Source organism: Salmo trutta, chromosome 5, assembly GCF_901001165.1.
Source record: "Salmo trutta chromosome 5, fSalTru1.1, whole genome shotgun sequence".
Classification (NCBI taxonomy): domain Eukaryota; kingdom Metazoa; phylum Chordata; class Actinopteri; order Salmoniformes; family Salmonidae; genus Salmo; species Salmo trutta.
The window spans coordinates 65,919,463-65,991,551 of NC_042961.1; the positions used below are offsets into that span (position 1 = coordinate 65,919,463).

Here is a 72,089-nt window from a genome sequence, read left to right on the forward strand (position 1 = left end):
TTATCAATTACATTTAATGTTGATACTTCAGTATATTTGCTGAAACTTTTAAAACTTTACTCAAGTAATATTTACTGGGTGATTTACACTTTTACTTGAGTCATTTTCTCTGAAGGAGTCTTCATAGGCAGTGAAGAGAGTAGTAGAGGAAGATGGGTCCAGTTTCAAGGGATCCTGAGAGGCTCCCTGTGAGTATGGCCGAGGCCAATAGAGAGTGATAGGAATAACAGGTGTTGCGTAAGGGTTGGTTTCTTAGCATCATAGCCATGGTGATCAACTGTACCGCAGAAATGGAAGATAAATCACTCAAATAAGATGTTGTGGCGGTAGCTGCAGATAACTCATCCCAACGAGAGACAACCAGAGAGATTTTTACTGAGAAGAGTTTACTGAGGTTTACTGAGAGTTTACTGAGTTTACTGAGATTTTCACTGCAGAAGAGTTATAAGGTGTGATGAACGATAGTGTCCCGTTCTCCCTGGCTGCCGGCCTGCTGTAGGACAAAGCCCATGCAGTAGAACTCAGCTCACGTAGACTTGCATCCAAGCCCATGTAGACTTGCATCTTCAGAGCGTAGCTTGATTGTGCGTCACATGCAATCAATCAAATCAATCAAATTGATTGATAAAGCCCATCTTACGTCAGCTAATGTCACAAAGTGCTGTACAGAAACCCAGTCTAAAACCCCAAACAGCAAGCATTGCAGGTGTAGAAGCACGGGGGATAGGGAAAAACTCCCTAGAACAGGGGCAGAACCTAGGAAGAAACCTAGAGAGGAACCAGGCTATGAGGGGTGGCCAGTCGTCTTCTGGCTGTGCCGGGTGGAGATTAAAACAGAACATGGCCAAGATGTTCAATGTTCATAGATGACCAGCAGGGACAAATAATAATACAGTGGTTGTCGATCATTCAGAGTATCTCTATTGCTCCTGCTGTCTCTAGAGAGTTGAAAACAGCAGGTCTGGGACAGGTAGCATGTCCGGTGAACAGGTCAGTGCTCGATAGCCGCAGCAGAACAGTTGAAACTGGAGCAGCAGTATGGCCAGGTGGACTGAGGACCACCCATATCTTGTTGTTGGGGACCACCACCCATAAAAAAACAGTGTCTGGCTAAAGAGACAGACTAACAAGGGAAATCCATGAACTAATAGTACAGGTAGATAGCAATAAAAAAAGATACTACAGAGATACAAAAAAGTTAGAGAAAAACAAATAGAACATGAGGAACTTATTCAAGAACAATCTAACGTCATCTATTACAAAAATAAAGCAAACTGTATGGAATATGGAGAAAAATGCACAAATTATTCCTGAATCTCCCATACAGGAAAGCTAACAAAAATAATTTGCAGAAACCTCGTTACTGAAGACGGAGTCATCTATGATTCTCCCCAATTATATTTTAAAGAGGAAGCTAATTATTTTAGGCAGATGTTCACTTTTCCGTCTCATCCTTTCCCACTGAATGAAGATTAGTACATTTATATTTACATTTTAAGTCATTTAGCAGACACTCTTATCCAGAGCGACTTCCGTATTATGGTAAGCACATACTTTCCAAATAATATAAAAAATTGAAAATTAACAGAAGTATAGAAAGATCAGTGTGAAGGCCAAATTACAGAAGAAAATCGCTTTGAAACTATTAAGTCCTTTCAGTCTGGGAAACCCAGGGCTTGATGGCATACCGGTAGAGGTATATCAAGTTTTTTATATATATATAACTAAAAAGCTCCATTGTTAGATTTGTTTTAACTACTCCTATAGAAATGGTAGTCTGTCAGGTACTCAGCAGGAAAGTCTGATATCTCTATTATTAAAACACTACCCAGATGGCAAATATAAAGACCCAGTCTATCTAAAAAACTGGAGGCCCCTTACACTTCAATGGTGTGAGGCAAAAATACTAGCAAAATGCATAGCACTCAGAATTAAAAGAGTTTACCGGTATTGTTCATCCTGATCAGACAGGTTTTTTACATGGATGATACATTGGAGATTATATACGACAACTACTAGAAATAATAGAACATCATGAAACATATAATAAGCCAGGAATGGTATTATAGCGGATTTTGAAAAGGCATTTGATAAAGTAAGACTGGATTTTATTTATAAATGCCTGGATTTTTTCAATTTCGGCAATTCTCTTATGAAATGGGTAAAAATAATGTATAGCAACCCAGGTGTAAAATGGTAAAATAACGGCTACTTCTCAGAGAGTTTTGAATTGTCAAGAGGAGTTCAACAAGGGTGCCCAATGTCACCATATCTATTCGTTATGGCCATCGAATTGTTAGCTATGGAAATCAGATCCAATAACAACATTAGAGGATTAGATATCCAAGGTTTAAAAAAAAGGTGACCATGTATGCCGATGGCTCAAGTTTTAAATTAAGTCCGCAAGCTAGATCTCTGCAATGTGTCATTGAAGAGCTAGATAACTTTTTTGTACTCTCTGGACATAAACCTAATTATGATAAGTGTTCAATATTATGTATTGAATCCTTAAAAAATTCTACTTTTACATTATCCTGCAGTTTACCCATAAAATGGGCTGATGGTGTAGTAGACATACTCAGTATTCATATCACAAAAGATATAAATAAGCTCTACACAATGAATTTCAAAATAGAATGTGCCCATCTATATAATGAATATGAATTGGGTGGGTTGAGATTATTAAACATAAAAGCACTAAACTCTCTCTAAAAGCTTCACTCATTCAAAGTTTTACTTGAACCCTATATGGTTCTCAAGTAGATTACTAAGAAAACTTATCCATTGTTTAAAAATGGCCATTTTGCCTTTGTGCAGATTGCCATGTCTCATTTTGGATTCATTGAAAATGCTCTTTTTTCAAAGTATCTCTCTTTTCAAACAAGCATTGCAGAGCTGGCTACAATTTCTATGTCACCCCCCTGTAAAGATAAAACAAATATTACAACACATATTATGGCTGAAGTCAAATGTGCTGGTTGATAAAATACCTTATTTATGGGAAATATGTTTGAACAGGGTATTTTGTTCATAAATGATATTGTAAATTGGAATGGTAGAGTTATGGCCTTCATGGAGTTATCAGAATTGTAAAGAAAGGTCTGCTCAATCCAAGAGTACAACCAATTGATTACAGCATTACCCCAAAAATGGAGGAGGCAGGTGGCAGCGGGAGGAGGTAGTGAACTGGTCTGTTGCCCAACATAAAGGATCAAAACTTGCGGAGGAATAAAAATAGCATAAATAGGAAAGTATATAACTTTCATTTGAGGACCAGGATGTTTACAACTGTGCCATACAGATTGCAAAAAAGTTGGGAAGAGATTTGAGTTGATATATAAAACGCCAGATTCAAGACTTCGTGCTTTTCAGCTAAAATGATTATATAGAATTCTTCTACCAACAAATGTTGAATATTTGGGTTATAAAATCATCGAAGCGCTGCAGATTTTGTTGTGAGGATACAGAATCAATCGACCATTTGTTTTGGTATTGCCCTCAGGTAGCCTGTTTCTGGTCTCAGGTTCAGGAATGGCTGAAAATGCATAGCATTGATCTAGAATTGACCCTAGAAACAGTACTGTTAGGAGATCTGGAGAGACAGTCAATTACTAACATACTAAAACTCTTAGTAAAAGTATTTATCTTCAACTCGCAATCTGTGGATTCTATTCGATTACATAGATTGAAATTGTACGTTAAACATCACAGCATAGTTGAAAGATATGTGTTCGTGGAAACCCGAAGTGGGTGGCCAGCAGAGATAGATGGATGGCTGAGGGAAACTGAGGGTTGGAATGTGGAATTGGAGACAAGTGGGAGTGGAGTTGCTGTGTGGGAGATAGAATGATGGTCAAAGATAAAAGTCAAATAAAACATTTAAAAAAGTACATTTGAATGACACTAAGCGGCAGTGTTTTTACAACTAATGCCAGATTGCCTGAGGCTAATTCCGTGCAAGTGTTTGTGAACATGCATTTACACACCCCCTCTCATTCAAATAAAACACATGCAAGAACACACACATACATGTAATAGTGCCAGACATGCACACAAACATATACAGTTGGCGTTGCTGTTATGATTTAGTTGTCCTTGATGTCCTTGTTTTAAATGTATAAATTTTTTTTTAATTGCGTTGTTTGCTGTTTCTCTTGTCTTTTCCTTTTTTCTCTTTAGTTCATTCTCTTGGTTGTTGGTGCATTTGGGGGTTCTTGGGGGTGGGGAATGGAATTCATTGTATTTATTTTTTTTCTTCATGGGGGCTGTGGGAGGGGTCTTGGAGGGTTCGGGTTCACCGTTTTTGGCCTGGTGGTAGATCGGCCAACATGCCCTTGAGCAGAGCATTGACCCCGGATGCTTCTGTGTCGCTCTGAATGGGAATCTGTTGGACGACTGGGATGATGTAGTTATTGAGCAGCTTCACTGCAAGTATATTGTATGTTTTGAATATTCAATAAAGTAATAAATTATAAAAAAAATATTTATTTTAATAAGAAAATAAGAAAAGAAAAAAAGGACTCAGCCAAAGCAGTACGACTCAGCCCACGCAGTATTTATGGATCCCCATTAGCTGCTTGCCAAGGCAGAAGCTACTCATCCTGGGGTTCAGCAAATGAAGGCAGTTAGTTTTTAAAAACATCATACATCATAACAGATTCACAACATTAAGTGCGTGCCTCAAGCCTCTACATCTATAACACAAAATCCAAGTGTACATGGGTGGAGCGTGCATGTTATCCTGTGTTTGTATGCATGTCTGTGTTGCTTCAGTCTCCACTGTTCCATAAGTGTATTTTTAAACTGTTTTAAATCTATCTTACTGCTGACATGAGTGTCTTGATGTGGAATAGAGTTCCATGTAGTACTGTGCACCTCCATAGTCTGTTCCAGAAAGTATTATCTTGGCAGCAATTCGACCGAAGGCCTGATTCACGCCGTCTCCTCTGAACAGTTGATGTTGAGATGTGTCTGTTACTTGAACTCTGTGAAACACTTTGGGCTGCAATTTCTAAGACTTGTATCTCTATTGAACATATCCTCTGCAAGAGAGGTAACTCTGGGTCTTCCTTTCCTGTGGGGATCCTCATGAGTCATCGTAAGCGCTTGGGTTTTTGAGACTAAGAACGTTTCTTCAAGTGCAATAATCCGCATTGGACTGACCTGTCTTAAAGTCATGGGCTGTTTCTTCTTTGCATTGAGTTGTTCTTGCCATAATATGGACTTGGTCTTAAAATAACAAATAGGGCTATTTTCTGTACTACCACCCCTACCTTGTCACAACTGATCGGCTCTTACGCATTGAGGAAAGAAATCCCACAATTAAGTCACCTGTTCATTGAAATGCATTCCAGGTGACTACCCTCATGAATCTGGTTGAGAGAATGCCAGGAGTGTACAAAGCTCTCAAGGCAAAGGGTGGCTACTTTGAAGAATCTCAATATATTTGTTTAAGATGTGATTCCATGTGTTATGTCATAGTTGACATCTTCACTATTCTACAACGTAGAAAATATTAGATGAAAAACCCTGGAATGAGTAGGTGAGTTCAACTTTTGACTGGTACTGCAAATAGTAGATCTAACCTATAGAAAGCTGATGGGATCCTCTTTCTAATAGAAGCCATGAGGCTGTTCTCAACAATTGCATAGGTTATAGAAATGTTGCGCAACATGAGCTCATGAAATGTTTTACATTTGCATTGATGTCAGAGTGATTAGAGGGACAATAGAGTGCTGAGTACCAGGCAGTTAGCAAGTGTGGGTAGGCTACTAATGACCATCACCAGCATCAGAGCTTGGAGAAGCCTAATTACTAAATGGTCAAGTGGAATTTGACTGCTGGTAATACAGTCCACTCCTTCCTCCATTTCCCAGAAATGGACTGGTCAGATAATCACACCAACAATAAAAGTAAGTAAGTCAACAGTTAATCTCTGGATTCTTCATGCATTTATATGGGACGTGAATCAGTTCCTGTCATACAGTAAAGACAACTGTCCATCTTTTCAAAGTCTTCATTCCAACGCCTTTCATCTGCAATTAGACAAAAAACATTAACAGCCAGAATCAGCTGCAAAGAAATACATTTAGTGACTGAGTATGTATATACAAAACACACCTTGGTGGAACAGTTGCTAGCAGTTGATAGCAGTGCCTGGTGGAGTCTCCGTACCCTGAATCTTCTGTCCAGTAGTGGTCACACACCAACAGTAACCTACCAGAAATAGACATGTTGCACATATATTACAGTAAATATTGTAATATTCAACTGAATTGGAGAATTTAGTGTGTGTGTATATGTGCATCCGTGTTAACCTGTAGAGCCCGAACATTGCTTAGGGGTGTATCGTCCAGCGGCGTCACACGTGGGGATGTAGGCTCCAATTGGGCCATGTGTCCGCGGCATATCTAGCACGCTCACAGGGGGTCATGGTTCGTATCCCAGCATCTGGACACAGGTAACATACATTAATTGTAATGTGGACATAACATTGCAGCACATGCATGCCGGAATCTTGGGTTGCGTCCCATATGGGCCCTGGTCAGAAGTAGTTCATACAGAATAGGGTTCCATTTCAGATGTACCTAGGTACTTCCTGGCTAAATATTGAAATTGCGCTACTTGTTTTAAAGCCCTGTGCAGTCAATTCAGTTTCTGTCTTCTGTAAACAGCTGATGAAACTAAGACTGAAAGTGGGGGTAAATTGTGTCAGTGTTACTTCCTGACAATCCAATCATACCATCCAGTTGAATGATCAAAACATTCATATCAGAATACCTCAGTCCAGCATCTAGACACCAATATACATCTCTGGAACAAGAGGAGTGGCAGTAGCCTAGCGGTTAGAGTAGTTGGGCCAGTAACACAAAGGTTCCTAGTTTATCCCTGAATGTCAAGTTAAAATATCTGTCTATGTGCCTTGAGCAAGACAACCTTCTCACCAGTGTCACGGTTGATAATGGGCTGCCCAAGGGACAACTGGTTATGAACAAAACATTAATACGTACGTGTGTGAATAGGACAGATCAACACCCACTAACGTTTTTATTAAAATGTTGGTGAGTAAGTGTGAGGTACATCACTCTTACCTCCCAGAGCAAAAGCTGTGCTAACAAGCAGAATGATGGTCAATATCGCCATGGTGATAGTCTCCTGAGAGAAAGAACAAGAGCGAGATTAGCTGAGCATTTTAAATCCTCTGGAATGGCTGTGGGTACTAGAGGAGAGGAACCCCTGTGTTAAAGTACAAACTTATGCAAACAATTGCTAAACCCAGTCCTGAGGACCCCAACAAGCGAGTATCCGGCAACACGGCGCACTACGAATCTTCCACTAAAATTCCGGTATCATCTAATCTATTGTATGTGGTTGAAGAGCCTGGCACACAGGAATATGAATCCTTCCCAAATGGCTCCTTATGTAGTGAACCACCTTTGACGAGGGCCCACAGTGCACTACGCAGGGAAGGGGAAGCAGACTAGATCTTGACAGAGACTTCTATTCACTACAAAGGTAACTATTAGTCTATGCTCTAAATTCAGGGGGTCGACCCACAAAAAGGGGTCATATATAGTGCACTACAATTGACCAGGGCCACATAAGATTAACGTGCCATTTGAGAGGCAGCTAGTCTACTAAATAATATCACCAAGCTCACCTTCTGCACTCTTCCAAGGGATCACTGTTTGTCTCTCTGTTGTCTGGAGTTATGGTCTACCTCTTCCACCTCTCCTTTTAAAGGATATGTCACAGGTGTGACTAGTTGCCTCATTAACCCAACAAGAGATCCCGATGTCGGCCATTAGCTGGTGGTGTAAAGTACTTATGTAAAAATTCTTTAAAGTACTACTGAAGTAGTATTTTGGGATATCTTTACTTTACTACTTCTATTTATTCAACTTTCACTTCACTACATTCCTAAAGAAAATAATGTACTTTTTACTCCATACATTTCCCCGACACCCAAAAGTACTCGTTAGATTTTGAATGATTAGCAGGACAGACAAAATGGTCTAATTCACACACTTATCAAGAGAACATCCCTGGTCATCCCTTCTGCCTCTGATCTGGCAGACTCACTAAACACAAATGCTTCCTTTGCAAATTATGTCTGAGAGTTTGGTGTGACGCTTGGCTATCCGTAATCAAATAAAAAAAACAAGAAAATGGTGCCGTCTGGTTTGCTTAATATAATGAATTTGAAATGATTTATACTTTTACTTTTGAACTTAAGTATATTTTATCAATTACATTTAATGTTGATACTTCCAGTATATTTGCTGAAACTTTTAAAACTGTACTCAAGTAATATTTACTTGGGTGATTTATACTTTTACTTGAGTCATTTCTCTGAATGAATCTTCATAGGCAGTGAAGAGAGTAGTAGAGGAAGATGGGTCCAGTTTCAAGGGATCCTGAGAGGCTCCCTGTGAGTATGCCGAGGCAATAGAGAGTGATAGGAATAACATGTGTTTCAGTAAGGCCTGGTTTCTTAGCATTCATAGCCATGGTTATCAACTGTACCGCAGAAATGGAACATAAATCACTGAAAATAGATGTTGTGGTGGTAGCTTGCAGAGAACTCGTTGGGTTATGAGATTTTACTGCAGGAGAGTTATAAGGTGTGATGAACGATAGTGTCCGTTCTCCCAGGCTGCCGGCCTGCTGTAGGACAAAGCCCATGCGGTAGAACTCAGCTCACGTAGACTTGCATCCTAGCCCATGTAGACTTGCATCTTCAGAGCGTAGCTTGATTGTGATACACATGCAATCAATCAAATCAATCAAATGTATTTATAAATCCCATCATACGTCAGCTGATGTCACAAAGTGCTGTACAGAAACCCCAGTCTAAAACCCCCAAACAGCAAGCATTGCAGGTGTAGAAGCACGGTGGATAGGAAAAAACTCACTAGAAAGGCCAGAACCTAGGAAGAAAACCTAGAGAGGAACCAGGCTATGAGGGGTGGCCAGTCCTCTTCTGGCTGTGCCGGGTGGAGATTATAACAGAACATGGCAAGATGTTAAAATGTTCATAGATGACCAGCAGGGTCAAATAATAATAATCACAGTGGTGGTCGATCATTCAGAGTATCTCTATCGCTCCTGCTGGTCTATAGAGAGTTGAAAACAGCAGGTCTGGGACAGGTAGCATGTCCGGTGAACAGGTCAGGGCTCGATAGCCGGCAGCAGAACAGTTGAAACTGGAGCAGCAGCATGGCCAGGTGGACTGGGGACCACCCATATCTTGTTGTTGGGGACCACCACCCATAAAAAAACAGTGTCTGGCTAAAGAGACAAGACTAACAAGGGAAATCCATGAACTAATAGTACAGGTAGATAGCAATAAAAAAAGATACTACAGAGATACAAAATAATTTAGAGAAAAAACAAATAGAACATGAGGAACTTATTCCAAGAAAAATCTAATGTAATCTATTACAAAAATAAAACAAACTGTATGGAATATGGAGAAAAATGCACAAATTATTCCTGAATACAGGAACGCTAACAAAATAATTTGCAGAAACTCGTTACTGAAGACGGAGTCATCTATGATTCTCCCGATGATATTTTTAAAAGAGGAAGCTAATTATTGTAGGCAGATGTTCACTTTTCCGTCTCATCCTTTCCCACTGAATGAAGATTATACATTTACATTTTAGTCATTTAGCAGACGCTCTTATCCAGAGCGGCTTACAGTAGTGAATGCATACATTTCGTACATTTCATACATTTTTTTCCCCCCGTATTATGGTAAGCAATTCTTTCCAAATAATATAAAAAAATTGAAAATTAACCTCTCTAGGGTACTCAACAGCCAGTGGAATCCCGTGGCGCGTTATTCAAATACCTTAGAAATGCTATTACTTCAATTTCTAAACATATGACTATTTTACACCATTTTAAAGACAAGACTCTCGTTAATCTAACCACACTGTCCGATTTCAAAAAGGCTTTACAACAAAAGCAAAACATTAGATTATGTCAGCAGAGTAACCAGCCAGAAATAATCAGACACCCATTTTTCAAGCTAGCATATAATGTCACAAAAACCAAAACCACAGCTAAATGCAGCACTAACCTTTGATGATCTTCATCAGATGACACTCCTAGGACATTATGTTATACAATACATGCATGTTTTGTTCAATCAAGTTCATATTTATATCAAAAACCAGCTTTTTACATTAGCATGTGACGTTCAGAACTAGCATACCCACCGAAAACTTCCGGTGAATTTACTAAATTACTCACGATAAACGTTCACAAAAAACATAACAATTATTTTAAGAATTATAGATACAGAACTCCTTTATGCAATCGCGGTGTCCGATTTTAAAATAGCTTTTCGGCAAAAGCACATTTTGCAATATTCTGAGTAGATAGCTCGCCATCACGGGCTAGCTATTTTGACACCCACCAAGTTTGGCACTCACCAAACTCAGATTTACTATAAGAAAAATTGGATTACCTTTGCTGTTCTTCGTCAGAATGCACTCCCAGGACTTCTACTTCATCCACAAATGTTGTTTTGGTTCAAAATAATCCATAGTTATGTTCAAATATCCTCTGTTTGTTCTTGCGTTCAAGACACTATCCGAAGGGTGACGCGCGGACGCGTATCGTGACAAAAAAATCGAAATATTCCATTACCGTACTTCGAAGCATGTCAAACGCTGTTAAAAATACATTTTTATGCGATTTTTCTCGTAAAAAAAGCGATAATATTCCGACCGGGAAACCCTGTTTTCGTTCAAAGACTCAAAATCTAAAATGGACTCTTCACGAGCACGCGCTCGTGTCATTGTTCTCAGATTGACCACTTACCAAATGCGCTACTGTTTTTCAGCCATGGGCTGCAAAGTCATCATTCAACGTTCTGGCGCCTTCTGAGAGCCTATGAGAGCCGTAGGAAGTGTCACGTTACAGCAGAGATCCTCAGTTTTCAATAAAGAGAGTGTAGAAGGCCAAGAAATGGTCAGAGAGGGCACTTCCTGTACAGAATCTTCTCAGGTTTTTGCCTGCCATATGAGTTCTGTTATACTCACAGACACCATTCAAACAGTTTTAGAAACTTTAGGGTGTTTCTATCCAAATCAAACAATTATATGCATATTCTAGTTTCTGGGCAGTAGTAATAACCAGATTAAATCGGGTACGTTTTTTATCCGGCCGTGCAAATACTGCCCCCTACCCTAGAGAGGTTAACAAATGTACAGAAAGATCAGTGCGAATGCCAAATTACAGAAGAAAAACATTTTGAAACTATTAATCCTTTCAGTCTGGGAAAATCCCAGGGCTTGATGGCATACCGGTAGAGGTGTATCAAGTTTTTTTATATACTAAAAGCTCCATTGTTAGATTTGTTTTAACTACTCCTATAGAAATGGTAGTTTGTCAGGTATTCAGCAGGAAGGTCTGATTTCTCTATTATTAAAACACTACCCAGATGGCAAATATAAAGACCAGTCTATCTAAAAATCTGGAGGCCCCTTACACTTCAATATTGTGATGCAAAAATACTAGCAAAATGCATAGCACTCAGAATTAAAAGGGTTTTACCTGGTATTGTTCATCCTGATCAGACAGGTTTTTTACATGGACGATACATTGGAGATTATATACGACAACTACTAGAAATAATAGAACATCATGAAACATATAATAAGCCAGGAATGGTATTTTATAGCGGATTTCGAAAAGGCATTTGATAAAGTAAGACTGGATTTTATTTATAAATGCCTGGATTTTTTCAATTTCGGCAATTCTCTTATAAAATGGGTAAAAATAATGTATAGCAACCCCAGGTGTAAAGTAGTAAAATAACGGCTACTTCTCAGAGAGTTTTGAATTGTCAAGAGGAGTTAAACAAGGGTGTCCGCTGTCACCATATCTATTCGTTATGGCCATCGAAATGTTAGCTATGAAAATCAGATCCAATAACAACATTAGAGGATTAGATATCCAAGGTTTAAAACAAAGGTGTCCATGTATGCCGATGGCTCAAGTTTTAAATTAAGTCCGCAAGCTAGATCTCTGCAATGTGTCATTGAAGATCTAGATAACTTTTCTGTACTCTCTGGACATAATCCTAATTATGATAAGTGTTCAATATTATGTATTGAATCCTTAATAAAAATCTACTTTACATTATCCTGCAGTTTACCCATAAAATGGGCTGATGGTGAAGTAGACATACTCGGTATTCATATCACAAAAGATATAACTAATCTCTACACAATGAATTTCAAAATAAAATGTGCCCATCTATATAATGAATATGATTTGGGTGGGTTGAGATTATTAATAACCTCTCTGGGCTAGGTGGGACGTTAACGTCCCACTCTATTCAACAGCGTGGCGCGAAATACAAATACCTCAAAAATGCTATAACTTCAATTTCTCAAACATATGACTATTTTACATCATTTGAAAGATAAGACTCACGTTAATCCAACCACATTGTCCGATTTCAAAAAGGTTTACAGTGAAAGCAAAACATTAGATTATGTCAGGAGAGTACCCAGCCAATAATAATCAAACAGCCATTTTCAAAGCAAGCATATAAGTGGGGAGAACAAGTATTTGATACACTGCCAATTTTGCAGGTTTTCCTACTTACAAAGCATGTAGAGGTCTGTAATTTTTTATCATAGGTACACTTCAACTGTGAGAGACGGAATCTAAAACAAAAATCCAGAAAATCACATTGTATGATTTTTAACTAATTAATTTGCATTTTATTGCATGACATAAGTATTTGATACATCAGAAAAGCAGAACTTAATTTTTGGTACAGAAACCTTTGTTTGCAATTACAGAGATCATACGTTTCCTGTAGTTCTTGACCAGGTTTGCACACACTGCAGCAGGGATTTTGGGCCCACTCCTCCATACAGACCTTCTCCAGATCCTTCAGGTTTCGGGGCTGTCGCTGGGCAATACGGACATTCAGCTCCCTCCAAAGATTTTCTATTGGGTTCAGGTCTGGAGACTGGCTAGGCCACTCCAGGACCTTGGGATGCTTCTTACAGAGACACTCCTTAGTTGCCCTGGCTGTGTGTTTCGGGTCATTGTCATGCTGGAAGACCCAGCCACGACCCATCTTCAATGCTCTTACTGAGGGAAGGAGGTTGTTGGTCAAGATCTCGCAATACATGGCCCCATCCATCCTCCCCTCACTACGATGCAGTCATCCTGTCCCCTTTGCAGAAAAGCATCCCCAAAGAGTGATGTTTCCACCTCCATGCTTCACGGTTGGGATGGTGTTCTTGGGGTTGTACTCATCCTTCTTCTTCCTCCAAACACGGCGAGTAGAGTTTAGACCAAAAAGCTCTATTTTTGTCTCATCAGACCATATAACCTTCTCCCATTCCTCCTCTGGATCATCCAGATGGTCATTGACAAACTTCAGACGGGCCTGGACATGCGCTGGCTTGAGCAGGGGGACCTTGCGTGCGCTGCAGGATTTTAATCCATGACGGCGTAGTGTGTTACTTATGGTTTTTCTTTGAGACTGTGGTCCCAGCTCTCTTCAGGTCATTGACCAGGTCCTGCGGTGTAGTTCTGGGCTGATCCCTCACCTTCCTCATGATCATTGATGCCCCACGAGGTGAGATCTTGCATGGAGCCCCAGACCGAGGGTGATTGACCGTCATCTTGAACTTCTTCCATTTTCTAATGGAAGAAGCCTATTGTCCTGTAGCCCATCCCAGCCTTGTGCAGGTCTACAATTTTATCCCTGATGTCCTTACACAGCTCTTTGGTCTTAGCCTTTGTGGAGAAGTTGGAGTCTGCTAGATTGAGTGTGTGGACAGCTGTCTTTTATACAGGTAACGAGTTCAAACAGGTGCAGTTAATACAGGTAATGAGTGGAGAACAGGAAGGCTTCTTAAAGAAAAAGTAACAGGTCTGTGAGAGCCGGAATTCTTACTGGTTTGGTAGGTGACCAAATACTTATGTCATGCAATAAAAAGCAAATTAATTACTTAAAAATCATACAATGTGATTTCTGGATTTTGTTTTAGATTCTGTCTCTCACAGTTGAAGTGTACCTATGATAAAATGACAGACCTCTACATGCTTTGTAAGTAGGAAAACCTGCAAAATTGGCAGTGTATCAAATACTTGTTCTCCCCACTGTATGTCACAAAAACCCAAACCACAGCTAAATGCAGCACTAACCTTTGATGATCTTCATCAGATGACACTCCTAGGACATTATGTTATACAATACATGCATGTTTTGTTCAATCAAGTTCATATTATATCAAAAACCAGCTTTTTACATTAGCATGTGATGTTCAGAACTAGCATACCCACCGAAAACTTCCGGTGAATTTACTAAATTACTCATGATAAACGTTGGACAAAATACATAACAATTATTTTAAGAATAATAGATACAGAACTCCTTTATGCAAACGCTATGTCAGATTTTAAAATTGCTTTTCGGCGAAAGCACATTTTGCAATATTCTGAGTACATAGCTAGGTCATCACAGGCTCGCTAATTTGACACCCACCAAGTTTGGGGCTCACAAACTCAGAATTACTGTAAGAAATATTGGATTACCTTTGCTGTTCTTCGTCAGAATGCACTCATTTACGTCATTTACGTCATTTTTAGCAGACGCTCTCATCCAGAGCGACAACAAATTGGTGCATTCACCTTATGATATCCAGTGGAACAACCACTTTACAATAGTACATCTACATCTTTTTTGGGGGGGAGGGTGGGGGGGGGGGGGTTAGAAGGACTACTTAATATCATACAGATGCAACAGAAGGACAACAAATTGTCAGACAGGGCACTTCCTGCATGGAATCTTCTCAGGTTTTGGCCTTACATATGAGTTCTGTTATACTTACAGACACCATTCAAACAGTTTTAGAAACTTCAGAGTGTTTTCTATCCAAATCTAATCTAAATCTACTAATAATATGCATATTCTAGTTTCTGGGCCAGAGTAGTAACCTGTTCAAATTGGGTAGGTTTTTCATCCGGCCGTGAAAATACTGCCCCCTAGCCCAGACAGGTTTAATTGAAAATGATACTTTTTCAAAGTAACTCTCTTTTTCAAACAAGCATTGCAGAGTTGGCTACAATTTCAATGTTATCCCCCTGAAAACATAGATTCAAATATTACAACACATATTATGGCTGAAGTCAACTGTGCTGGTTGATCAAATACCTGTATTTATTTTTTTACATTTTGCAGAGGCTTTTATCCAGAGCAACTTACAGTAGTGAATGCATCCATTTCATAATATTTTGTGGGTTTTTCGTACTGGTCCCCCGTGGGAATCAAACCCACAACCCTGGCGTTGCAAACACCATGCTCTACCAACTGAGCCACACGGGACTACTTGGGAAAATGGGAAATATGTTTGAACAGGGTATTTTGTTCATTAATGATATTGTAAATTGGAATGGTGGAGTTATGGCCTTCATGGAGTTATCAGAATTGTAAAGAAAGGTCTGCTCAATCCAAGAGTACAACCAATTGATTACAGCATTACCCCAAAAATGGAGGAGGCAAGTGGCAGCGGGAGGAGGTAGGGAACTGGTCTGTCTGCCCAACATAAAGGATCAAACCTTGCGGAGGAATCAAAATAGCATAAATAGGAAAGTATACAAGTTTCATTTGAGGACCAGGATGTTGACAACTGTGCCATACAGATTGCAAAATAGTTGGGAAGAGATTTGAGTTGATATATAAAACGCAAGATTCAAGACTTTGTGCTTTTCAGCTAAAATTATTATATAGAATTCTTGCTACCAACAAAATGCTGAATATTTGGGTAATAAAATCATCGAAGCTCTGCAGATTTTGTTGTGAGGATACAGAATCAATAGACCATTTGTTTTGGTATTGCCCTCAGGTAGCCTGTTTCTGGTCTCAGGTTCAGGAATGGCTGAAAATGCAGTCAATTACTAATATACTAAAACTCTTAGTAAAAGTATTTATCTTCAACTCGCAATCTGTGGATTCTATTCGATTACATAGATTGATATTGTACGTTAAACATCACAGCATAGTTGAAAGATATGTGTTGCGTGGAAACCCGAAGTGGGTGGCCAGCAGAGATTCATGGGATGGGCTGAGGGAAGCTGAGGGTTGGTATGTGGAATTGGAGACAAGTGGGAGTGGAGTTGCTGTGTGGGAGATAGAATGATGGTCAAAGATAAAAGTCAAAATAAAACATTTAAAAAAGTACATTTGAATGACACTAAGTGGCAGTGTTTTTACAACAAATGCCGGTTTGCCTGAGGCTGATGCCGTGCAAGTGTTTGTGAACATGCATATACACACCCTCTCATTCAAATAAACACATGCAAGAACACACACGTAATAGTGCCAGACATGCACACAAACATTTACAGTTGGCGTTGCTGTTATGATTTAATTGTCCTTGATATCCTTTGTTTTAAATGTATTATTTTTTAATTGCGTTGTTGTTAGCTGTTTTCTTCTGTCTTTTCCTTTTTTCTCTTTAGTTCATTCTCATGGTTGTTGGTGCATTGGGGGGTTCTTGGGGGTGGGGAATGGAATTAAATGTATTTTTTATTTTTATTATTTTTCTTCCTGGGGGGGCTGTGGGAGGGGTCTCAAATGGTTGAGGGACAGCAATTGGGGAACTGTGGGGGGGATCTTGGAGGGTTCGGGTTCACATTTTTGGCCTGGTGGTAGATCGGCCAACATTACATTTACATTTTAGTCATTTAGCAGACACTCTTGTCCAGAGTGACTTACAGTAGTGAATACATACATTTCATTTCATACATTTTTTTTTGTACTGGCCCCCCATGGGAATCGAACCCACAACCCTGGCGTTGCACACACCATGCTCTACCAACTGAGCCACAGGGAGGTTAATTTTTTTAAATTGTTTGAGCAGAGAATTGACCCTGGATGCTTCTGTGTGTCGCTCTGAATGGGAATCTGTTGGACGACTGGGATGATGTAGTTATTGAGCGGCTTCACTGCAAGTATATTGTATGTTTCGAATATTCAATAAAGTAAAAAAAAATAATTAATACAATATTTTAATAAAAAAATAAAAAAGGACTCAGCCAATGCAGTACGACTCAGCCCACGCAGTATTTATTATGGATCCCCATTAGCTGCTGCCAAGGCAGAAGCTACTCATCCTGGGGTTCAGCAAAATTAAGGCAGTTATACATTTTAAAGACATTACCATACATTAAATTCAGATTTCAGGCCTCTACTCTACCACATATGTATAACACAAAATCCAAGCGTACATGGGTGTAGTGTGTATGTTATCGTGTGTTTGTATGCATGTGTCTGTGTTGCTTCAGTGTATGTTTTATCTGTTTTTTAAATCTAATCTTACTGCTGGCATGAGTTTCTTGATGTGGAATAGAGTTCCATGTAGTACTGTGCACCTCCCATAGTCTGTTGCGGAAAGTAGCATCTTGGCAGCAATTCGAACATGAAGGCCTGATTCACGCAGTCTCCTCTTAACAGTTGATGTTGAGATGTGTCGGTTACTTGAACTCTGAAATACATATTTGGGCTGCAATTTCTCAGACTGGTATCTCTATTGAACATATCCTCTGCAAGAGGTAACTTTGGGTCTTCCTTTCCTGTGGTGATCCTCATGAGTCATCGTAGCGCTTGGTTTTTGAGACTAAGAACGTTTCTTCAAGTGCAATGTTCCGCATTGACTGACCTTCCTGTCTTAAAGTAATGGGCTGTTTCTCTTTGCATTGAGCTGTTCTTGCCATAATATGGACTTGGTCTTAAAATAACAAATAGGGCCATTTTCTGTATACCACCCCTACCTTGTCAAAACTGATCCGCTCTTACGCATTGAGGAAAGAACTCCCACAAATTAAGTCACACCTGTTAATTGAAATGCATTCCAGGTGACTACCTCATGAATCTGGTTGAGAGAATGCCAAGAGTGTGCAAAGGGTGGCTACTTTGAAGAATCTCAATATATTTTGGTTTAAGATGTCAACTATGACTTAACACATGGAATCACATCTTCACTATTCTACAACGTAGAAAATATTACAGATGAAAACACTGGAATGAGTAGGTGTGTTCAAACTTTTGACTGGTACTGCAAATATAGTAGAGCTAACCTATAGAAAGCTGATGGGATCCTCTTTCTAATAGAAGCCATGAGGCTGTTCTCACAATTGCATAGGTTATAGAAATGTTGCGCAACATGAGCTCATGAAATGTTTTACATTTGCATTGATGTCAGAGTGATTAGAGGGACAATAGAGTGCTGAGTACCAGGCAGTTAGCAAGTGTGGTAGGCTACTAATGACCATCACCAGCATCAGAGCTTGGAGAAGCCTAATTACTAAATGGTCAAGTGGAATTTGACTGCTGGTAATACAGTCCTACTCCTTCCTCCATTTCCCAGAAATGGACTGGTTCAGATAATCACACCAACAATAAAGTAAGTAAGTCAACAGTTTAATCTCTGGATTTCTTCATGCATTTATATGGGACGTGAATCAGTTCCTGTCATACAGTAAAGACAACTGTCCATCTTTTCAAAGTCTTCATTCCAACGCCTTTCATCTGCAATTAGACAAAAAACATTAACAGCCAGAATCAGCTGCAAAGAAATAACATTTAGTGACTGAGTATGTATATACAAACACACCTTGGTGGAACAGTTGCTAGCAGTTGATAGCAGTGCCTGGTGGAGTCTCCGTACCCTGAATCTTCTGTCCAGTAGTGGTCACACACCAACAGTAACCTACCAGAAATAGACATGTTGCACATATATTACAGTAAATATTGTAATATTCAACTGAATTGGAGAATTTAGTGTGTGTGTATATGTGCATCCGTGTTAACCTGTAGAGCCCGAACATTGCTTAGGGGTGTATCGTCCAGCGGCGTCACACGTGGGGATGTAGGCTCCAATTGGGCCATGTGTTGCGGCATATCTAGCACGCTCACAGGGGGTCATGGGTCGTATCCCAGCATCTGGACACAGGTAACATACATTAATTGTAATGTGGACATAACATTGCAGCACATGCATGCCGGAATCTTGGGTTGCGTCCCATATGGGCCCTGGTCAGAAGTAGTTCATACAGAATAGGGTTCCATTTCAGATGTAACCTAGGTACTTCCTGGCTAAATATTGAAATTGCGCTACTTGTTTAAAAGCCCTGTGCAGTCAATTCAGTTTCTGTCTTCTGTATAACAGCTGATGAAACTAAGACTGAAAGTGGGGGTAAATTGTGTCAGTGTTACTTCCTGACAATCCAATCATACATCCAGTTGAATGATCAAACCATTCATATCAGAATACCTCAGTCCAGCATCTAGACACCAATATACATCTCTGGAACAAGAGGAGTGGCAGGTAGCCTAGCGGTTAGAGAGTTGGGCCAGTAACACAAAGGTTCCTAGTTTTAATCCCTGAATGTCAAGTTAAAATATCTGTCTATGTGCCCTTGAGCAAGACAACCTTCTCTCCAGTGTCACGGTTGATAATGGCTGCCCAAGGGACAACTGGTTATGAAACAAAACATTAATACGTACGTGTGTGAATAGGACATATCAACACCCACTAACGTTTTTATTAAAATGTTGGTGAGTAAGTGTGAGGTACATCACTCTTACCTCCCAGAGCAAAAGCTGTGCTAACAAGCAGAATGATGGTCAATATCGCCATGGTGATAGTCTCCTGAGAGAAAGAACAAGAGCGAGATTAGCTGAGCATTTTAAATCCTCTGGAATGGCTGTGGGTACTAGAGGAGAGGAACCCCTGTGTTAAGTACAAAACTTATGCAACAATTGCTAAACCCAGTCCTGAGGACCCCAACATGCGAGTATCGGCAACACGGCGCGCTACGATTCTTCCACTAAAATTCAGGTATCATCTAATCTATTGTGTGTGGTTGAAGAGCCTGGCACACAGGAATATGAATCCTTCCCAAATGGCTCCTCATTCCTTATGTTGTGAACCACCTTTGACGAGGGCCCACAGTGCACTAAGCAGGGAAGGGGAAGCAGACTAGATCTTGACAGAGACTTCAATTCACTACAAAGGTAACGATTAGTCTATGCTCTTAAATTCAGGGGGTCGACCCACAAAAAGGGATCATATATAGTGCACTACACTTCACCAGGGCCATGTAAGATTAACGTGCCATTTGAGAGGCAGCTTGTCTATTAAATAATGTCACAATCTCACCTTCTGCACTCTTCCAAGGGATTCACTGGTTGTCTCTCTGTTGTCTGTGAGTTATGGTCTACCTCTTCCACCTCTCCTTTTAAAGGACCTGTCACAGGTGTGACTAGTGCCTCATTAACCCAACGAGAGATCCCGTTGTCGGGCCATTAGCTAGTGGTGTAAAGTACTTATGTAAAAATGATCTAATTCACACACTTATCAAGAGAACGTCCCTGGTCATCCCTACTGCCTCTGATCTGTCGGCCATTAGCTGGTGGTGTAAAGTACTTATGTAAAAATTCTTTAAAGTACTACTTAAGTAGTATTTTGGGGTATCTTTACTTTACTACTTCTATTTATTTCAACTTTCACTTCACTACATTCCTAAAGAAAATAATGTACTTTTTACTCCATACATTTTCCCCGACACCCAAAAGTACTCGTTAGATTTTGAATGATTAGCAGGACAGAAAAAATGGTCTAATTCACACACTTATCAAGAGAACGTCCCTGGTCATCCCTACTGCCTCTGATCTAACAGACTCACTAAACACAAATGCTTCCTTTGCAAATTATGTCTGAGAGTTGGTGTGACGCTGGCTATCCGTAATCAAATAAAAAAACAAGAAAATGGTGCCGTCTGGTTTGCTTAATGTAATGAATTTGAAATGATTTATACTTTTACTTTTGAACTTTAGTATATTTTATCAATTACATTTAATGTTGATACTTCAGTATATTTGCTGAAACTTTTAAAACTTTACTCAAGTAATATTTACTGGGTGATTTACACTTTTACTTGAGTCATTTTCTCTGAAGGAGTCTTCATAGGCAGTGAAGAGAGTAGTAGAGGAAGATGGGTCCAGTTTCAAGGGATCCTGAGAGGCTCCCTGTGAGTATGCCGAGGCCAATAGAGAGTGATAGGAATAACAGGTGTTTCAGTAAGGTTGGTTTCTTAGCATTCATAGCCATGGTGATCAACTGTACCGCAGAAATGGAAGATAAATCACTCAAAATATATGTTGTGGCGGTAGCTGCAGATAACTCATCCCAACGAGAGACAACCAGAGAGATTTTACTGAGAAGAGTTTACTGAGGTTTACTGAGAGTTTACTGAGTTTACTGAGATTTTACTGCAGAAGAGTTATAAGGTGTGATGAACGATAGTGTCCCGTTCTCCCTGGCTGCCGGCCTGCTGTAGGACAAAGCCCATGCAGTAGAACTCAGCTCACGTAGACTTGCATCCAAGCCCATGTAGACTTGCATCTTCAGAGCGTAGCTTGATTGTGCGTCACATGCAATCAATCAAATCAATCAAATTGATTGATAAAGCCCATCTTACGTCAGCTAATGTCACAAAGTGCTGTACAGAAACCCAGTCTAAAACCCCAAACAGCAAGCATTGCAGGTGTAGAAGCACGGTGGATAGGAAAAACTCCCTAGAAAGGTCAGAACCTAGGAAGAAACCTAGAGAGGAACCAGGCTATGAGGGGTGGCCAGTCGTCTTCTGGCTGTGCCGGGTGGAGATTAAAACAGAACATGGCCAAGATGTTCAAATGTTCATAGATGACCAGCAGGGACAAATAATAATAATCACAGTGGTTGTCGATCATTCAGAGTATCTCTATTGCTCCTGCTGTCTCTAGAGAGTTGAAAACAGCAGGTCTGGGACAGGTAGCATGTCCGGTGAACAGGTCAGTGCTCGATAGCCGCAGCAGAACAGTTGAAACTGGAGCAGCAGTATGGCCAGGTGGACTGAGGACCACCCATATCTTGTTGTTGGGGACCACCACCCATAAAAAAACAGTGTCTGGCTAAAGAGACAAGACTAACAAGGGAAATCCATGAACTAATAGTACAGGTAGATAGCAATAAAAAAAGATACTACAGAGATACAAAATAAGTTAGAGAAAAAACAAATAGAACATGAGGAACTTATTCAAGAACAATCTAACGTCATCTATTACAAAAATAAAGCAAACTGTATGGAATATGGAGAAAAATGCACAAATTATTCCTGAATCTCCCATACAGGAAAGCTAACAAAAATAATTTGCAGAAACTCGTTACTGAAGACGGAGTCATCTATGATTCTCCCAATTATATTTTTAAAGAGGAAGCTAATTATTTTAGGCAGATGTTCACTTTTCCGTCTCATCCTTTCCCACTGAATGAAGATTATACATTTATATTTACATTTTAGTCATTTAGCAGACACTCTTATCCAGAGCGACTTCCGTATTATGGTAAGCAATACTTTCCAAATAATATAAAAATTGAAAATTAACAGAAGTATAGAAAGATCAGTGTGAAGGCCAAATTACAGAAGAAAAATCGCTTTGAAACTATTAAGTCCTTTCAGTCTGGGAAACCCCAGGGCTTGATGGCATACCGGTAGAGGTATATCAAGTTTTTTATATATATATACTAAAAGCTCCATTGTTAGATTTGTTTTAACTACTCCTATAGAAATGGTAGTCTGTCAGGTACTCAGCAGGAAAGTCTGATATCTCTATTATTAAAACACTACCCAGATGGCAAATATAAAGACCCAGTCTATCTAAAAAACTGGAGGCCCCTTACACTTCAATGTTGTGAGGCAAAAATACTAGCAAAATGCATAGCACTCAGAATTAAAAGAGTTTTACCTGGTATTGTTCATCCTGATCAGACAGGTTTTTTACATGGATGATACATTGGAGATTATATACGACAACTACTAGAAATAATAGAACATCATGAAACATATAATAAGCCAGGAATGGTATTTATAGCGGATTTTGAAAAGGCATTTGATAAAGTAAGACTGGATTTTATTTATAAATGCCTGGATTTTTTCAATTTCGGCAATTCTCTTATGAAATGGGTAAAAATAATGTATAGCAACCCCAGGTGTAAAATGGTAAAATAACGGCTACTTCTCAGAGAGTTTTGAATTGTCAAGAGGAGTTCAACAAGGGTGCCCAATGTCACCATATCTATTCGTTATGGCCATCGAATTGTTAGCTATGGAAATCAGATCCAATAACAACATTAGAGGATTAGATATCCAAGGTTTAAAACAAAGGTGACCATGTATGCCGATGGCTCAAGTTTTAAATTAAGTCCGCAAGCTAGATCTCTGCAATGTGTCATTGAAGAGCTAGATAACTTTTTTGTACTCTCTGGACATAAACCTAATTATGATAAGTGTTCAATATTATGTATTGAATCCTTAAAAATTCTACTTTTACATTATCCTGCAGTTTACCCATAAAATGGGCTGATGGTGTAGTAGACATACTCAGTATTCATATCACAAAAGATATAAATAAGCTCTACACAATGAATTTCAAAATAGAATGTGCCCATCTATATAATGAATATGAATTGGGTGGGTTGAGATTATTAAACATAAAAGCACTAAACCTCTCTCTAAAAGCTTCACTCATTCAAAAGTTTTACTTGAACCCTATATGGTTCTCAAGTAGATTACTAAGAAAAACTTATCCATTGTTTAAAAATGGCCATTTTGCCTTTGTGCAGATTGCCATGTCTCATTTTGGATTCATTGAAAATGCTACTTTTTTCAAAGTATCTCTCTTTTTCAAACAAGCATTGCAGAGCTGGCTACAATTTCTATGTCACCCCCCTGTAAAGATAAAACAAATATTACAACACATATTATGGCTGAAGTCAAATGTGCTGGTTGATAAAATACCTGTATTTATGGGAAATATGTTTGAACAGGGTATTTTGTTCATAAATGATATTGTAAATTGGAATGGTAGAGTTATGGCCTTCATGGAGTTATCAGAATTGTAAAGAAAGGTCTGCTCAATCCAAGAGTACAACCAATTGATTACAGCATTACCCCAAAAATGGAGGAGGCAGGTGGCAGCGGGAGGAGGTAGTGAACTGGTCTGTTTGCCCAACATAAAGGATCAAAACTTGCGGAGGAATAAAAATAGCATAAATAGGAAAGTATATAACTTTCATTTGAGGACCAGGATGTTTACAACTGTGCCATACAGATTGCAAAAAAGTTGGGAAGAGATTTGAGTTGATATATAAAACGCCAGATTCAAGACTTCGTGCTTTTCAGCTAAAATGATTATATAGAATTCTTGCTACCAACAAAATGTTGAATATTTGGGTTATAAAATCATCGAAGCGCTGCAGATTTTGTTGTGAGGATACAGAATCAATCGACCATTTGTTTTGGTATTGCCCTCAGGTAGCCTGTTTCTGGTCTCAGGTTCAGGAATGGCTGAAAATGCATAGCATTGATCTAGAATTGACCCTAGAAACAGTACTGTTAGGAGATCTGGAGAGACAGTCAATTACTAACATACTAAAACTCTTAGTAAAAGTATTTATCTTCAACTCGCAATCTGTGGATTCTATTCGATTACATAGATTGAAATTGTACGTTAAACATCACAGCATAGTTGAAAGATATGTGTTGCGTGGAAACCCGAAGTGGGTGGCCAGCAGAGATAGATGGGATGGGCTGAGGGAAACTGAGGGTTGGAATGTGGAATTGGAGACAAGTGGGAGTGGAGTTGCTGTGTGGGAGATAGAATGATGGTCAAAGATAAAAGTCAAAATAAAACATTTAAAAAAGTACATTTGAATGACACTAAGCGGCAGTGTTTTTACAACTAATGCCAGATTGCCTGAGGCTAATTCCGTGCAAGTGTTTGTGAACATGCATTTACACACCCTCTCATTCAAATAAACACATGCAAGAACACACACATACATGTAATAGTGCCAGACATGCACACAAACATATACAGTTGGCGTTGCTGTTATGATTTAGTTGTCCTTGATGTCCTTTGTTTTAAATGTATAAATTTTTTTTTAATTGCGTTGTTTGCTGTTTTCTTGTCTTTTCCTTTTTTCTCTTTAGTTCATTCTCTTGGTTGTTGGTGCATTTGGGGGTTCTTGGGGGTGGGGAATGGAATTCATTGTATTTATTTTTCTTCATGGGGGGCTGTGGGAGGGGTCTTGGAGGGTTCGGGTTCACGTTTTTTGGCCTGGTGGTAGATCGGCCAACATGCCCTTGAGCAGAGCATTGACCCCGGATGCTTCTGTGTCGCTCTGAATGGGAATCTGTTGGACGACTGGGATGATGTAGTTATTGAGCAGCTTCACTGCAAGTATATTGTATGTTTTGAATATTCAATAAAGTAATAAATTATAAAAAAAATATTTATTTTAATAAGAAAATAAGAAAAGAAAAAAGGACTCAGCCAAAGCAGTACGACTCAGCCCACGCAGTATTTATGGATCCCCATTAGCTGCTGCCAAGGCAGAAGCTACTCATCCTGGGGTTCAGCAAAATGAAGGCAGTTATGTTTTAAAAACATCATACATTCATAACAGATTTCACAACATTAAGTGTGTGCCCTCAAGCCTCTACATCTATAACACAAAATCCAAGTGTACATGGGTGTAGCGTGCATGTTATCCTGTGTTTGTATGCATGTCTGTGTTGCTTCAGTCTCCACTGTTCCATAAGGTGTATTTTTAACTGTTTTAAATCTAATCTTACTGCTGACATGAGTGTCTTGATGTGGAATAGAGTTCCATGTAGTACTGTGCACCTCCCATAGTCTGTTCCAGAAAGTATTATCTTGGCAGCAATTCGACCGAAGGCCTGATTCACGCCGTCTCCTCTGAACAGTTGATGTTGAGATGTGTCTGTTACTTGAACTCTGTGAAACACATTTGGGTTGCAATTTCTAAGACTTGTATCTCTATTGAACATATCCTCTGCAAGAGAGGTAACTCTGGGTCTTCCTTTCCTGTGGGGATCCTCATGAGTCATCGTAGCGCTTGGTTTTTGAGACTAAGAACGTTTCTTCAAGTGCAATAATCCGCATTGACTGACCTGTCTTAAAGTAATGGGCTGTTTCTCTTTGCATTGAGTTGTTCTTGCCATAATATGGACTTGGTCTTAAAATAACAAATAGGGCTATTTTCTGTATACCACCCCTACCTTGTCACAACTGATCGGCTCTTACGCATTGAGGAAAGAAATCCCACAAATTAAGTCACCTGTTCATTGAAATGCATTCCAGGTGACTACCTCATGAATCTGGTTGAGAGAATGCCAGGAGTGTACAAAGCTCTCAAGGCAAAGGGTGGCTACTTTGAAGAATCTCAATATATTTGTTTAAGATGTGATTCCATGTGTTATGTCATAGTTGACATCTTCACTATTCTACAACGTAGAAAATATTAGATGAAAACCCTGGAATGAGTAGGTGAGTTCAAACTTTTGACTGGTACTGCAAATAGTAGATCTAACCTATAGAAAGCTGATGGGATCCTCTTTCTAATAGAAGCCATGAGGCTGTTCTCACAATTGCATAGGTTATAGAAATGTTGCGCAACATGAGCTCATGAAATGTTTTACATTTGCATTGATGTCAGAGTGATTAGAGGGACAATAGAGTGCTGAGTACCAGGCAGTTAGCAAGTGTGGTAGGCTACTAATGACCATCACCAGCATCAGAGCTTGGAGAAGCCTAATTACTAAATGGTCACGTGGAATTTGACTGCCTTCATTTCTTGTAACTGCCGGTAATACAGTCCTACTCCTTCCTCCATTTCCCAGAAATGGACTGGTTCAGATAATCACACCAACAATAAAGTAAGTAAATCAACAGTTTAATCTCTGGATTTCGTCATGCATTTATATGGGATGTGAATCAGTTCCTGTCGTACAGTAAAGACAACTGTCCGTCTTTTCAAAGACTTCATTCCAACGCCTTTCATCTACAATTAGACAAAAAACATGCAGAATCAGCTGCAAAGAAATAACATTTAGTGAATGAGTTTGTACATGCAGACACACACACCTTGGTGGAACAGTTGCTAGCAGTGCCTGGTGGAGTCTCCGTACCCTGAATCTTCTGTCCAGTAGTGGTCACACACCAACAGTAACCTACCAGAAATAGACATGTTGAACATACAATATTTACTGTAACATTCAACTGAATTGGAGAATTTAGTGTGTGTATATGTGCATCCGTGTTAACCTGTAGAGCCCGAACATTGCTTAGGGGTGTATCGTCCAGCGGCGTCACACGTGGGGATGTAGGCATGTGTTGCGGCATATCTAGCACGCTCACAGGGGGTCATGGGTCGTATCCCAGCATCTGGACACAGGTAACATACATTAATTGTAATGTGGACATAACATTGCAGCACATGCATGCCGGAATCTTGGGTTGCGTCCCATATAGTCCCTGGTCAGAAGTAGTTTATACGGAATAGGGTTCCATTTCAGATGTAACCTAGGTACTTCCTGGCTAAATATTGAAATTGCGCTACTTGTTTAAAAGCCCTGTGCAGTCAATTCAGTTTCTGTCTTCTGTATAACAGCTGATGAAACTAAGACTGAAAGTGGGGGTAAGTTGTGTCAGTGTTACTTCCTGACAATCCAATCATACATCCAGTTGAATGATCAAACCATTCATATCAGAATACCTCAGTCCAGCATCTAGACACCAATATACATCTCTGGAACAAGAGGAGTGGCAGGTAGCCTAGCGGTTAGAGAGTTGGGCCAGTTACACAAAGGTTCCTAGTTTTAATCCCTGAATGTCAAGTTAAAATATCTGTCTATGTGCCCTTGAGCAAGACAACCTTCCCTCCAGTGTCACGGTTGATAATGGCTGCCCAAGGGACAACTGGTTATGAAACAAAACATTAATACGTACGTGTGTGAATAGGACAGATCAACACCCACTAACGTTTTTATTAAAATGTTGGTGAGTAAGTGTGAGGTACATCACTCTTACCTCCCAGAGCAAAAGCTGTGCTAACAAGCAGAATGATGGTCAATATCGCCATGGTGATAGTCTCCTGAGAGAGAGAGAACAAGAGCGAGATTAGTTGAGCATTTTAAATCATCTGGAATGGCTGTGGGTACTAGAGGAGAGGTTCAGGAAACCATGTGTTAAGTACAAAACTTATGCAACAATTGCTAAACCCAGTCCTGAGGACCCCAACATGCGAGTATCGGCAACACGGCGCGCTACGATTCTTCCACTAAAATTCAGGTATCATCTAATCTATTGTATGTGGTTGAAGAGCCTGGCACACAGGAATATGAATCCTTCCCAAATGGCTCCTCATTCCTTATGTAGTGAACCACCTTTGAAGAGGGCCCACAGTGCACTACGCAGCGAAGGGGAAGCAGACTAGATCTTGACAGAGACTACTATTCACTACAAAGGTAACTATTAGTCTATGCTCTTAAATTCAGGGGGTCGACCCACAAAAAGGGGTCATATATATATATATATAGTGCACTACACTTGACCAGGGCCACATAAGATTAACGTGCCATTTGAGAGGCAGCTAGTCTACTAAATAATATCACAAGCTCACCTTCTGCACTCTTCCAAGGGATTCACTGGTTGTCTCTCTGTTGTCTGTGAGTTATGGTCTACCTCTTCCACCTCTCCTTTTAAAGGATCTGTCACAGGTGTGACTAGTTGCCTCATTAACCCAACGAGAGATCCCGATGTCCGCAATTAGCTGGTGGTGTAAAGTTCTTATGTAAAAATTGTCTAATTCACACACTTATCAAGAGAACGTCCCTGGTCATCCCTACTACCTCTGATCTGTTCGCCATTAGCTGGTGGTGTAAAGTACTTGGGGTATCTTTACTTTACTACTTCTATTTATTTCAACTTTCACTTCACTACATTCCTAAAGAAAATTATGTACTTTTTACTCCATACATTTTCCCTGACACCCAAAAGTACTCGTTAGATTTTGAATGATTAGCATGACAGAAAAAATGGTCTAATTCACTCACTTATCAAGAGAACATCCCTGAAGATCCCTACTGCCTCTGATCTGGCAGACTCACTAAACACAAATGCTTCCTTTGCAAATTATGTCTGAGAGTTGGTGTGACACTGGCTATCCGTATTCAAATAAAAAAACAAACAAGAAAATGGTGCCGTCTGGTTTGCTTAATATAAGGAATTTGAAATGATTTATACTTTTACTTTTGATACTTAAACAACCTCTCTGGGCTAGGTGGCACCAAATCGTCCCACCTACGTAACAGCCAGTTGAATCCTGTGGTGCGATTTTCAAATACCTTCGAAATGCTATTACTTCAATTTCTCAAACATATGACTATTTTACAGCTATTTAAAGACAAGACTCTCGTTAATCTAACCACACTGTCCGATTTCAAAAAGGCTTTACAACGAAAGCAAAACATTAGATTATGTCAGCAGAGTACCCAGCCAGAAATAATCAGACACCCATTTTTCAAGCTAGCATATAATGTCACAAAAACCCAGAAGACAGCTAAATGCAGCACTAACCTTTGATGATCTTCATCAGATGACACACCTAGGACATTATGTTATAGAATACATGCATGTTTTGTTCAGTCAAGTTCATATTTATATCAAAAAACAGCTTTTTACATTAGCATGTGACGTTCAGAACTAGCATACCCCCCGCAATCTTCCGGGGAATTTACTAACAATTTACTAAATTACTCACGATAAACGTTCACAAAAAGCATAACAATTATTTTAAGAATTATAGATACATTACTCCTCTATGCACTCGATATGTCCGATTTTAAAATAGCTATTCGGTGAAAGCACATTTTGCAATATTCTAAGTAGATAGCCCGGCATCACAGGGCTAGCTATTTAGACACCCACCAAGTTTAGCCTTCACCAAAGTCAGATTTACTATTAGAAAAGTTTGATTACCTTTCCTGTTCTTCGTCAGAATGCACTCCCAGGACTTCTACTTCAATAACAAATGTAGGTTTGGTCCAAAATAATCCATAGTTATGTTCCAACAGCGACGTTTTGTTTGTGCGTTCTAGACACTGTCCCAATGGTAAATAACGGTCACGTGCACGGCGCATGTCGTGACAAAAGATTTCTAAATATTTCATTACCGTACTTCGAAGCATGTCAACCGCTGTTTAAAATCAATTTTTATGCAATTCATCTCGTAACAAAGCGATAATATTCCGACCGGGAATCTGCGTTTCGGTAAATAGAGGGAAAAACAGAAAGACGGGGGCGGCCAGTGCACGAGCCTAAGCCCTTTGTCCTCTGATAGACCACTTAGCAAAAGCGCTCGTGTGTTTCAGCCAGGGCTTTGAATTATGTCATTCAGGTTTTTCCCGGGCTCTGAGAGCCCATTGGAGCCGTAGGAAGTGTCACGTAACAGCAGAGATCCTTTGTAATGGATAGAGATGACAAAGAAAGCCAATAAATGGTCAGACAGGCCACTTCCTGTAAAGGAATCTCTCAGGTTTTTGCCTGCCATATGAGTTATGTTATACTCACAGACACCATTCAAACAGTTTTAGAAACTTTAGGGTGTTTTCTATCCATATCTAATAAGTATATGCATATTCTAGTTACTGGGTAGGAGTGGTAACCAGATTAAATCGGGTACGTTTTTTATCCGGCGGTGTAAATACTGCCCCCTAGCCCTAACAGGTTAACCTAGAATATGCATATAATTATTGGCTTTGGATAGAAAACACCCTAAAGTTTCTAAAACTGTTTGAATGGTGTCTGTGAGTATAACAGAACTCATATGGCAGGCAAAAACCTGAGAAGATTTCATGCAGGAAGTGGCCTGTCTGACAAGGTGTTGTTGTTCTTGCTTCTGTTTATTGAAGAGTCAGGATCTTAGCTGTAATGTGACACTTCCTACGGCTCCAATAGGCTTTCAGAGCCCGGGAAAAACCTGAACGATGTCGAGGTAGCCTCTGGCTGAAACACATTATCGCCTTTGCCAAGTGGCCGATCACAGGACAAAGGGCTTAGGCTCGTGCCCGAGTCGACCCAGTGATATATTTTCTTTCGGCTGTTTACCTAATTGCAGATTCCCGGTCGGAATATTATCGCTTTTTTACGAGAAAAATGGCATAAAAATTGATTTTAAAAATTGCCATTTTGCCTTTGTGCAGATTGCTGTCTCATTTTGGATTAATTGAAAATGCTACTTTTTTCAAAGTATCTCTCTTTTTCAAACAAGCATTGCAGAGCTGGCTACAATTTCTATGTCACCCCCCTGAAAAGATAAAACAAATATTACAACACATATTATGGCTGAAGTCAAATGTGCTGGTTGATAAAATACCTGTATTTATGGGAAATATGTTTGAACAGGGTATTTTGTTCATAAATGATATTGTAAATTGGAATGGTAGAATTATGGCCTTCATGGAGTTATCAGAATTGTAAGGAAAGGTCTGCTCAATCCAAGAGTACAACCAATTGATTACAGCATTGTAATGGAGGAGGCAAGTGGCAGCGGGAGGAGGTAGGGAACTGGTCTGTCTGCCCAACATAAAGGATCAAAACTTGCGGAGGAATAAAAATAGCATAAATAGGAAAGTATATAAGTTTCATTTGAGGACCAGGATGTTGACAACTGCGCCATACAGATTGCAAAATAGTTGGGAAGAGATTTGAGTTGATATATAAAATGCAAGATTCAAGACTTTGTGCTTTTCAGCTAAAATTATTATATAGAATTCTTGCTACCAACAAAATGCTGAATATTTGGGTAATAAAATCATCGAAGCTCTACAGATTTTGTTGTGAGGATACAGAATCAATAGACCATTTGTTTTGGTATTGCCCTCAGGTAGCCTGTTTCTTGTCTCAGGTTCAGGATTCTATTCAATTACATAGATTGATATTGTACGTTAAACATCACAGCATAGTTGAAAGATATGTGTTGCGTGGAAACCCGAAGTGGGTGGCCAGCAGAGATACATGGGATGGGCTGAGGGAAGCTGAGTGTTGGTATGTGGAATTGGAGCCAAGTGGGAGTGGAGTTGCTGTGTGGGAGATAGAATGATGGTCAAAGATAAAAGTCTAAATAAAACATTTAAAAAAGTACATTTGAATGACACTAAGTGACAGTGTTTTTACAACAAATGCCGGTTTGCCTGAGGCTGATGCCGTGCAAGTGTTTGTGAACATGCATATACACACACTCTCATTCAAATAAACACATGCAAGAACACACACATACATGTAATAGTGCCAGACATGCACACAAACATTTACAGTTGGCGTTGCTGTTATGATTTAACTGTCCTTGATATCCTTTGTTTTAAATGTATTTTTTTTTAAATTGCGTTGTTGTTTGCTGTTTTCTTCTGTCTTTTCCTTTTTTCTCTTTAGTTCATTCTCTTGGTTGTTGGTGCATTGGGGGGTTCTTGGGGGTGGGGAATGGAATTAATTGTATTTTTTATTTTTTATTATTTTTCTTCCTGGGGGGCTGTGGGAGGGGTCTCGAATGGTTGAGGGACAGCTATTGGGGAACTGTGGGGGGGGATCTTGGAGGGTTCGGGTTCACGTTTTTGGCCTGGTGGTAGATCGGCCAACATTACATTTACATTTTAGTCATTTAGCAGACACTCTTATCCAGAGCGACTTACAGTAGTGAATACATACATTTCATGCATTTTTTTTTGTACTGGCCCCCCATGGGTATCGAACCCACAACCCTGGCGTTGCACACACCATGCTCTACCAACTGAGCCACAGGGAGGGCTCAACATGCCCTTGAGCAGAGAATTGACCCTGGATGCTTCTGTGTGTCGCTCTGAATGGGAATCTGTTGGACGACTGGGATGATGTAGTTATTGAGCGGCTTCACTGCAAGTATATTGTATGTTTCGAATATAGAATAAAGTAAAAAAAATTAAGAAAATATTATTTTAATAAAAAAATAAGGACTCAGCCAATGCAGTACGACTCAGCCCACACAGCATTTATTATGGATCCCCATTAGCTGCTGCCAAGGCAGAAGCTACTCATCCTGGGGTTCAGCAAAATTAAGGCAGTTATACATTACCATACATTCATAACAGATTTCACATCGTAGTAAGTGTGCCCTCAGGCCTCTACTCTACCACATATCTATAACACAAAATCCAAGCGTACATGGGTGTAGTGTGTATGTTATCGTGTGTTTGTATGCATGTGTCTGTTGCTTCAGTGTATTTTTATGTTTTTTAAATCTAATATTACTGCTGGCATGAGTTCCATGTAGTACTGTGCACCTCCCATAGTCTGTTCTGGAAAGTAGTATCTTGGCAGCAATTCGAACATGAAGGCCTGATTCACGCAGTCTCCTCCGAACAGTTGATGTTGAGATGTGTCTGTTACTTGAACTCTGTGAAACACATTTGGGCTGCAATTTCTAAGACTGGTATCTCTATTGAACATATCCTCTGCAAGAGAGGTAACTCTGGGTCTTCCTTTCCTGTGGTGATCCTCATGAGTCATCGTAGCGCTTGGTTTTGGAGACTAAGAACGTTTCTTCAAGTGCAATGTTCCGCATTGACTGACCTTCCTGTCTTAAAGTAATTGGCTGTTTCTCGTTGCATTGAGCTGTTCTTGCCATAATTTGGACTTGGTCTTAAAATAACAAATAGGGCTATTTTCTGTATACCACCCCTACCTTGTCACAACTGATCGGCTCTTACGCATTGAGGAAAGAAATTCCACAAATTAGGTCACACCCGTTAATTGAAATGCATTCCATGAATCTGGTTGAGAGAATGCCAAGAGTGTACAAAGCTGTCAAGGCAAAGGGTGGCTACTTTGAAGAATCTCAATATATTTTGGTTTAAGATGTGATTCCATGTGTTGTCATAGTTGAAAATATTAGATGAAAAGCCTGGAATGAGTAGGTGTGTTCAAACGTTTGACTGGTACTGCAAATATAGTAGATCTAACCTATAGAAAGCTGATGGGATCCTCTTTCTAATAGAAGCCATGAGGCGGTTCTCACACAATTGCATAGGTTATAGAAATGTTGCGCAACATGAGCTCATGAAATGTTTTACATTTGCATTGATGTCAGAGTGATTAGAGGGAATATAGAGTGCTGAGTACCAGGCAGTTAGCAAGTGCGGTAGGCTACTAATGACCATCACCAGCATCAGAGCTTGGAGAAGCCTAATTACTAAATGGTCACGTGGAATTTGACTGCCTTCATTTCTTGTAACTGACGGTAATACAGTCCTACTCCTTCCTCCATTTCCCAGAAATGGACTGGTTCAGATAATCACACCAACAATAAAGTAAATAAATCAACAGTTTAATCTCTGGATTTCTTCATTTATTTATATGGGATGTAAATCAGTTCCTGTCGTAGAGTAAAGAACACTGTCCGTCTTTTCAAAGTCTTCATTCCAACGCCTTTCATCTGCAATTAGACAAAAACATCCAATATCAGCTGCAAAGAAATAACATTTAGTGAATTAGTATGTATATACACACACCTTGGTGGAACAGTTGCTAGCATTTGATAGCAGTGCCTGGTGGAGTCTCCGTACCCTGAATCTTCTGTCCAGTAGTGGTCACACACCAACAGTAACCTACCAGAAATAGACATGTTGCACATACAATATTTACTGTAACATTCAACTGAATTGGAGAATTAATGTGTGTATATGTGCGTCCGTGTTAACCTGTAGAGCCCGAACATTGCTTAGGGGTGTATCGTCCAGCGGCGTCACACGTGGGGATGTAGGCGCCAATTGGGCCATGTGTCGCGGCATATCTAGCACGCTCACAGGGGGTCATGGGTCGTATCCTAGCATCTGGACACAGGTAACATAGATTGATTGTAATGTGGACATAACATTGCAGCACATGCATGCCGGAATCTTGGGTTGCGTCCCATATAGTCCCTGGTCAGAAGTAGTTTATACGGAATAGGGTTCCATTTCAGATGTAACCTAGGTACTTCCTGGCTAAATACTGAAATTGCGCTACTTGTTTAAAAGCCCTGTGCAGTCAAATTCAGTTTCTGTCTTTTGTATAACAGCTGATGAAACTAAGACTGAAAGTGGGGTAAGTTGTGTCAGTGTTACTTCCTGACAATCCAATCATACATCCAGTTGAATGATCAAACCATTCATATCAGAATACCTCAGTCCAGCATCTAGACACCAATATACATATCTGGAACTAGAGGAGTGGCAGGTAGCCTAGCGGTTAGAGAGTTGGGCCAGTAACAAAGGTTCCTAGTTTTAATCCCTGAATGTCAAGTTAAAATATCTGTCTATGTGCCCTTGAGCAAGAGCACCTTCTCTCCAGTGTCACGGTTGATAATGGCTGTCCAAGGGACAACTGGTTATGAAACGAAACATTAATGCATACGTGTGAGAATAGGACAGATCAACACCCACTAATGTTATTAAAATGTTGGTGAGTAAGTGTGAGGTACATCACTCTTACCTCCCAGAGCAAAAGCTGTGCTAACAAGCAGAATGATGGTCAATATTGCCATGGTGATAGTCTCCTGAGAGAGAGAACAAGAGCGAGATTAGTTGAGCATTTTAAATCATCTGGAATGGCTGTGGGTACTAGAGGAGAGGTTGAGGAAACCCTGTGTTAAGTACAAAACTTATGCAACAATTGCTAAACCCAGTCCTGAGGACCCCAACAAGCGAGTATCGTCCACACGGCGCGCAACGATTCTTCCACTAAAATTCAGGTATCTAATCTATTGTATGTGGTTGAAGAGCCTTGCACACAGGAATATGAATCCTTCCCAAATGGCTCCTCATTCCTTATGTAGTGAACCACCTTCGACGAGGGCCCACACTGCACTACGCAGGGAAGGGGAAGCAGACGAGATCTTGACAGACTTCTATTCACTACAAAGGTAACTATTAGTCTATGCTCTGAAATTCAGGGGGTCGACCCACAAAAAGGGGTCATATATAGTACACTACACTTGACCAGGGCCACATAAGATTAACTTGCCATTTGAGAGGCAGCTAATCTACTACATAATATCACAAGCTCACCTTCTGCACTCTTCCAAGGGATTCACTGGTTGTCTCTCTGTTGTCTGTGAGTAATGGTCTACCTCTTCCACCTCTCCTTTTAAAGGATCTGTCACAGGTGTGACTAGTTGCCTCATTAACCCAACAAGAGATCCCGATGTCGGCCATTAGCTGGTGGTGTAAAGTACTTATGTAAAAATTCTATAAAGTACTACTTAAGTAGTATTTTGGGGTATCTTTACTTTACTACTTCTATTTATTTCAACTTTCACTTCACTACATTCCTAAAGAAAATAATGTACTTTTTACTACATACATTTTCCCCGACACCCAAAAGTACTCATTAGATTTTGAATGATTAGCAGGACAGAAAAAATGGTCTAATTCACACACTTATCAAGAGAACATCCCTGGTCATCCCTACTGCCTCTGATCTAACAGACTCACTAAACACAAATGCTTCCTTTGCAAATTATGTCTGAGAGTTGGTGTGACACTGGCTATCCATAATCAAATAAAAAAAACAAGAAAATGGTGCCGTCTGGTTTGCTTAATATAAGGAATTTGAAATGATTTATACTTTTACTTTTGAACTTAAGTATATTTTATCAATTACATTTAATTTTGCTTCTTCAGTATATTTGCTGAAACTTTTAAACCTTTACTCAAGTAATATTTTACTGGGTGATTTACACTTTTACTTGAGTCATTTTCTCTGAAGGAAGCTACATTAGGCAGTGAAGAGAGTAGTAGAGGAAGATGGGTCCAGTTTCGAGGGATCCAGAGAGGCTCCCTGTGAGTATGCCGAGGCCAATAGAGAGTGATAGGAATAACATGTGTTTCAGTAAGGCTGGTTTCTTAGCATTCATAGCCATGGTTAGCAACTGTACCGCAGAAATGGAACATAAATCACAGAAAATAGATGTTGTGGTGGTAGCTGCAGAGAACTCGTTGGGTTATGAGATTTTACTGCAGAGAAGTTATAAGGTGTGATGAACGATAGTGTCCTGTTCTCCCAGGCTGCCGGCCTGCTGTGGGACAAAGCCCGTGCAGTAGAACTCAGCCCACTGTTGGGTTTTATTTCACTTATTAGATGTGATGCATTACCATTTACAGTAGATGTAGGCCTAAGTATGAACGGACTGTAATGCACTAACAGGTTAATATAGTATTAACATAGGTTGAGCAACATATAATAGACATGACTAACTGGAGGGTTGCTGGCTAGTAGGAGTGTAGGCTGAGTAGACTCTTGACACACACACACAATGCCTGGTTGTGGGGCCGCTCAAGGACAGGTGTATGTGAGGAACTGATAGAGGGGAGAATGGCTGTGGCACAAGAACAGGCACTGTCCTTGGGTGTCTGACTCTCGGGTACACACACGAAGATAAGCTAGAAGACAACTATGTTTGGCAACAAAGATGCGTCTAGAGGCTGGGACCAGCCTGCACGCCAACGATAGGCTGGAGTAAGTCTAAACCACACCCAAGCCTCTACTATGACAGGCCCTCAGGGAGAGGGAACTATGTCTGTCAAGAAGTATTTAAGGAAGAACTTATGATGTCATTTCAGTTCTCTGTCTGCCCTGCGAGGTGTTACAGTGAACCCGTATATACGAACATTGCATTTATCACTATTTACTTAGCTTAATAAACAGCTGTGAAACAGTACAAGAGACCAGAGTTTCTCTTTGTCCTGACACCAGATTCGAATTGACGCAACCTAACACCACGTAGACTTGCATCCGAGCCCATTTAGACTTGCATCTTCAGAGCGTAGCTTGATTGTGCGTCACATGCAATCAATCAAATCAATCAAATGTATTGATAAAGCCCATCTTACGTCAGCTGATGTCACAAAGTGCTGTAGAGAAACCCAGTCTAAAACCCCAAACAGCAAGCATTGCAGGTGTAGAAGCACGGTGGATAGGAAAAACTCCCTAGAAAGGCCAGAACCTAGGAAGATACCTAGAGAGGAACCAGGCTATGAAGGGTGGCCAGTCCTCTTCTGGCTGTGCCGGGTGGAGATTATAACAGAACATGGCCAAGATGTTCAAATGTTCATAGATGACCAGCAGGGTCAAATAATAATAATCACAGTGGTTGTCGATCATTCAGAGTATCTCTATCACTCCTGCTGTCTCTAGAGAGTTGAAAACAGCAGATTTGGGACAGGTAGCACGTCCGGTGAACAGGTCAGGGCTTGATAGCCGCAGCAGAACAGTTGAAACTGGAGCAGCAGCATGGCCAGGTGGACTGGGGACCACCCATATCTTGTTGTTGGGGACCACCACTCATAAAAAAACAGTTTCTGGCTAAAGAGACAAGACTAACAAGGGAAATCCATGAACTAATAGTACAGGTAGATAGCAATAGAAAAAGATACTACAGAGATACAAAATAAGTTAGAGAAAAAACAAATAGAACATGAGGAACTTATTCAAGAACAATCTAATGTAATCTATTACAAAAATAAAGCAAACTGTATGGAATATGGAGAAAAATGCACAAATTATTCCTGAATCTCCCATACAGGAACGCTAACAAAATTATTTGCAGATGTTCACTTTTCCGTCTCAACCTTTCCCACTGAATGAAGATTATACATTTACATTAAAATTTTAGTCATTTAGCAGATGCTCTTATCCAGAGCGACTTACAGTAGTGAATGCATACACTTCGTACATTTCATACATTTTTTTCCGTATTATGGTAAGCAATTCTTTCCAAATAATATAAAAAATTGAAAATTAACAAATGTACAGAAAGATCAGTGCGAAGGCCAAATTAAGAAGAAAAATGTTTTGAAACTATTAAGTGCATAGATGAAATGTATTTTTTCCCCTGCCCGATTCCAGACAGGTGCATGATAATTGTCCATTCTAAATCAAAACAAATTTCACAAATATTATTTAGTACATGTAAAGACAAGATTCAATCAAGAATAGTCTGATGGGTGACAACATTATCCCATCACTTGTGAATGATGCCCAGTGTAAGGCAAGGAACAATTGCAACTTTTTCATATGTTAGTGCAACACCTCATGTAGCCTAGCCAATAGGCCTATATGTTTTGATAAGGTTTGTGTAGCCTGGCGAAAGTCAATCCAGCACAGGACACAGTAATGATTTGGGGTTGTTTATACTGTCGAGGCTTACATTCAAAATAGGATAATGTAGAAGGGAAATCCCTAATAGAGGAAGTCACCATAAAGCAAAATTCAGTCTAATTCACAATCAAGTGACTGCGCTTGCACAATCCCATAACTACTTGCACACCTTATTTATGAATCTCTTACAGGGACAGTGCCATCCAGTGGATATAAATGAATACAACTATGCCATTTCACCACCTGGCTACATCTGTATTACAACTAAAGTGACCAAATAACCTCTTTACAATGGGTGTAGAGCCGAACTGGCATGCACATGCAGCGCATGAGTTTCACGTTTGGGGAAGATAATTTTCACAATAAAAATATTATTTTATAACAAAAGCATTAATGCATAATCATACTATGGGGTTGGCTGAGTCCTACTCGGTGGACTGAGTCCTAGTGCATGGGCTGAGAACAACTGAGTGGGCTGAATCCTACTGCATGGGCTGAGTCCTTCTGCACGGGCTTTGTCCTACAGCAGGCCGGCAGACTGGGAGAACGGGACACTATCGTTCATCACACCTTGTAACTCTTCTGCAGTAAAATCTCATCACCCAAGGAGTTCTCTGCAGCTACAACCACAACAGGATCCCTCGAACCTGGACCCATCTTCCTCTACTACTCTCTTCACTGCCTAATGAAGCTACCTTCAGAGAAAATCACTCAAGTAAAAGTGAAAATCACCCAGTAAAATATTACTTGAGTAAAGGTCTAAAAGTTTCAACAAATATATAGAATTATCAAAATTAAATGTAATCGATAAAATATACTTAAGTATCAAAAGTAAAAGTAAAATAATTTCAAATTCCTTATATTAAGCAAACCAGACGGCACCATTTTCTTGTTTTTTTTATTTGATTACGGATAGCCAGTGTCACACCAACTCTCAGACATAATTTGCAAAGGAAGCATTTGTGTTTAGTGAGTCTGTTAGATCAGAGGCAGTAGGGATGACCAGGGATGTTCTCTTGATAAGTGTGTGAATTAGACAATTTTTTCTGTCCTGCTAATCATTCAAAATCTAATGAGTACTTTTGGGTGTCGGGGAAAATGTATGGAGTAAAAAGTACATTATTTTCTTTAGGAATGTAGTGAAGTGAAAGTTGAAATAAATAGAAGTAGTAAAGTAAAGATACCCCAAAATACTACTTAAGTAGTACTTTAAAGAATTTTTACATAAGTACTTTACACCACCAGCTAATGGCCGACATCGGGATCTCTTGTTGGGTTAATGAGGCAACTAGTCACACCTGTGACAGATCCTTTAAAAGGAGAGGTGGAAGAGGTAGACCATAACTCACAGACAACAGAGAGACAACCAGTGAATCCCTTGGAAGAGTGCAGAAGGTGAGCTTGTGATATTATTTAGTAGACTAGCTGCCTCTCAAATGGCACGTTAATCTTATGTGGCCCTGGTCAAGTGTAGTGCACTATATATATATGACCCCTTTTTGTGGGTCGACCCCCTGAATTTAAGAGCATAGACTAATAGTTACCTTTGTAGTGAATAGTAGTCTCTGTCAAGATCTAGTCTGCTTCCCCTTCCCTGCGTAGTGCACTGTGGGCCCTCGTCAAAGGTGGTTCACTACATAAGGAATGAGGAGCCATTTGGGAAGGATTCATATTCCTGTGTGCCAGGCTCTTCAACCACATACAATAGATTAGATGATACCTGAATTTTAGTGGAAGAATCGTAGCGCGCCGTGTTGCCGATACTCGCATGTTGGGGTCCTCAGGACTGGGTTTAGCAATTGTTGCATAAGTTTTGTACTTAACACAGGGTTTCCTCAACCTCTCCTCTAGTACCCACAGCCATTCCAGATGATTTAAAATGCTCAACTAATCTCGCTCTTGTGCTCTCTCTCTCTCAGGAGACTATCACCATGACGATATTGACCATCATTCTGCTTGTTAGCACAGCTTTTGCTCTGGGAGGTAAGAGTGATGTACCTCACACCTACTCACCAACATTTTAATATAGACGTTAGTGGGTGTTGATCTGTCCTATTCACACACGTACGTATTAATGTTTTGTTTCATAACCAGTTGTCCCTTGGGCAGCCATTATCAACTTGACACTGGAGAGAAGGTTGTCTTGCTCAAGGGCATATAGACAGATATTTTAACTTGACATTCAGGGATTAAAACTAGGAACTTTTGATTCTGGCCCAACTCTCTAACCGCTAGGCTACCTGCCACTCCTCTTGTTCCAGAGATGTATATTGGTGTGTAGATGCTGGACTGAGGTATTCTGATATGAATGGTTTGATCATTCAACTGGATGTATGATTGGATTGTCAGGAAGTAACACTGACACAACTTACCCCACTTTCAGTCTTAGTTTCATCAGCTGTTATACAAAAGACAGAAACTGAATTTGACTGCACAGGGCTTTTAAACAAGTAGCGCAATTTCAATATTTAGCCAGGAAGAACCTAGGTTACATCTGAAATGGAACCCTATTCTGTATAAACTACTTCTGACCAGGGCCCATATGAGACGACACCCAAGATTCCGGCATGCATGTGCTGCAATGTTATGTCCACATTACAATCAATCTGTTACCTGTGTCCAGATGCTAGGTTACGACCCATAACCCCCTGTGAGCGTGCTAGATATGCCGCGATACATGGCCCAATTGGAGCCTACATCCCCACGTGTGACGCCGCTGGACGATACACCACTAAGCAATGTTCGGGCTCTACAGGTTAACACGGACGCACATATACACACACACTAAATTCTCCAATTCAGTTGAATGTTACAGTAAATATTGTATGTGCAACATGTCTATTTCTGGTAGGTTACTGTTGGTGTGTGACCACTACTGGACAGAAGATTCAGGGTACGGAGACTCCACCAGGCACTGCTATCAACTGCTAGCAACTGTTCCACCAAGGTGTGTGGGTGTGTATATACATACTCATTCACTAAATGTTATTTCTTTGCAGCTGATTCTGGATGTTTTTTGTCTAATTGCAGATGAAAGGCGTTGGAATGAAGTCTTTGAAAAGACGGACAGTTGTCTATACTGTACGACTGGAACTGATTCACGTCCCATATAAATGCATGAAGAAATTCAGAGATTAAACTGTTGATTTACTTACTTTATTGTTGGTGTGATTATCTGAACCAGTCCATTTCTGTGAAATGGAGGAAGGAGTAGGAAGGACTATTACCAGCAGTCAAATTCCACGTGACCATTTAGTAATTAGGCTTCTCCAAGCTCTGATGCTGGTGATGGTCATTAGTAGCCTACCACACTTGATAACTGCCTGGTACTCAGCACTCCATTGTCCCTCTAATCACTCTGACATCAATGCAAATGTAAAACATTTCATGAGCTCATGTTGCGCAACATTTCTATAACCTATGCAATTGTCTGAGAACTGCCTCATGGCTTCTATTAGAAAGAGGATCCCATCAGCTTTCTATAGGTTAGATCTACTATATTTGCAGTACCAGTCAAACGTTTCAACACACCTACTCATTCCAGGGTTTTCATCTAATATTTTCAACTATGACATAACACATGGAATCACATCTTAAACCAAAATATATTGAGATTTTTCAATGTAGCCTCCCTTTGCCTTGACAGCTTTGTACACTCTTGGCATTCTCTCAACCAGATTAATGGAATGCATTTCAATTAACGGGTGTGACCTAATTTGTGGAATTTCTTTCCTCAATGCGTAAGAGCCGATCAGTTGTGACAAGGTAGGGGTGGTATACAGATAATAGCCCTATTTGTTATTTTAAGACCAAGTCCATATTATGGCAAGAACAGCTCAATGCAAAGAGAAACAGCCCATTACTTTAAGACGGGAAGGTCAGTCAATGCGGAACATTGACCTTGAAGAAACGTTCTTAGTCTCAAAAACCAAGCGCTATGATGACTCATGAGGATCACCACAGGAACGGAAGACCCAGAGTTACCTCTCTTGCAGAGGATATGTTCAATAGAGATAGCGGTCTTAGAAATTGCAGCCCAAATATGTGTTTCACATTGTTCAAGTAACAGACACATCTCAACATCAACTGTTCAGAGGAGACTGTGTGAATCAGGCCTTCATGTTCGAATTGCTGCCAAGATCCTTCTTTCCGGAACAGACTATGGGATGTGCACAGTACTACATGGAACTCTATTCCACATCAAGAAACTCATGACAGTAAGATTAGATTTAAAAAAACAAAAATAGCAACACAGGCATACAAACACACGATAACATACACACTACACCAGAGGTCACCAACACGGTGCCTGCGGGCACCAGGTCGCCCCCAGGGACCACATTAGTCGCCCGCAGGCTTGGTCTAAAAATAGCACAACTCACTAGTGAGCTGCGTCTGAAATGTAATTGTATTCTGTTGCTATTCTTTTTAATCACACTTGCATTTATATATATTTAAAAATGACAATATCTTAAAAATATTTTCATTATACATGAGTTTAGATAAGTTTAGGTCAACTCTGACCTACTCTAGTTCAAAGGTCAGTATTGTGCGTGTGAAATAACCAGTGCTCGTGGAGAGTAAGCTAGCGGGCGCAGCGAAGATGGTAGCTGAATGCAGTTTCTTGCACCAAAAACATGGCACAAAAAAGGAAGAAAACGTATCACTTTCACAACGATTGGGAGGAGGAATTATTTTTTACGACAAAGAAACCTGCGTGTGTCTCATTTGCGGGGCGACTGTGGCGATGGCAAAGCGGCACAATGTGGAGAGACACTTCACTACATGTCACAAAAGCTACCATGCTAACTACCCACCGGGAAGTGCACTACGGGCAGAAAAAGCCTGTGAGCTAAAGGCAGCTTTGGGTAAGCGACAGTCTTTTTTTCAAGAGGACGGCGAAAAAGTCACAAAACGCAACCGAAGCCTCATTTAGAGCTACACATTTTCTGATCAAGAAGAAGGCATTTTCAGACGGAGAAGTTGTCAAAGAAGCAATGATAATTGCTAACACTGCACTTAAAGACGAGAAAAATGGAACCGATCTAATCTCCACTCTCTCCGACGTCCAACTGGGTGCATCTACGATGGTCAGACGAGTGTCAGCTATGTCTGGTAACTTGGCCGATCAGCTGGACCGGGATCTGGCGAAGTGCAGCTGGTTTTAGCATCCAGTGCGACGAGTCCGTGGACAGCAGCAGTATAGCGCAGCTCTTAGTTTTTATCCGGATGGTGTTTGAAGATTTCTCCACAAGAGAAGAACTCCTGGCACTACTGCCCTTAAAGACAACTACGAGGGGAGTTGACATTTATAACACGGTGAAGGAGTTTTTCGTGCAGAAAAAGGTACCATTGGAAAAGCTGGTAGCGGTGACTACAGACGGGGCTCCTGCTATGATCGGCCGACATACAGGTTTCATCGCTCACTGTAAAAGTGACCCAGACTTCCCAAAATTTCTGCATTACCACTGCATTATTCACCAGCAGGCGTTATGTGCAAAAGTGATCGGCTTTGAGCACGTGATGACTCCCGTTGTAAAAATCATAAACAACATCCGCTCCAAAGCAAAACAGCACAGGATTTTCAAGGTGTTATTGGAGGAGATGTCAGCTGAATATGGTGACCTGCTGCTACACACAGAAATCCGATGGCTCGGCAGAGGACGAGTTTTACTTCGTTTTTTGTCACTTTTGGGTGAAATCAAAGAGTTCAAGCAGTCCAAAGGCGAAGACGTCTCACTGCTAGAGGACACAGAGTGGACACTTGACCTTGCATTTTTGGCAGACATTACTGGGAAACTAAACGACTTGAACTGCTAGCTGCAAGGCAAAGGTAAGACTGTTGTTGATCTGATAAGTGCTTTAAATGCATTTAAAGCCAAGATGAACATTTTCTCTGTGGATTTACAGAAAGAAAAGGTGCTGCACTTTCCCTCTGTGCAGTCGGTGCTGAAAGACAATGCTTCTGCATCTGAGACATTTGACAAAGTTGCAGAAAAGTACTGTGAAGTCATAAACAGACTTGGGCAAGAGTTTCAGAATATGTTTTGTGACCTTCATCAGCTTGAGCCATGTGTGTCGTTCATTTCCAATCTTTTCATGAATGTGGACACAACATTCTTTGCTGAGCAACTAAGTGCAACGTTCAACTTGGATGCTGGACAGGTGGAGATTGAAATCATAACATTGCAAAATGACCTCCACCTCAAAGCCTACCAGGCTGCACCAAACTTTTGGTGCCTTGTTGACACAGAGAAGTACAGTGGAGTATGCAGAGCAGCTATGAAGGTTGCTAGCCTGTTTGGTTCAACCTATCTCTGTGAATCAGCGTTTTCTGACATTTACTTCATCAAGAACAAACACAGAACACGCCTCACTGATGCACATCTGAAGGACTCACTCACAATTGCAGTGTCAAGTTACACACCAGATTACAATACACTGGTGAACAGCATGCAATGCCAGTCTTCCCACTAACAAAGAAACAGATACCAGATGTTGTCAGTGGCAACATGGCAGTGCCAAGGCGAAGTTGAATGAAAATATTGAAGAATTGTGTTCAATTTAAAAGTGTGTTAAAAATGCAGCAGATTTGGTCATTAGTTCAAAATGTGACAAGATTTATTTCAAAATAAGTTGATTTTTCTAACATTACATAATTGATCACTTTTGGAAACATAGTGCAACATATTTCATGATTTGTTAAAAGGGTTTGTCAGTGGCTAGTGAAAATGGGACATTTTTCCTATGAAATGTAGTGATGTAAGGGATCATCTGAAAATGTAACAATTACTGAGATTAAAGTGCTGAATATTGATATCTGTTTCCCACCTTATTGTCATTGTTGATAATTATTGTGAGAAATTATTAACGTGATCAGTGTCTTCACATAGATGAGTATCATTAATCATTATTAATAACCTATAACTAAAGGCAAACTGAGCAAATTTGTTATTTCAGAAGAGCGTATCAAACTGGTAGCCCTTCGTATGACTCAGTACCCATGAAGTGGCTCTCAGTTTCAAAAAGGTTGGTGACCCCTGCACTACACCCATGTACACTTGGATTTTGTGTTATAGATATGTGGTAGTAGAGTAGAGGCCTGAGGGCACACACTTAATATGTTGTGAAATATGTTATGAATGTATGGTAATGTTTTCAAAACGTGTAACTGCCTTAATTTTGCTGAACCCCAGGATGAGTAGCTTCTGCCTTGGCAGCAGCTAATGGGGATCCATAATAAATACTGCGCGGGCTGAGTCGTACTGCATTGGCTGAGTCCTTATTTATTTTCTTTTTATTAAAATAAAAATATTTTCTTAATACATTTTTTTTACTTAATTGAATATTCGAAACATACAATATACTTGCAGTGAAGCCGCTCCATAACTGCATCATCCCAGTCGTCCAACAGATTCCCATTCAGAGCGACACACAGAAGCATCCAGGGTCAATGCTCTGTTCAAGGACATGTTGGCCGATCTACCACCAGACCAAAAAACGTGAACCCGAACCCTCCAAGATCCCCCCCACAGTTCCCCAATAGCTGTCCCTCAACCATTCGAAACCCCTCCCACAGCCCCCCAGGAAGTAAAAAAATAAAAAATAAAAAATTCAATTAATTCCATTCCCCACCCCCAAGAACTCCCCAATGCACCAACAACCAAGAGAATGAACTAAAGAGAAAAAAGGAAAAGACAGAAGAAAACAGCAAACAATGCAATTAAAAAATAATAACAATACATTTAAGGACATCAAGGACAACTAAAATCATGACAGCAATGCCAACTGTAAATGTTTGTGTGCATGTCTGGCACTATTACATGTATGTGTGTGTTCTTGCATGTGTTTATTTGAATGAGAGGGTGTGTAAATGCATGTTCACAAACACTTGCACAGAATTAGCCTCAGGCAATCTGGCATTAGTTGTAAAAACACTATCACTTAGTGTCATTCAAATGTACTTTTTTAAATGTTTTATTTTGACTTTTATCTTTGACCATCATTCTATCTCCCACACAGCAACTCCACTCCCACTTGTCTCCAATTCCACATTCCAACCCTCAGTTTCCCTCAGCCCATCCCATCTATCTCTGCTGGCCACCCACTTCGGGTTTCCACGCAACACATATCTTTCAACTATGCTGTGATGTTTAACGTACAATTTCAATCTATGTAATCGAATAGAATCCACAGATTGCGAGTTGAAGATAAATACTTTTACTAAGAGTTTTAGTATATTAGTAATTGACTGTCTCTCCAGATCTCCTAACAGTACTATTTCTAGGGTCAATTCTAGATCAATGCTATGCATTTTCAGCCATTCCTGAACCTGAGACCAGAAACAGGCTACCTGAGGGCAATACCAAAACAAATGGTCGATTGATTCTGTATCCTCACAACAAAATCTGCAGCGCTTCGATGATTTTATAACCCAAATATTCAACATTTTGTTGGTAGCAAGAATTCTATATAATCATTTTAGCTGAAAAGCACGAAGTCTTGAATCTGGCGTTTTTATATATCAACTCAAATCTCTTCCCAACTTTTTTGCAATCTGTATGGCACAGTTGTAAACATCCTGGTCCTCAAATGAAACTTATATACTTTCCTATTTATGCTATTTTTATTCCTCCGCAAGTTTTGATCCTTTATGTTGGGCAGACAGACCAGTTCCCTACCTCCTCCCGCTGCCACCTGCCTCCTCCATTTTTGGGGTAATGCTGTAATCAATTGGTTGTACTCTTGGATTGAGCAGACCTTTCTTTACAATTCTTTACAACTCCATGAAGGCCATAACTCTACCATTCCAATTTACAATATCATTTATGAACAAAATACCCTGTTCAAACATATTTCCCATAAATACAGGTATTTTATCAACCAGCACATTTGACTTCAGCCATAATATGTGTTGTAATATTTGTTTTATCTTTACAGGGGGGTGACATAGAAATTGTAGCCAGCTCTGCAATGCTTGTTTGAAAAAGAGAGATACTTTGAAAAAAGTAGCATTTTCAATTAATCCAAAATGAGACATGGCAATCTGCACAAAGGCAAAATGGCAATTTTTAAACAATGGATAAGTTTTTCTTAGTAATCTACTTGAGAACCATATAGGGTTCAAGTAAAACTTTTGAATGAGTGAAGCTTTTAGAGAGAGGTTTAGTGCTTTTATGTTTAATAATCTCAACCCACCCAATTCATATTCATTATATAGATGGGCACATTCTATTTTGAAATTCATTGTGTAGAGCTTATTTATATCTTTTGTGATATGAATACTGAGTATGTCTACTTCACCATCAGCCCATTTTATGGGTAAACTGCAGGATAATGTAAAAGTAGAATTTTTTAAGGATTCAATACATAATATTGAACACTTATCATAATTAGGTTTATGTCCAGAGAGTACAAAAAAGTGATCTAGCTCTTCAATGACACATTGCAGAGATCTAGCTTGCGGACTTAATTTAAAACTTGAGCCATCGGCATACATGGTCACCTTTGTTTTAAACCTTGGATATCTAATCCTCTAATGTTGTTATTGGATCTGATTTCCATAGCTAACAATTCGATCGCCATAACGAATAGATATGGTGACAGCGGGCACCCTAGTTGAACTCCTCTTGACAATTCAAAACTCTCTGAGAAGTAGCCGTTATTTTACCATTTTACACCTGGGGTTGCTATACATTATTTTTACCCATTTCATAAGAGAATTGCCGAAATTGAAAAAATCCAGGCATTTATAAATAAAATCCAGTCTTACTTTATCAAATGCCTTTTCAAAATCCGCTATAAATACCATTCCTGGCTTATTATATGTTTCATGATGTTCTATTATTTCTAGTAGTTGTCGTATATAATCTCCAATGTATCATCCATGTAAAAAACCTGTCTGATCAGGATGAACAATACCAGGTAAAACTCTTTTAATTCTGAGTGCTATGCATTTTGCTAGTATTTTTGCCTCACAACATTGAAGTGTAAGGGGCCTCCAGTTTTTTAGACAGACTGGGTCTTTATATTTGCCATCTGGGTAGTGTTTTAATAATAGAGATATCAGACTTTCCTGCTGAGTACCTGACAGACTACCATTTCTATAGGAGTAGTTAAAACAAATCTAACAATGGAGCTTTTAGTATATATATATAAAAAACTTGATATACCTCTACCGGTATGCCATCAAGCCCTGGGGTTTCCCAGACTGAAAGGACTTAATAGTTTCAAAGTGATTTTCTTCTGTAATTTGGCCTTCGCACTGATCTTTCTATACTTCTGTTAATTTTCAATTTTTTATATTATTTGGAAAGTATTGCTTACCATAATACGGAAGTCACTCTGGATAAGAGTGTCTGCTAAATGACTAAAATGTAAATATAAATGTATAATCTTCATTCAGTGGGAAAGGATGAGACGGAAAAGTGAACATCTGCCTAAAATAATTAGCTTCCTCTTTAAAAATATAAATGGGAGAATCATAGATGACTCCGTCTTCAGTAACGAGTTTCTGCAAATTATTTTTGTTAGCTTTCCTGTATGGGAGATTCAGGAATAATTTGTGCATTTTTCTCCATATTCCATACAGTTTGCTTTATTTTTGTAATAGATTACGTTAGATTGTTCTTGAATAAGTTCCTCATGTTATATTTGTTTTTTCTCTAACTTATTTTGTATCTCTGTAGTATCTTTTTTTATTGCTATCTACCTGTACTATTAGTTCATGGATTTCCCTTGTTAGTCTTGTCTCTTTAGCCAGACACTGTTTTTTAATGGGTGGTTTTTTTATGGGTGTTTTTTTTTATGGGTGTTGGGGACAACAACAAGATATGGGTGGTCCTCAGTCCACCTGGCCATACTGCTGCTCCAGTTTCAACTGTTCTGCTGCGGCTATCGAGCCCTGACCTGTTCACCGGACATGCTACCTGTCCCAGACCTGCTGTTTTCAACTCTCTAGAGATAGCAGGAGCGATAGAGATACTCTGAATGATCGACAACCACTGTGATTATTATTATTTGACCCTGCTGCTCATCTATGAACATTTGAACATCTTGGCCATGTTCTGTTATAATCTCCACCCGGCACAGCCAGAAGAGGACTGGCCACTCCTCATAGCCTGGTTCCTCTCTAGGTTTCTTCCTAGGTTCTGACCTTTCTAGGGAGTTTTTCCTATCCACCGTGCTTCTACACCTGCAATGCTTGCTGTTTGGGGTTTTAGACTGGGTTTCTGTACATCACTTTGTGACATTAGCTGACGTAAGATGGGCTTTATCTATCAATTTGATTGATTTGATTGATTGCATGTGACGCACAATCAAGCTACGCTCTGAAGATGCAAGTCTACATGGGCTAGGATGCAAGTCTACGTGAGCTCAGTTCTACTGCATGGGCTTTGTCCTACAGCAGGCAGGCAGCCTGGGAGAACGGGACACTATCGTTCATCACACCTTATAACTCTTCTGCAGTAAAATCTCAGTAAACTCAGTAAACTCTCAGTAAACCTCAGTAAACTCTTCTCAGTAAAATCTCTCTGGTTGTCTCTCGTTGGGATGAGTTATCTGCAGCTACCGCCACAACATATATTTTGAGTGATTTATCTTCCATTTCTGCGGTACAGTGGATCACCATGGCTATGAATGCTAAGAAACCAACCTTACTGAAACACATGTTATTCCTATCACTCTCTATTGGCCTCGGCATACTCACAGGGAGCCTCTCAGGATCCCTTGAAACTGGATCCATCTTCCTCTACTTCTCTCTTCACTGCCTATGAAGATTCCTTCAGAGAAAATGACTCAAGTAAAAGTGTAAATCAACCAGTAAAATATTACTTGAGCAAAGGTTTAAAAGTTTCAGCAAATATACTGAAGTATCAACATTAAATGTAATTGACAAAATATACTTAAGTTCAAAAGTAAAAGTATAAATCATTTCAAATTCCTTACATTAAGCAAACGAGACGGCACCATTTTCTTGTTATTTTTTATTTGATTACGGATAGCCAGTGTCAAACCAACTCTCAGACATAATTTTCAAAGGAAGCATTTGTGTTTAGTGAGTCTGCCAGATCAGAGGCAGAAGGGATGACCAGGGATGTTCTCTTGATAAGTGTGTGAATTAGACAATTTTTTCTGTCCTGCTAATCATTCAAAATCTAACAAGTACTTTTGGGTGTCGGGGAAAATGTATGGAGTAAAAAGTACATTATTTTCTTTAGGAATGTAGTGAAGTGAAAGTTGAAATAAATAGAAGTAGTAAAGTAAAGATACCCCAAAATACTACTTAAGTAGTACTTTAAAGAATTTTTACATAAGTACTTTACACCACCAGCTAATGGCCTACATCGGGATCTCTTGTTGGGTTAATGAGGCAACTAGTCACACTTGTGAAATATCCTTTAAAAGGAGAGGTGGAAGAGGTAGACCATAACTCAGAGACAACACGTTAATCAAATGGCACGTTAATCTTATGTGGCCCTGGTCAAGTGTAGTGCACTATATATGATCCCTTTTTGTGGGTCGACCCCCTGAATTTAAGAGCATAGACTAATAGTTACCTTTGTAGTGAATTGAAGTCTCTGTCAAGATCTAGTCTGCTTCCCCTTCCCTGCTTAGTGCACTGTGGGCCCTCGTCAAAGGTGGTTCACTACATAAGGAATGAGGAGCCATTTGGGAAGGATTCATAGATGATACATGAATTTTAGTGGAAGAATCGTAGCGCGCCGTGTTGCCGATACTCGCATGTTGGGGTCCTCAGGACTGGGTTTAGCAATTGTTGCATAAGTTTTGTACTTATCACAGGGTTTCCTCAACCTCTCCTCTAGTACCCACAGCCATTCCAGATTATTTAAAATGCTCAACTAATCTCGCTCTTGTTCTCTCTCTCTCTGTCTGTCAGGAGACTTTCACCATGGCCATATTGACCATCATTCTGCTTGTTAGCAGAGCTTTTGCTCTGGGAGGTAAGTGATGTACCTCACACTTACTCACCAACATTTTAATAAAAACATCAGTGGGTGTTGATCTGTCCTAATCACACGTAAGTATTAATGTTTTGTTTCATAACCAGTTGTCCCTTGGAAAGCCATTATCAACCGTGACACTGGAGAGAAGGTTGTCTTGCTCAAGGGCACATAAAATATCTGTAACTTGACATTCAGGGATTAAATCTAGGAACCTTTGTATTACTGGCCCAACTCTGTAACCGCTAGGCTACCTGCCACTCCTCTTGTTCCAGAGATGTATATTGGTGTCTAGATGCTGGACTGAGGTATTCTGATATGAATGGTTTGATCATTCAACTGGATGTATGATTGGATTGTCAGGAAGTAACACTGACACAACTTACCCCCACTTTCAGTCTTAGTTTCATCAGCTGTTATACAGAAGACAGAAACTGAATTGACTGCACAGGGCTTTTAAACAAGTAGCGCAATTTCAATATTTAGCCAGGAAGTACCTAGGTTACATCTGAAATGGAACCCTATTCCGTATAAACTACTTCTGACCAGGGCCCATATGGGACGCAACCCAAGATTCCGGCATGCATGTGCTGCAATGTTATGTCCACATTACAATTAATGTATGTTACCTGTGTCCAGATGCTGGGATACGACCCATGACCCCCTGTGAGCGTGCTAGATATGCCGCAACACATGGCCCAATTGGAGCCTACATCCCCACGTGTGACGCCGCTGGACGATACACCCCTAAGCAATGTTCGGGCTCTACAGGTTAACACGGACGCACATATACACACACACTAAATTCTCCAATTCAGTTGAATATTACAGTAAATATTGTATGTGCAACATGTCTATTTCTGGTAGGTTAATGTTGGTGTGTGACCACTACTGGACAGAAGATTCAGGGTACGGAGATGTTAATGTTTTTTGTGTAATTGTAGATGAAAGTCGTTGGAATGAAGACTTTGAAAAGACGGACAGTTGTCTTTACTGTACGACAGGAACTGATTCACATCCCATATAAATACATGACGAAATCCAGAGATTAAACTTGATTTACTTACTTTATTGTTGGTGTGATTATCTGAACCAGTCCATTTCTGGGAAATGGAGGAAGGAGTAGGACTGTATTACCAGCAGTCAAATTCCACGTGACCATTTAGTAATTAGGCTTCTCCAAGCTCTGATGCTGGTGATGGTCATTAGTAGCCTACCGCACTTGCTAACTGCCTGGTACTCAGCACACTATTGTCCCTCTAATCACTCTGACATCAATGCAAATGTAACACATTTCATGAGCTCATGTTGCGCAACATTTCTATAACCTATGCAATTGTGTGAGAACAGCCTCATGGCTTCTATTAGAAAGAGGATCCCATCAGCTTTCTATAGGTCAGATCTATTATTTGCAGTACCAGTCAAAAGTTTGAACACCTACTCATTCCAGGTTTTTCATCTGTAATATTTTCAACTATGACATCACACATGGAATCACATCTTAAACCAAAATAAATTGAGATTCTTCAAAGTAGCCACCCTTTGCCTTGACAGCTTTGTACACTCTTGGCATTCTCTCAACCAGATTCATGGAATGCATTTCAATTAACAGGTGACCTAATTTGTGGCATTTCTTTCCTCAATGCGTAAGAGCCGATCAGTTGTGACAAGGTAGGGGTGGTATACAGAAAATAGCCCTATTTGTTATTTTAAGACCAAGTCCATATTATGGCAAGAACAGCTCAATGCAAAAAGAAACAGCCCATTACTTAAAGACAGGAAAATCAGTCAATGCGGAACATTTCAAGAGCAGTCTCAAAAACCAAGCGCTACGATGACTCTCATGAGGAAGACCCAGTTACCTCTGCAGCCCAAATAAACACTTCACAAAGGTCAAGTAACAGACATCTCGACATCTGCTCAGGAGACTGCGTGAATTAGGCCTTCATGGTCGAATTGCTGCAAAGAAGCCACTAAAGGACGATAAGAGACTTGCTTGGGTCAAGAACCACAAGCAATGGACATTAGACCGGTGGGAATCTGTCCTTGGTCTGAGTCCAAATTTGAGATTTTTGGTTCCAAACGCTGAGTCTTTGTGAGACGCAGAGTAGTTGAACGGATCTCCGCATGTGGTGTTCCCACCGTGAAGCATGGAGGTGATGGTGCTTTGTTGGTGACACTGTCAGTGATTTATTTAGAATTCAAGACCCACTTAACCAGCATGGCTACCGCAGTGATACGCCATCCCATCTGGTTTGGCTTAGTGGGACTATCATTTGTTTTTCAACAGGACAATGACCCAACACACCTTCAGCTGTGTAAGGGCTATTTGACCAATAAGGAGAGTGATGCATCAGATGACCTGGCCTCCACAATCACCCAATTTAGATGGTTTGGGATGAGTTCAATCAATCAAATGTATTTATGAAGCCCTTTTTACATCAGCCGATGTCACAAAGTGCAATACAGAAAGCCAGCCTAAAACAGCAAGCAATGCAGATGTAGAAGCACGGTGGCTAGGAAAAACTCCCTAGAATGGCAAGAACCTAGGAAGGTGCGGTATAGAGAGAGTCGAAAGCAGCAGGTCCGGGACAAGGTAGCACGTCCAGTGAACAGGTCAAGGTTCCATAGCCGCAGGCAGAACAGGTGGACTGGGGACAGCAAGGAGTCGTCAAGCCAGGTGGCCCTGCGGCATGGTCCTAGGACTCAGGTCTTAAGGGAGAAGAGAACGAGAAAGAAAGAACTAGAGGGTGCATACTTGACCTCTATGGGCTAGGTGGGACGTGACCGTCAACAGCCAGTGGAACAGCGTGGCGCGAAATACAAAAACCTCAAATGCGAAAGCAAAACATTAGATTATGTTAGTAGAGTACATACACCAAAATAATCACAAAGCCATTTTCCAAGCAAGCATATGTCACAAAAACCCAAAACACACCTAAATGAAGCACTAACCTTTGATCTTCATCAGATGAGACTCCTAGGACATTCTGTTATACAATACATGTATGTTTTGTTCAATCAAGTTCATATTTATATCCAGAAACAGCTTTTTACATTGGCGTGTGATATTCAGAACATGCATTCCCACCAAAAACTTCCGGTGAATTTACTAAATTACTCATGAACGCTGACAAAATACATAATTATTTTAAGATTTATAGATACAGAACTCCTTTATGCAATCGCTATGTCAGTTTTATTTGAGACGACACTACAACCATCATGATTGATTAATTGTCAGATCCAACAGAAGATCTCTTTGTTTCTTGGGACCTAGAACTAGCATCTCTGCTTTGTCTGAGTTTTAAAGTAAAACATTTGCCGCCTTCCAGTTCCTTATGTCTGAAACACAGGTTTCCAGGGAGGGCAATTTTGGGGCTTCACCATGATTCATCTAAATGTACAGCTGTGTATCGTCCGCATAGCAGTGAAAGTTAACATTATGTTTCCGAATGACATCACCAAGAGGTAAAATATATATATATATATAATGAAAACAATAGATGTCCTAAAACGGAAACTTGAGGAACACCGAAATATACAGTTGAATTGTCAGAGGACAAACCATCCACAGAGACAAACCGATATCTTTCCGACAGATAAGATCTAAACCAGGACAGTACTTGTCCGTGTAGATCAATTTGGGTTTCCAATCTCTCCAAAAGAATGTGGTGATCTATGGTATCGAAGCAGCACTAAGGTCTAGGAACACGAGGACAAAGGAAGAGCCTCGGTCTGACACCATTAAAAGGTATTTTACAACCTCCACGAGTGCAGTCTCAGTGAGTTGGACCACAGAGTTAAGAAAAGCAGCCAACAAGTGCTCAGCATATGTAGGAACTCCTTCAAGACTGTTGGAAAAGCATTCCAGTTGAAGCTGGTTGAGAGAATGCCAAGAGTGTGCAAAGCTGTCATCAAGGCAAAGGGTGGCTACTTTGAAGTATCTGAAATATCTGAAATATTTTGATTTGTTACAGTGGGGGAGAAAAGTATTTGATCCCCTGCTGATTTTGTACGTTTGCCCACTTACAAAGAAATTATCAGTCTATAATTTTAATAGTAGGATTTTTTGAACAGGGAGAGACAGAATAACAACAATATAATCCAGAAAAACGCATGTCAGAAATGTTATAAAATGACTTGCATTTTAATGAGAGAAATACATATTTGACCCCTCTGCAAAACATGACTTAATACTTGGTGGCAAAACCCTTGTTGGTAATCACAGAGGTCAGACATTTCTTGTATTTGGCCACCAGGTTTGCACACATCTCAGGAGGTATTTTGTCCCTCTACTCTTTGCAGATTTTCTCTAGGTCATTAAGGTTTCGAAGCTGACGTTTGGCAACTAGAACCTTCAGCTCCCTCCACAGATTTTCTATGGGATTAAGGTCTGGAGACTGGCTAGGCCACTCCAGGACCTTAATGTGCTTCTTCTTGAGCCACTCCTTTGTTGCCTTGGCCGTGTGTTTTGGGTCATTGTCATGCTGGAATATCCATCCATGACCCATTTTCAATGCCCTGGCTGAGGGAAGGAGGTTCTCACCCAAGATTTGACAGTACATGGCCCCGTCCATCGTCCCTTTGATGCAGTGAAGTTGTCCTGTCCCCTTAGCAGAAAAACACCCCCAAAGCATAATGTTTCCACCTCCATGTTTGACGGTGGAGATGGTGTTCTTGGGGTCATAGGCAGCATTCCTCTTCCTCCAAACACGGTGAGTTGAGTTGATGTCAAAGAGCTCCATTTTGGTCTCATCTGACCACAACACTTTCACCAGTTGTCCTCTGAGTCATTCAGATGTTCATTGGCAGACTTCAGACGGGCCTGTATATGTATTCTTGAGCAGGGGGATCTTGCGGGCGCTGCAGGATTTCAGTCCTTCACGGCGTAGTGTGTTACCTATTGTTTTCTTGGTGACTATGGTCCCAGCTGCCTTGAGATCATTGACAAGATCCTCCCGTGTAGTTCTGGGCTGATTCCTCACCATTCTCATGATCATTGCAACCCCACGAGGTGAGATCTTGCATGGAGCCCCAGGCCGAGGGATATTGACAGTTCTTTTGTGTTTCTTCCATTTGCAAATAATCACACCAAATGTTGTCACCTTCTCACCAAGCTGCTTGGCGATGGTATTGTAGCCCATTCCAGCCTTGTGTAGGTCTACAATCTTGTCCCTGACATCCTTGGAGAGCTCTTTGGTGTTGGCCAAGGTGGAGAGTTTGGAATCTGATTGATTGATTGCTTCTGCGGACAGGTGTCTTTTTTACAGGTAACAAGCTGCGGTTAGGAGCACTCCCTTTACGAGTGTGCTCCTAATCTCAGCTCGTTACCTGTATAAAAGACACCTGGGAGCCAGAAATCTTTCTGATTGAGAGGGGGTCAAATACTTATTTCCCTCATTAAAATGCAAATCAATATATAACATTTTTGACATGCGTTTTTCTGGATATTTTTGTTGTTATTCTGTCTCTCACTGTTCAAATAAACCTTCTATTAAAATTATAGACTGATCTTTTCTTTGCCAGTGGGCAAACGTACAGAATCGGCAGGGGATCAAATACTTTTCCCCCCCACTGTAAATCACTTTTTTGTTTACTACTTGATTCCATATGTGCTATTTCAGAGTTTTGATGTCTTCACTATTATTCTACAATGTAGAAAATAGTAAAAATGAAGATAAACCTTTGACTGAGTATGTGTGTCCAAACTTTTGACTCATGCTGTATTTATCAACTTTCCTAATATTAAGAACATGGCTTATATTGACAACAGGGGTATAGCCTACCTGGCTGGCATGAAAATTAAACAAGGGAAAAGAATCCTCCATTCGCTATTTAACCTGTTGGGGGTAGGGGGCAGTATTTGCACGGCCGGATAAAAAACATACCCGATTTAATCTGGTTATTACTACTGCCCAGAAACTAGAATATGCATATAATTATTGGCTTTGGATAGAAAACACCCTAAAGTTTCTAAAACTGTTTGAATGGTGTCTGTGAGTATAACAGAACTCATATGGCAGGCAAAAACCTGAGAAGATTCCTTACAGGAAGTGGCCTGTCTGACCATTTCTTGGGCTTCTACACTATCTTTATTGAAAACTGAGTATCTCTGCTGTAACGTGACACTTCCTACGGCTCCCATAGGCTCTCAGAAGGCGGCAAACCGCTGAATGATGTCTTTGGAGCATACCCACCGAAAACTTCCGGTGAATTTACTAAATTACTCACGATTGTCGTTCACAAAATACATAACAATTATTTTAAGAATTATAGATACAGACTCCTTTATGCAATCGCGGTGTCAGATTTTAAAATAGCTTTTCGGCAAAAGCACATTTTGCAATATTCTGAGTACATAGCCCGGCATTCACGGCTAGCTAATTTGACACCCACCAAGTTTGGCCCTCACCAAAGTCAGATTTACTATGAGAAAAATTGGATTACCTTTGCTGTTCTTCGTCAGAATGCACTCCCAGGACTTCTACTTAAACAACAAATGTTGTTTTGGTTCCAAATAATCCATAGTTATATTGAAATAGCTCCGTTTTGTTTGTGCGTTCAGGTCAGTATCCGAAGGGTGACGCGTGAGCGCCTTTCGTGACAAAGCATTTCAAAATATTCCATTACCGTACTTCGAAGCATGTCAAACGCTGTTTAAAATCCATTTTTATGCTATTATTCTTGTAAAATATCGATAATATTACAACCGGGCGATGTTGTATTCATTCAAAGGCTAAAAGAAAAAACTTGAGAATTCTCATGAATGCGCTTCTCAGTGTCACTGTTCCCAGGCTGACCACTCACAAACAGAGCTGCTGTACGTCGCCCAGAGACTGCAGACACCCCATTACACTTTCTGGCGCCTTCTGAGAGCCAATGGAAGCCTTAAAAAGTGTCACGTAACAGCACAGATGCTGTAATTTTGATAGAGATGCAACAGAAGGAGAACAAATTGTCAGACAGGGCACTTCCTGTATGGAATCTTCTCAGGTTTTGGCCTGCCATATGAGTCCTGTTATACTCACAGATACCATTCAAACAGTTTTAGAAACTTTAGTGTTTTCTATCCAAATATACTAATTACATGCAGTATTTTCCGGCCGTGAAAATACTGCCCCCTAGCCCAGACAGGTTAAAAAAGTACATTTGAATGACACTAAGTGGCAGTGTTTTTACAACTAATGTCGGTTTGCCTGAGGCTGATGCCGTGCAAGTGTTTGTGAACATGCATATACACACACTCTCATTCAAATAAACACATGAAAGAACACACACATACATGTAATAGTGCCAGACATGCACACAAACATATACAGTTGGCGTTGCTGTTATGATTTTAGTTGTCCTTGATGTCCTTTGTTTTAAATGTATTCTTTTTTTTTTTAATTGCGTTGGTTGCTGTTTTCGTGTCTTTTCCTTTTTTTTCTTTAGTTCATTCTCTTGGTTGTTGGTGCATTGGGGGGTTCTTGGGGGTGGGGAATGGAATTTAATTGTATTTTTTATTTTTCTTCTTCCTGGGGGGCTGTGGGAGGGGTCTCGAATGGATGAGGGACAGCTATTGGGGAACTGTGGGGGGGGATCTCAGAGGGTTCGGGTTCACGTTTTTTGGCCTGGTGGTAGATCGGCCAACATGCACTTGAGCAGAGCATTGACCCTGGATGCTTCTGTGTGTCGCTCTGAATGGGAATCTGTTGGATGACTGGGATGATGTAGTTATTGAGCAGCTTCACTGCAAGTATATTGTATGTTTCGAATATTCAATAAATTAAAACAAATAAAATAAAACTCAGCCAATGCAGTATTTATGGATCTCAATTAGCTGCTGCCAAGGCAGAAGCTACTCATCCTGCGGTTCAGCAAAATTAAGGCAGTTATACGTTTTAAAAACATTACCATACATAACAGATTTCACAACATATTAAGTGTGTGCCCTCAGGCCTCTACCACATCTATAACACAAAATCCAAGTGTACATGGGTGTAGTGTGTATGTTAGTACGCATGTGTCTGTGTTGCTTCAGTCTCCACTGTCCCATAAGATGCATTTTTATATCTAATCTTACTGCTGGTATGAGTTTCTTGATGTGGAATAGAGTTCCTATGTAGTACTGTACACCTCCCATAGTCTGGAAAGTAGTATCTTGGCAGCAATTCGAACATGAAGGCCTGATTCACGCCGTCTCCTCTGAACAGTTGATGTTGAGGTGTCTTGAACTCGGTGAAACACATTTGGGCTGCACTTTCTAAGACTGGTATCTCTATTGAACATATCCTCTGCAAGAGAGGTAACTCTGGGTCTTCCTTTCCTGTGGTGATCCTCATGAGTCATCGTAGCGCTTGGTTTTGGAGACTAAGAACGTTTCTTCAAGTGCAATGTTCCGCATTGACTGACCTTCCTGTCTTAAAGTAATGGGCTGTTTCTCGTTGCATTGAGCTGTTCTTGCCATAATATGGACTTGGTCTTAAAATAACAAATAGGGCTATTATCTGTATACCACCCCTACCTTGTCACAACTGATCGGCTCTTACGCATTGAGGAAAGAAATTCCACAAATTAGGTCACACCCGTTAATTGAAATGCATTCCATTAATCTGGTTGAGAGAATGCCAAGAGTGTACAAAGCTGTCAAGGCAAAGGGTGGCTACTTTGAAGAATCTCAATATATTTTGGTTTAAGATGTGATATCATAGTTGAAAATATTAGATGAAAACCCTGGAATGAGTAGGTGTGTTCAAACTTTTGACTGGTACTGCAAATAGATCTAACCTATAGAAAGCTGATGGGATCCTCTTTCTAATAGAAGCCATGAGGCAGTTCTCAGACAATTGCATAGGTTATAGAAATGTGGCGCAACATGAGCTCATGAAATGTTTTACATTGATGTCAGAGTGATTAGAGGGACAATAGAGTGCTGAGTACCAGGCAACTAATGACCATCACCAGCATCAGAGCTTGGAGAAGCCTAATTACTTAATGGTCACGTGGAATTTGACTGCCTTCATTTCTTGTAACTGACGGTAATACAGTCCTACTCCTTCCTCCATTTCCCAGAAATGGACTGGTTCAGATAATCACACCAACAATAAAGTAAGTAAATCAACAGTTTAATCTCTGGATTTCTTCATGTATTTATATGGGATGTAAATCAGTTCCTGTCGTAGAGTAAAGAACACTGTCCGTCTTTTCAAAGTCTTCATTCCAACGCCTTTCATCTGCAATTAGACAAAAACATCCAATATCAGCTGCAAAGAAATAACATTTTGTGAATGAGTATGTATATACACACACACCTTGGTGGAACAGTTGCTAGCATTTGATAGCAGTGCCTGGTGGAGTCTCCGTACCCTGAATCTTCTGTCCAGTAGTGGTCACACACCAACAGTAACCTACCAGAAATAGACATGTTGCACACAGTAAATATTGTAACATTCAACTGAATTGGAGAATTTAGTGTGTGTATATATATGTGCGTCCGTGTTAACCTGTAGAGCCCGAACATTGCTTAGGGGTGTATCGTCCAGCGGCGTCACACGTGGGGATGTAGGCGCCAATTGGGCCATGTGTCGCGGCATATCTAGCACGCTCACAGGGGGTCATGGGTCGTATCCTAGCATCTGGACACAGGTAACATAGATTGATTGTAATGTGGACATAACATTGCAGCACATGCATGCCGGAATCTTGGGTTGCGTCCCATATAGTCCCTGGTCAGAAGTAGTTTATACGGAATAGGGTTCCATTTCAGATGTAACCTAGGTACTTCCTGGCTAAATACTGAAATTGCGCTACTTGTTTAAAAGCCCTGTGCAGTCAATTCAGTTTCTGTCTTTGGTGTAACAGCTGATGAAACTAAGACTGAAAGTGGAGGTAAGTTGTGTCAGTGTTACTTCCTGACAATCCAATCATACATCCAGTTGAATGATCAAACCATTCATATCAGAATACCTCAGTCCAGCATCTAGACACCAATATACATCTCTGGAACTAGAGGAGTGGCAGGTAGCCTAGCAGTTAGAGAGTTGGGCCAGTAACAAAGGTTCCTAGTTTTAATCCCTGAATGTCAAGTTAAAATATCTGTCCATGTGCCCTTGAGCAAGACAACCTTCTCTCCAGTGTCACGGTTGATAATGGCTGCCCAAGGGACAACTGGTTATGAAACAAAACATTAATACATACATGTGTGAATAGGACAGATCAACACCCACTAACGTTTATATTAAAATGTTGGTGAGTAAGTGTGAGGTACATCACTCTTACCTCCCAGAGCAAAAGCTGTGCTAACAAGCAGAATGATGGTCAATATCGCCATAGTGATAGTCTCCTGAGAGAGAGAACAAGGGCGAGATTAGTTGAGCATTTTAAATCTGGAATGGCTGTGGGAGCTAGAGGAGAGGTTCAGGAAACCCTGTGTTAAGTACAAAACTTATGCAACAATTGCTAAACCCAGTCCTGAGGACCCCAACATGCGAGTATCGGCAACACGGCGCGCTATGATTCTTCCACTAAAATTCAGGTATCATCTAATCTATTGTATGTGGTTGAAGAACCTGGCACACAGGAATATGAATCCTTCCCAAATGGCTCCTCATTCCTTATGTAGTGAACCACCTTTGACGAGGTCCCACAGTGCACTACGCAGCGAAGGGGACGCAGACTAGATCTTGACAGAGACTACTATTCACTACAAAGGTAACTATTAGTCTATGCTCTTAAATTCAGGGGGTCGACCCACAAAAAGGGATCATATATATAGTGCACTAAACTTGACCAGGGCCACATAAGATTAACATGCCATTTGAGAGGCAGCTAGTCTACTAAATAATATCACAAGCTCACCTTCTGCACTCTTCCAAGGGATTCACTGGTTGTCTCTCTGTTGTCTGTGAGTTATGGTCTACCTCTTCCACCTCTCCTTTTAAAGGACCTGTCACAGGTGTGACTAGTTGCCTCATTAACCCAACAAGAGATCCCGATGTCGGCCATTAGCTGGTGGTGTAAAGTACTTATGTAAAAATGATCTAATTCACACACTTATCAAGAGAACATCCCTGGTCATCCCTACTACCTCTGATCTGGCAGACTCACTAAACACAAATGCTTCCTTTGCAAATTATGTCTGAGAGTTGGTGTGACACTGGCTATCCGTAATCAAATAAAAAAACAAGAAAATGGTGCCGTCTGGTCTGCTTATTATAAGGAATTTGAAATGATTTATACTTTTACTTTTGATACTTAAGTATATTTCATCAATTACATTTCATTTTGATAATTCAGTATGTTTGTTGAAACTTTTAGACCTTTACTCAAGTAATATTTTACTGGGTGACTTTCACTTTTACTTGAGTGATTTTCTCTGAAGGTAGCTTCATTAGGCAGTGAAGAGAGTAGTAGAGGAAGATGGGTCCAGGTTCGAGGGATCCTGTTGTGGTTGTAGCTGCAGAGAACTCCTTGGGTTATGAGATTTTACTGCAGAAGAGTTACAAGGTGTGATGAACGATAGTGTCCCGTTCTCCGAGGCTGCCGGCCTGCTGTAGGACAAAGCCCGCGCAGAAGGACTCAGCCCATGCAGTAGGACTCAGCCCACTCAGTTGTACTCAGCCCATGCACTAGGACTCAGTCCACCCAGTAGGACTCAGCCAACCCCATAGTATGATTATGCATTAATGCTTTTGTTATAAAATAATATTTTTATTGTGAAAATTATCTTCCCCAAACATGAAACTCATGCGCTGCATGTGCATGCCAGTTAGGCTCTTCACCCATTGTAAAGAGGTTATTTGGCCACTTTAGTTGTAATACAAATGTAGCCAGGTGGTTAAATGGCATAGTTGTATTCATTTATATCCACTAGATGGCACTGTAACTTTAATAGATTCATAAATAAGGTGTGCAAGCATTTATGGGATTGTGCAAGCGCAGCGTGTAAGAGTGAGAGCAAGCAATTACACTGGAGAGCTACTGAAATCCATTGTGGGTCCAACGTTACTTTGGATTGGCATGGGGATGTTAGCTTCTTGCTAGCTGAATACCAGTGCTCTCAGAGACACGTTGTGGAGTTAATGATTACATTATTTAAAGCTGCTGTATGGGTGAGGATCTACTGTTCCGTGTGGGGTTAGGGTATCACGTGGACAGTGTGTTCAAAGCCGAGCCACTACTCAGATTATTTTTACACACTTTAATAACAGATTTATCTCACTTGATTGTGATTTAGACTACATTTTACTTTAAGGTGACTTCCTCTATTAGTGATTTCCCTTCTACATTATCCTATTTTGAATGTAAGCTTCGACAGTATAAACAACCCCAAATCATTTTGTGTCCTGTGCTGGATTGACTTTCGCCAGGCTACACAAACCTTATCAAAACATATAGGCCTATTGGCTAGGCTACATGAGGTGTTGCGCTAAGATATGAAAAAGTAGCAAAAAAAATGGTATGCATTGTTCCTTGCCTTACACTGGGCATCATTAACAAGTGATGGGATAATGTTGTCACCCATCAGACTATTCTTGATTGAATCTTGTCTTTACATTTACTAAATAATATTTGTGAAATTTGTTTTGATTTAGAATGGACAATAATCATGCACCTGTCTGGAATCGGGCAGGGGAAAAAATACATTTAATCTATGCACTTAAATAGCGAATGGAGGATTATTTTCCCTTGTTTCATTTTCATGCCAGCCAGGTAGGCTATACTCCTGTTGTAAATATAAGCAATGTTCTTAATATTAGGAAAGTTGATAAATACAGCACGAGTCAAAAGTTTGGACACACCTACTCATTAAAGGGTTTTTCTTCATTTTACTATTTTCTACATTGTAGAATAATAGTAAAGACATCAACACTCTGAAATAGCACATATGGAATCAAGTAGTGAAATGTTTTTTTAACAAATCAAAATATATGTTATATTTGAGATACTTCAAAGTAGCCACGCTTTGCCTTGATGACAGTTTTGCACACTATTGGCATTCTCTCAACCAGCTTCAACTGGAATGCTTTTCCAACAGTCTTGAAGGAGTTCCCACATATGCTGAGCACTTGTTGGCTGCTTTTCTTAACTCTGTGGTCCAACTCACTGAGGCTGCACTCGAGGAGGTGGTAAAATACATTTTAATGGTGTCAGACTGAGGCTCTTCCTCTGTCCTCGTGTTCCTAGACCTTAGTGCTGCTTTGATACCATAGATCAACACATTCTTTTGGAGAGATTGGAAACCCAAATTGATCTACACGGACAAGTTTTGTCCTGGTTTAGATCTTATCTGTCGGAAAGGTTTCGGTTTGTCTCTGTGGATGGTTTGTCCTCTGACAAATCAACTGTATATTTCGGTGTTCCTCAAGTTTCCGTTTTAGGACCTCTATTGTTTTCATTATCTATATATTTTACCTCTTGATGTCATTCGGAAACATAATGTTAACTTTCACTGCAATGCGGACGATACACAGCTGTACATTTAGATGAAACATGGTGGAGCCCCAATATTGCCCTCCCTGGAAACCTGTGTTTCAGACATAAGGAACTGGAAGGCGGCAAATGTTTTACTTCAAAACTCAGACAAAGCAGAGATGCTAGTTCTAGGTCCCAAGAAACAAAGAGATCTTCTGTTGGATATGACAATTAATCATGATGGTTGTAGTGTCATCTCAAATAAAACTGTAAAGGACCTCAGCGTTACTCTGGACCATGATCTCTCTTTTGATGAACATATCAAGACTGTTTCAAGGACAGCTTTTTTCCATCTCCGTAACTTTGCAAAATTCAGAAACTTTCTGTCCAAAAATGATGTAGAACAATGTATCCATGCTTTTGTCACTTCTAGATGAGAGTACTGCAATGCTCTACTTCCGGCTACCAGGATAAAGCACTAAATAATCTTCAGTTAATGCTAAACACGGCTGCTAGAATCTTGACTAGAACCCCAAAAAATGGTCATATTACTCCAGTGCTAGCCTCTCTACACTGGCTTCCTGTTAAGGCTAGGACTGATTTCAAGGTTTAACTGCTAACCTACAAAGCATTACATGGGCTTGCTTCTATCGATCTTTCCGATTTGGTCCTGCCGTACATATCTACACGTACAATATGGTCACAAGACGCAGGTCTACTTTTTGTCCCTAGAATTTCTAAGCAAACAGCTGGAGGCAGGGCTTTCTCCTATAGAGCTCAATTTTTATGGAATGGTGTGCCTGTCCATGAGACAGGCACAGACTCTGTCTTGACCTCTAAGTCTTTATTGAAAACTCATCTCTTCAGTAGGTCCTATGATTGAGTGTAGTCTGACCCAGGGGTGTGAAGTTGACAAAAAGGCACTGGAGCGATTAACCACCCTTGCTGTCTCTGCCTGGCTGGTTCCCCTCTCTCCACTGGGATTCTCTGCCTCTGACCCTATTACGGGGGCTAATTCACTGGCGCTCTTCCATGCCGTCCCTAGGAGGGGTGTGTCACTTGAGTGGCTTTAGTCTCTGACGTAATCTTCCTGTCTGGTTTTGAGGCCCCCCTCGGGTTCATGCCGTGGGGAAGATCTTTGTGGGCTATAGTCGGCCTTGTCTCAGGGAAGCAAGTTGGTGGTTGAAGATATCCCGCTAGTGGTTTGGGGGCTGTGATTTGGAAAAGTGGGTGGGGTTATATCCTGCCAGGTTGGCCCTGTCCGGAGGTATAGTCGGACAGGGCCACAGTGTCTCCAGACCCCTCCTGCCTCAGCCTCCAGTAATTATGCTGCAAAAGTTTGTGTCGGGGGGCTAGGGTCAGTCTGTTAACCTCACTAGGGTAGGGGGCACTATTTTCACTTCCGGATGAAAAGCATGCCCAAATTAAACTGCTTGCTACTCAGGCCCAGAAGCTAGGATATGCATATAATTGGTGGATTTGGATAGAAAGCACTCAAGTTTCCAAAACTGTTAATATAATGTATGTGAGTATAGCAGAACAGATATGGCAGGCGAAAACCTGAGAAAAATCCAGCCAGGAAGTGGGATTTTTTTTATTTTTGTAGTTTCTAGTGAATGCCATTACAGTATCTATTGACTTAGGACTCAAATTGCACTTCCTGTGGCTTCCACTGAGGATTGATTATAAATATCGTTTGACATGTTTCTACAAACTTTACTGATACTTTTCAGATTTTGTCTGTCTGTTGTGACTGCCTTTGAGCCTGTGGATTACTGAACAAAACGGAGGTTTTTGAATATAAGGAGAGACTTTATAGAACATTTATTGAGTAAATGGGAGTCTTGTGAGTGCAACCATATGAAGATCATCAAAGGTAAGTGATTCATTTTATTGCTATTTCTGACTTGTGTAACTCCTCTACTTGGCTGGTAACTGTTTGTAATGATTTGTCTGCAGGGCGCTGTTCTCAGATAATCGCATGGTATACTTTCCCCATAAAGCCTTTTTGAAATCTGACACCGTGGCTGGATTAACAAGAAGTTAATCTTTAAACCCATGTATAATACTTGTATGTTTTATGAATTTTATGAGTATTTCTATTTTTGAATTTGGCGCTCTGCAATTTCACTGGATGTTGGCCAGCTCGGACGGTAGCGTCCCACACCCCCTAGAGAGGTTAAATCTGGAGTATTTCTCCTGTTTTATCCGGTGTCCTATGTGTATTTAATTATGCACCCTCTAGTTCTTTCTTTCTCGTTCTCTTCTCCCTTAAGACCTGAGTCCTAGGACCATGCCGCAGGGCCACCTGGCTTGACGACTCCTTGCTGTCCCCAGTCCACCTGTTCTGCCTGCGGCTATGGAACCTTGACCTGTTCACTGGACGTGCTACCTTGTCCCGGACCTGCTGTTTTCGACTCTCTCTATACCGCACCTTCCTAGGTTCTTGCCATTCTAGGGAGTTTTTCCTAGCCACCGTGCTTCTACATCTGCATTGCTTGCTGTTTTAGGCTGGCTTTCTGTATTGCACTTTGTGACATCGGCTGATGTAAAAAGGGCTTCATAAACACATTTGATTGATTGAACTCATCCCAAACCATCTAAATTGGGTGATTGTGGAGGCCAGATCATCTGATGCATCACTCTCCTTATTGGTCAAATAGCCCTTACACAGCTGAAGGTGTGTTGGGTCATTGTCCTGTTGAAAAACAAATTATAGTCCCACTAAGCCAAACCAGATGGGATGGCGTATCACTGCGGTAGCCATGCTGGTTAAGTGTGTCTTGAATTCTAAATAAATCACTGACAGTGTCACCAACAAAGCACCATCACCTCCATGCTTCACGGTGGGAACACCACATGCGGAGATCCATTCAACTACTCTGCGTCTCACAAAGACAGATTCCCACCGGTCTAATGTCCATTGCTTGTGGTTCTTGACCCAAGCAAGTCTCTTATCGTCCTTTAGTGGCTTCTTAGCAGCAATTCGACCATGAAGGCCTAATTCACGCAGTCTCCTGAGCAGATGTCTAGATGTCTGTTACTTGACCTTTGTGAAGTGTTTATTTGGGCTGCAGAGGTAACTGGGTCTTCCTCATGAGAGTCATCGTAGCGCTTGGTTTTATAGACTGCTCTTGAAATGTTCCGCATTGACTGACCTTCCTGTCTTAAAGTAATGGGCTGTTTCTCGTTGCATTGAGCTGTTCTTGCCATAATATGGACTTGGTCTTAAAATAACAAATAAGGCTATTTTCTGTATACCACCCCTACCTTGTCACAACTGAGCGGCTCTTACGCATTGAGGAAAGAAATTCCACAAATTAGGTCACACCCGTTAATTGAAATGCATTCCATGAATCTGGTTGAGAGAAAGCCAAGAGTGTACAAAGCTGTCAAGGCAAAGAATCTCAATATATTTTGGTTTAAGATGTGATTCCATGTGTTATGTCATAGTTGAAAATATTACAGATGAAAACCCTGGAATGAGTAGGTGTTCAAACTTTTGACTGGTACTGCAAATAGTAGATCTAACCTATAGAAAGCTGATGGGATCCTCTTTCTAATAGAAGCCATGAGGCAGTTCTCAGACAACTGCATAGGTTATAGAAATGTTGCTCAACATCAGCTCATGAAATGTTTTACATTGATGTCAGAGTGATTAGAGGGACAATAGAGTGCTGAGTACCAGGCAACTAATGACCATCACCAGCATCAGAGCTTGGAGAAGCCTAATTACTAAATGGTCACGTGGAATTTGACTGCTGGTAATACAGTCCTACTCCTTCCTCCCTTTACCAGAAATGGACTGGTTCAGATAATCACACCAACAATAAAGTAAGTAAATCAACAGTTTAATCTCTGGATTTCTTCATGTATTTATATGGGATGTGATTCAGTTCCTGTCGTACAGTAAAGACAACTGTCCGTCTTTTCAAAGTCTTCATTCCAACGCCTTTCATCTGCAATTAGACAAAAACATCCAGAATCAGCTGCAAAGAAATAACATTTAGTGAATGAGTATGTATATACACACACCTTGATGGAACAGTTGCTAGCAGTTGATAGCAGTGCCTGGTGGAGTCTCCGTACCGTGAATCTTCTGTCCAGTAGTGGTCACACACCAACAGTAACCTATCAGAAATAGACATGTTGAACATACAATATTTACTGTAACATTCAAATGAATTGGAGAATTTAGTGTGTGTATATGTGCATCCGTGTTAACCTGTAGAGCCCGAACATTGCTTAGGGGTGTATCGTCCAGCGGCGTCACACGTGGGGATGTAGGCTCCAATTGGGCCATGTGTCGCAGCATATCTAGCACGCTCACAGGGGGTCATGGGTCGTATCCCAGCATCTGGACACAGGTAACATACATTAATTGTAATGTGGACATAACATTACAGCACATGCATGCCGGAATCTTGGGTTGCGTCCCATATGGGCCCTGGTCAGAAGTAGTTTATACGGAATAGGGTTCCATTTCAGATGTAACCTAGGTACTTCCTGGCTAAATATTGAAATTGCGCTACTTGTTTAAAAGCCCTGTGCAGTCAATTCAGTTTCTGTCTTTTGTTTAACAGCTGATGAAACTAAGACTGAAAGTGGAGGTAAGTTGTGTCAGTGTTACTTCCTGACAATCCAATCATACATCCAGTTGAATGATCAAACCATTCATATCAGAATACCTCAGTCCAGCATCTAGACACCAATATACATCTCTGGAACAAGAGGAGTGGCAGGTAGCCTAGCGGTTAGAGAGTTGGGCCAGTAACAAAGGTTCCTAGTTTTAATCCCTGAATGTCAAGTTAAAATATCTCTCTATATGCCCTTGAGCAAGACAACCTTCTCTCCAGTGTCACGGTTGATAATGGCTGCCCAAGGGACAACTGGTTATGAAACAAAACATTAATACTTACGTGTGATTAGGACAGATCAACACCCACTAATGTTTTTATTAAAATGTTGGTGAGTAAGTGTGAGGTACATCACTCTTACCTCCCAGAGCAAAAGCTGTGCTAACAAGCAGAATGATGGTCAATATCGCCATGGTGATAGTCTCCTGAGAGAGAGAACAAGAGCGAGATTAGTTGAGCATTTTATATCATCTGGAATGGCTGTGGGTACTAGAGGAGAGGTTGAGGAAACCCTGTGATAAGTACAAAACTCATGCAACAATTGCTAAACCCAGTCCTGAGGACCCCAACAAGCGAGTATCGGCAACACGGCGCGCTACGATTCTTCCACTAAAATTCAGGTATCATCTAACCTATTGTATGTGGTTGAAGAGCCTTGCACACAGGAATATGAATCCTTCCCAAATGGCTCCTCATTCCTTATGTAGTGAACCACCTTTGACGAGGGCCCACACTGCACTACGCAGGGAAGGGGAAGCAGACTAGATCTTGTCAGAGACTTCAATTCAATACAAAGGTAACTATTAGTCTATGCTCTGAAATTCAGGGGGTCGACCCACAAAAAGGGGTCATATATAGTGCACTACACTTGACCAGGGCCACATAAGATCAACGTGCCATTTGAGAGGCAGCTAATCTACTAAATAATATCACAAGCTCACCTTCTGCACTCTTCCAAGGGATTCACTGGTTGTCTCTCTGTTGTCTGTGAGTTATGGTCTACTTCTTCCACCTCTCCTTTTAAAGGATCTGTCACAGGTGTGACTAGTTGCCTCATTAACCCAACAAGAGATCCCGATGTAGGCCATTAGCTGGTGGTGTAAAGTTCTTATGTAAAAATTCTTTAAAGTACTACTTAAGTAGTATTTTGGGGTATATTTACTTTACTACTTCTATTTATTTCAACTTTCACTTCACTACATTCCTAAAGAAAATAATGTACTTTTTACTCCATACATTTTCCCCGACACCCAAAAGTACTCGTTAGATTTTGAATGATTAGCAGGACAGAAAAAATTATCTAATTCACACACTTATCAAGAGAACATCCCTGGTCATCCCTACTGCCTCTGTTCTAACAGACTCACTAAACACAAATGCTTCCTTTGCAAATTATGTCTGAGAGTTGGTGTGACACTGGCCATCAAACAAATATGAAAAAAATTAAAAATAACAAGAAAATGGTGCCGTCTCGTTTGCTTAATATAATGAATTTGAAATGATTTATACTTTTACTTTTGAACTTTAGTATATTTTATCAATTACATTTAATGTTGATACTTCAGTATATTTGCTGAAACTTTTAAAACTTTACTCAAGTAATATTTACTGGGTGATTTACACTTTTACTTGAGTCATTTTCTCTGAAGGAATCTTCATAGGCAGTGAAGAGAGTAGTAGAGGAAGATGGGTCCAGTTTCAAGGGATCCTGAGAGGCTCCCTGTGAGTATGCCGAGGCCAATAGAGAGTGATAGGAATAACATGTGTTTCAGTAAGGTTGGTTTCTTAGCATTCATAGCCATGGTTATCAACTGTACCGCAGAAATGGAACATAAATCACTGAAAATAGATGTTGTGGTGGTAGCTGCAGAGAACTCGTTGGGTTAGGAGATTTTACTGCAGAAGAGTTATAAGGTGTAATGAACGATAGTGTCCTGTTCTTCCAGGCTGCCGGCCTGCTGTAGGACA

The 72,089-nt window shown here is 40.3% G+C and overlaps 3 protein-coding genes, 2 long non-coding RNA genes and 1 pseudogene across 6 annotated transcripts in view; 2 read left to right on the plus strand and 4 right to left on the minus strand.

Annotated features, from left to right (window-relative positions):
- Window positions 1-5,946: 5,946 nt before the first annotated feature.
- Window positions 5,947-20,288, minus strand: LOC115195018 (nidogen-2-like; annotated as a pseudogene).
- Window positions 20,289-26,830: 6,542 nt separating this feature from the next.
- Window positions 26,831-36,192, minus strand: LOC115194822 (SPARC-related modular calcium-binding protein 1). The gene is made up of 6 exons (XM_029754736.1): window positions 36,031-36,192; window positions 35,456-35,519; window positions 34,742-34,815; window positions 27,218-27,275; window positions 27,038-27,123; window positions 26,831-26,954 (listed from the first exon to the last, which is right to left on the minus strand). Exons 1-6 carry the CDS (start codon window positions 36,175-36,177, stop codon window positions 26,847-26,849), a joined length of 537 nt encoding a protein of 178 aa, XP_029610596.1. The 5' UTR covers window positions 36,178-36,192; the 3' UTR covers window positions 26,831-26,846.
- A 4,217-nt stretch (window positions 36,193-40,409) lies between these two features.
- On the plus strand, window positions 40,410-52,879 carry LOC115194878 (uncharacterized). The gene is made up of 3 exons (XR_003878526.1): window positions 40,410-40,516; window positions 41,041-41,104; window positions 52,726-52,879. It is a non-coding gene; the product is annotated as an uncharacterized LOC115194878 (long non-coding RNA).
- Window positions 41,768-42,275, plus strand: LOC115194870 (uncharacterized). Its single transcript, XR_003878516.1, has 3 exons — window positions 41,768-41,876; window positions 41,973-42,068; window positions 42,152-42,275. It is a non-coding gene; the product is annotated as an uncharacterized LOC115194870 (long non-coding RNA).
- An 8,301-nt stretch (window positions 52,880-61,180) lies between the features above and the next one.
- LOC115194855 (equistatin-like) lies at window positions 61,181-62,977 on the minus strand. The gene is made up of 5 exons (XM_029754783.1): window positions 62,929-62,977; window positions 62,350-62,413; window positions 61,575-61,706; window positions 61,383-61,478; window positions 61,181-61,304 (listed from the first exon to the last, which is right to left on the minus strand). Exons 2-4 carry the CDS (start codon window positions 62,399-62,401, stop codon window positions 61,399-61,401), a joined length of 264 nt encoding a protein of 87 aa, XP_029610643.1. The 5' UTR covers window positions 62,402-62,413; window positions 62,929-62,977; the 3' UTR covers window positions 61,181-61,304; window positions 61,383-61,398.
- Window positions 62,978-69,319: 6,342 nt separating this feature from the next.
- The window catches only part of LOC115194861 (equistatin-like), a 364,924-nt gene continuing 362,154 nt past the window's right edge, over window positions 69,320-72,089 (minus strand). Inside the window, exons 1-5 of one of the 2 annotated variants that reach the window (XM_029754789.1) lie at window positions 71,063-71,166; window positions 70,483-70,546; window positions 69,710-69,841; window positions 69,520-69,615; window positions 69,320-69,443 (exon numbers count right to left, since the gene is read on the minus strand). In XM_029754789.1, coding sequence (XP_029610649.1) covers window positions 69,536-69,615; window positions 69,710-69,841; window positions 70,483-70,534 — 264 coding nt within the window. In that variant the 5' untranslated portion in view covers window positions 70,535-70,546; window positions 71,063-71,166 and the 3' untranslated portion in view covers window positions 69,320-69,443; window positions 69,520-69,535. Of the gene's footprint in view, window positions 69,444-69,519; window positions 69,616-69,709; window positions 69,842-70,482; window positions 70,547-71,062; window positions 71,167-72,089 lie in introns of those variants that run through there. The other variant, XM_029754790.1, reaches the window with a different exon arrangement.

Excerpts from the sequence above, each read along its gene's own strand:
- LOC115194822 (XM_029754736.1), bottom strand. The coding sequence starts at position 36,177 with ATGGCCGACATCGGGATCTCTTGTTGGGTTAATGAGGCAACTAGTCAC. Across the intron at positions 27,276-34,741 it reads ATGGCCCAATTGGCGCCTAC|ATCCCCACGTGTGACGCCGC; the intron begins ATCCCCACGTGT and ends ACACATGCCTAC. Across the intron at positions 26,955-27,037 it reads CTAGCAACTGTTCCACCAAG|ATGAAAGGCGTTGGAATGAA; the intron begins GTGTGTGTGTCT and ends GTCTAATTGTAG.
- LOC115194855 (XM_029754783.1), bottom strand. The coding sequence starts at position 62,401 with ATGGCGATATTGACCATCATTCTGCTTGTTAGCACAGCTTTTGCTCTG. Across the intron at positions 61,707-62,349 it reads CACAGCTTTTGCTCTGGGAG|ATGCTAGGATACGACCCATG; the intron begins GTAAGAGTGATG and ends ACCTGTGTCCAG. Across the intron at positions 61,479-61,574 it reads GCAATGTTCGGGCTCTACAG|GTTACTGTTGGTGTGTGACC; the intron begins GTTAACACGGAC and ends TATTTCTGGTAG.